The sequence below is a fragment of the Bos javanicus genome, chromosome 18 (assembly GCF_032452875.1).
Source record: "Bos javanicus breed banteng chromosome 18, ARS-OSU_banteng_1.0, whole genome shotgun sequence".
Classification (NCBI taxonomy): domain Eukaryota; kingdom Metazoa; phylum Chordata; class Mammalia; order Artiodactyla; family Bovidae; genus Bos; species Bos javanicus.
The window spans coordinates 58,703,601-58,775,689 of NC_083885.1; the positions used below are offsets into that span (position 1 = coordinate 58,703,601).

Below are 72,089 nucleotides of genomic sequence, written 5' to 3' on the forward strand. Positions count from 1 at the left end.
GATGTTTCTGTTTTGTAAATGAGTTCATTGGTATCATTTTTTCAGATTCCACGTATCAGTTCAGTTCAATCGCTCAGTCGTGTCCAACTTTTTGTGACCCCATGGACTGCAGCATGCCAGGCTTCCCTGTCCATCACCAACTCCCAGAGCTTACTCAAACTCATGTCCATCAAGTCGGTGATGCCATCCAACCATCTCATCCTCTGTCGTCCCCTTCTCCTCTTGCCTGCAATTTTTCCCAGCATCATGGTCTTTACCAATGAGTCAGTCCTTTGCATCAGGTGGCCAAAATATTGGAATTTCAGTTTCAGCATCAGTCCTTCCAATGAATATTGAGGACTGATTTCCTTTAGGGTGGACTGGTTGGATCTCCTTGCAGTCCAAAAGACTCTCAACAGTCTTCTCCAAACCACAGTTCAAAAGCATCAATTCTTCAGCGCTCAGCTTTCTTTATAGTCCAACTCTGACATCCATACATGACTACTGGAAAAACCGTAGTCATGTCTCTCTTTGACTAGACAGACCACTATTGGCGATGTAATGTCCCTGCTTTTTAATATGCTGTCTAGGTTGGTCATAGCATTTCTTCCAAGGAGCAAGCATCTTTTAATTTCATGGCTGCAGTCACATTCTTCAGTGATTTTGGAGCCCCCCAAAATAAAGTCAGGCACTGTTTTCATTGTTTCCCCATCTATTTGCCATGAAGTGATGGGACTGGATGCCATGATCTTAGTTTTCTGAATATTGAGTTTTAGGCCAGTTTTTTTCACTCTCACTTTCATCAAGAGGCTCTTTAGTTTTTCTTCACTTTCTGCCATATGTGTGGTGTTATCTGTGTATCTGAGGTTATTGATATTTCTCCCGGCAATCTTGATTCCAGCTTGTGCTTGATCCAGCCTGATGTTTCACGTGATGTACTCAGCATATAAGTTAAAAAAGTAGGATGACAATATACAGCCTTAATGTACTCCTTTTCCTATTTGGAACCAATCTGTTGTCCCATGTCCAGTTCTAACTGTTGCTTCCTGACCTGCATACAGATTTCTCAAGAGGCAGGTCAGGCGGTCTGGTATTCCCATCTCTTTCAGAATTTTCCCACAATTTGCTGTGATCCATACAGTCAAAGGCTTTAGCATAGTCAATAAAGCAGAAGTAGATGCTTTTATGGAAATCTCTTGCTTTTTCAATGATCCATCGGATGTTGGCAAGCTGATCTCTGGTTCTTCTGCCTTTTTAAAACAGAGCTTGAACATCTGGAAGTTCATGGTTCATGTCCTCTTGAAGCCTGGCTTGGAGAATTTTGAGCATTACTTTGCTAGTGTGTGAGATGAGGACAATTGTGCATAGCTTAAACATTCTTTGGCAGTGCCTTTCTTTGAGATTGGAATGAAAACTGACCTTTTCCAGTCCTGTGGCCATTGCTGTTTTCCAAATTTGCTGGCATATTGAGTGCAGCACTTTCACAGCATCATCTTTCAGGATTTGAAATGGCTCAACTGGAAATCCATCACCTCCACTAGCTTTGTTCATAGTGATGCTTCCTAAGGCCCACTTGACTTCCCATTCCAGTATGTCTGGCTCTAGGTGAGTGATCACACCATCGTGATTATCTGGGTCGTGAAAATCTTTTTTGTACAGTTCTTCTGTGTATTCTTGCCACCTCTTCTGCTTCTGTTAGGTCCCTACCATTTCTGTCCTTTATTGAGCCCATCTTTGCATGAAATCTTCCCTTGGTATCTCTAAGTTTCTTGAAGATATCTCTAGTCCTTCCCATTCTATTCTTTTCCTCTATTTCTTTGCATTAATCACTGAGGAAGGCTTTTTTTTTTTTTTATCTCTCCTTGCTATTCTTTGGAACTCTGCATTCCAATGGGTATATCTTTCCTTTTCTCCTTTGCTTTTTGCTTCCCTTCTTTCCACAGCTATTTGTAAGGCCTCCTCAGACAGCCATTTTGCTTTTTTCCATTTCTTTTTCCTGGAGATAGTCTTGATTCCTGTCTGCTGTACAGTGTTATGAACCTCTATCCATAGTTCATCAGGCTCTCTGTCTATCTACTGGAGAGAAACCATATAAATGTGATATATGTGGCAAACCTTTAGTGAAAGTGCAAATGTTGTAGTTCATCGGAGCATTAATACTGGAGAGAAACTATATAAATGTGATGTTTGTGGCCGGTCCTTTACTCAAAATGCAAACTTTGGAAGTCATCAGAGAATTGATACTGGAGAGAAACCTTACAAATGTAACATGTGTGACAAAGCCTTTAGTCGGATTTCTGGCTTGTAGTTCATCAGAGAACTCATACTAGAGAGAAATCATGCAAATATAATTAGTGTGGCAGAGCTTTCATGCACATTTATCTGTAACTGACCATTAGGGAAAACGATATAAATGTAATTTATATGTCAAAGCCTTCAGTCACAGGAATCATTTTGCAGATAATCACTGGATCCATACTGGAGTGAAACCTTACAGATGTAATAAATGCAGTAAAGTATATCATCCTTTTGACCTTCAGAAAAGTCAAACTGTAGGAAAACTGCACGAATACAGTGGGTGTGGCAAAGCTTTGGATTCTGAGTTCAGAACTAACTAACCATCATGTAATGAATTCTGAGATCTTACCCATGTAGTGATTGTGGCAAATGTTTTAGAAGGCATTCAAACCTTGCAAATCATGAGAAAAGAAAAATCATACTGGAAAGAAGCCATACATTTAGAGTGCAGTAAATCTTAAGGGGACCATAAGGTAACCTGTACATGAAAGAAAGGATGTAAATGTAATATATGTGACCACTGCTTCAATACAACTTGTATTGTATTGTCTCATTAGTCACATGATTCGGGAATTCATAATCCAGAGAAAGGAAATGTAATAAGTGGGGCAAATGCATCAGGTAGCACTCAGGCCTAAAAAGACATCAGGGGATCCATACGCAAGAGACCTTACAAATGTATTCATTGTCGTAAGGCTTTTGTCAGGTGTTTCCATTTAGGCTTCATGAGAAAATTCATACTCTAATACATAGAAGCTATGTTGATGTAATGAGTGTGTCTTGACAACAGTCTTATAGAAAGCTTATAGACAACAGTCTCAATTTAAGACTCCCTAAAGAAGTCATTCTGAAGGAAAAGCTTACGACTGATAATGAATGTGTAAAACCTTCACTCAGGGCTCATATCTCACTAATCATCAGATGATCCATACTAGGGAGATCCTTACAAGTGTATGTAATGTGGCAAGGCTTTTAGGTGCTGCCTTAAACTCAGGATTTATCAAATACTTTATACTTAGAAATGCAATGACTATGGCAGTTTTTACAATTACTACTCACTCTCTAGGTATGTAGGAATATATATCCTGGAGACAAGCCACACAAATGTGTTTGTAGGAAGGAATTTTCTTAAACAGCAAAGTTTGGGGACGATACTAGACCAATGCCTTACAGATGCAATCGGAGTGGAAAAAGTTTCACCTTGAGTTGAAGTATTAAGCAATAAGAGTCCATATTGAAGAGAAGTCATGAACTGTGTAGGCAAGGGCTTTCTCAAGACATCAGAGTGTATTAGACTTAAAAATATATGTCTTTCAAAGAAACCACACAAAAGTTGTGCATGCTATTTCCTCTATCTAACTTCTTCAGGAAGAAGACAAGGGTGCCCACTCTCACCACAACTATTCAACAAAGTTTTGGAAGTCCTAGCAGTCAGAGAAGAAAAAGAAATAAAAGGAATCCAGATTGGAAAAGAAGTAAAATTCTTACTGTTTGCAGATGACACGATCCTCTACATAGAAAACCCTAAAGATACCACCAGAAAATTACTAGAGCTAATCAATGAATATAGTAAAGTTGCAGGATATAAAATTAATACTCAGAAATCTCTTGCATTCCTATATACTAAAAATGAAAAAAGAGAAACCAAGGAAACAATCCCATTCACCATTGCAATGAAAAGAATAAAGTACTTATGAATAAATTCACCTAAAGAAAAAGACTTATGTGTACAAAACTATAAACACTAGTGAAAGAAAGATGACACAAATAGATGGAGCAATATACCATGTTCGTGGATTGGAAGAATCAATATAGTGAAAATGAGTATTCTACCCAAAGCAATCTATAGATGGAAATATGTTCATGTATGAACTTTGAGTTGTAAAATGAGTAAGTTCTGGGGAGCTATGTGCAGCATTCTAACTGTATTAAATTATTCTGTTACTACATACTTTAAATTTGCCAGTAGAGTAAATCTTAAGAGTTCTCACCATACAAAACATGGAAACTGGGAGTTGATGGATGTGTTGACTGGATTGTGATAAATATTTCACAGTGTATACATCTGTCAAATGGTCACATCATTCATGATAAGTATACACATATCCATTTCATTAGTTCTATCTCAGTAAGGCTGGAAAAGAAGAAAGTAGGAGGTGCGCTGGGTTCGCCACCTTTAATGGTGTTCAACCCATGTTTCCCATGAGATCCATGAAGCATTTTGCAAAACCATGTATGGTACCCCCTGCCCTATCAGACATCCTCAGATACTTGTGTGGGTCCTAGTCCCAGGTATGTTCACAGTGCAACAAATCTGATCTGGATCCTACACTGAGAACCAAGGCTCTTAGGCTCCACTTCTGAGACAGAACAGCCCCAGGGATGAGGAGGCCACTCTGCTCTGAGTGGGGATGGACCAGGGCCTGCTGTGTGACCTGAAGGGGATCGTGGGGTCAGCGGAGGTGCCCCCTGCTGCTGGGTACGTGAGGCCTCACCAGGAGGGGAGTGTGATCCGAGGGAAAGTGTGGGAAAGCTCCTCTGTTGGTCTCTGTGCCGGAATTGACTGTCCTGAGTCCCTCCTGAGACAGTGGGCACAGAAGACTGTCTGTTCTCCATGGAGAGCTTCCCTGCACATGTAGTTGGGGCTCAGGAAGGGGGAATGTTGACTGTAGGTATTAAACAGCAAGTTTTCAACTTTCAGTATCAACCTCTGCAGGATGCCTGAGAAAAAACCTGGAAGAAGGGAGAAAAAGAGTCAGGAATGGCTCTTTCTCAGGTGTCATATTCTGAGTTGATTCTCCATCTGTCCTTCCTGAAATGCCCTTCTCTGGACTTGCTAATTGAATCTGACTGGAGTATCCTGTCTGTCTCCTGCACATGCACACTCACCGGGGACCTTCTCTGAGGGCCTGTCATCTCCACTTAGATCCCGTCTCCCCATGACCTGGTGACCTGGACCTTGTGAGGAGGCTCCCCTGGGCACCATCCTGGGCAGGGCTTCTCACCCACGGGTTGGAGATGGGGGTCTCAGTGCTGTTGGGCAGGAAGTTTGCTTAGGGCCCATCTGAATGCACTGTCTGCTCTCTGTCAACCAGAATAAAGAAGCTACACGTGGACATCAGGTATTAACACTCACAATACGTGGTAAAATCTGGAAAAGAGGCCAATAAGGGGAAATCAGTCCTGAGTATTTATAGTACATTTAAGGACCCCCTTGAAAATCTTGGTGTTTGAGAATGGAATGGAAAGTTCAGAAAGAGACCTCAGGGCTAGGGGGCTTTTCATTCCATCATCTATTTTTCACTATGAAATCCAAGTTTACTGATTTTTTTTTTTTTATATTCTTTGTCACATGGTGCAGCTTGCAGAATCTTAGTGCCCTGAGTATGGATTGAACCTGAAACTCCCGAAATGGAAGTGCGAGGTCTTAACCATGGGACTGCCAGGGAAGTCCCCAACTTTACTAACCTTGGTTCATTGTTTATTGTGGAAGTAACCAATAAACTTTGATTTTTGTTAATAACTACATACCTAAAATTTACTGCGGATAAAATCATTTTTTTAGAAAAATTATTTAATTAGTGTGCTGGGTTTTTGTTGCTGCTTGGTCTTTTCTCTAGTTGCCAGCAGTGGGGGCTGTTGTCTAGTCGTGGTGCATGGGATTCTTGTTGTGTCTTGTTGCAGAGCATGGGCTATATGAATCTTGGGCTTCAGTAGTTTCAGCACGTGGGCCTAGTAGTTTGGGCTCTTGGGCATTACAGCACAGGCTCAGTAGTTGTGTCACTTGGTCTTAGTTGCCCCGAGGCATGTGGCATTATCCTGGGGCAGAACCCATGTCTTCCACATTTGCTGGTGGATTCTTTACCATTGCACCAGGAGAGATGCCCTCATATTATTTTTGAATACAGGTATTTTATAGAGATAGAACTCAAAGTATTCTATATGTGTTTTTTATATGTCTACCACTTTTTTTTTAAACTAATATGGTATTAGAGTTGAGACGTCCCTGTTGGTACAGTGGATAAGAATGTGCCTGCCAATGCAGGGGATATGGGTTTGATCTCCCTGGTCTGAGAAGATTCCGCATGCCTGGGAGGAACTAAGCCCATCCACCACAGCTACTGAGCTCATGCTCGAGAGCCTGTGAGCCAAAACTACAGACCCCATGTGTTGCAACTACAGAAGCCTTGTGCCTGCAGTTCACCTACAACCTGTTCTCTGTAACAAAAGATGCCATTGCAATGAGAAGCCCACTCACCACAACTACAGAGTATCTCCTGCTCAGTGCAACTAGAAAAAGCCACACAAAGTAACAAAGACCAGCACAACCTAAATAAATAAACAAGCTTTAAAAAAAAATGTAATATTGACAAACTTAAGTACAGTTGACTCATTTTCATGGCCCCAGAGATGCTGAAATACATATGACTAAAAGTGATAATGAGAAAATGATTTAAAAATCTGTCAAGAGGCAACTCTTCATTTCAGTCAATTGTGTATTTACATATGCATGCATGTGTGCATGGATATGCAACTCCATGGTTTTATTACAAAACATCATCTCATAAATAAGCTTTGTACTTTTTAACAGTTGAAATTATATCTTAAATATATTATGTAGCCTTAAATTTTTTCTACCCCAGCACAGGAATGATTTAAATAGTAATAAGATTACTGATATTGTGTGGAGGGAGGGGTTGAGGAGTGACCCTATACAATGATCTTTTATGGCCTTCCATTGCTCTTCAAATTCCTTGATGTTATTTGAGGTTTCTCAAGGAACTCTTATTGATGGACTTTTATGCTCTGTTACTTAACTGTTTGATTCCTTAGGTTCAAAGGAATTTGACTTGACTTTACTCCCTCCTCTTTTAGTATAAAAGGGGACTGAGTTCTAACTCGGATAAGATGGTTTTGGGGGTACAGTCCACCATATTTTCGGTTTGCTGACTTTCTGAATAAAGTCGTTATTCCTGCCCCAGCAACTTGTCTCTCAATTATTGGCCTGTTGTGTGGAGAGCAGTAGAAGCTTAGAATGTGAACTAAAGGAACAATGCGGTTTTCATCAATTTTTAAAGATGTATTGCTCTTTTTGGCCACATGATGCAAAGAGCGGACTCAATGAAAAAGACCCTGATGCTGGGAAAGACTGTGGGCAGGAGAAGAGGGCGACAGAGGATGAGATGGTTGGATGGCATTACCCACTCAATGAACACAAGTTTGAGAAAACCCTGGGAAATAGTGAAGGACAGGGAAGCCTGGTGTGCTGCAGTTCATGGAGTTGCAGAGTCAGATTCGACTTAGCAACTCATCAACGAAAATTGCTCTTTTTAAAGCAATGGTTAGTAAACTTTGTCAATTTCAAAATAAAAACAAAAAATGGTACTGACGGAAGTTCCCATCACATACCTTAGTCCTCCAGTCTCAGACTGTAGGTTTTGACCTTGTGTCTCTGGAACTGAGCCATGTGGAGTTTGGCCTTCCAGCTGAATGAAGAACAAAGAGGAAAAGTTGTTATACAGGATGTCACTGTAAAATGGCACGTTTTCTCCAGGGATAGTTTTGTATTTCTTATTTTAGTTTGCAGTACAGAGAGAAATCCAGAAAATTTTCTTATTTTCTTAAGATGGTTAAATTATTCTAATGGCAGGAAATGTTCTGCATCCCATTACTGCCCTACAGGAACTCTTTGGAGACTCAGGTTCCCAACCCCTGAATTGCCAGGAGCAGACAAGAACCTGCTGACAAAAACATTTATTTATTTATTGCACTTGAAAATATGTGGGTTATTTTCAGATACCTTTTGGTTTTAACTTCTCACATAGTTTCACAGTAATAAGAGAATAGGCTCTGTATGATTTCAACACTCTTTGTTTAGGCCATGAAACTTTTGCACCTCGTTTTACGTCATGTTCCAGTGTCTCCTGGTTAATAGTCTATGGGAACTTGAATAAATTTGTATCCTGCTCTTGTGTGAAAATTGTATAAGCCTTAATTATGTTGAATTGGTTCACAATTCTTTTCAGGTCTAGTATATCCTACTTTCCTGTCCATTCTATTAATTTTTGAGAGTTTAATACTGAAACTCCAACTAAAAACCTTAATTTGTCTACTTAAAAATTGTAATATATAGTGGAACTGTCTGTAACTATTTTCAAAGCCTCATGTAAATGTGTTGTCATACTTTCGTAATTTCAAAAAATTTTAAAAAGGAAAATAAAATCTTTATTGAAACTTTTCTACTTGTTAGGAGGACAGATCCTAGTTTCCAACATACTGGTCTACAAAGTTATAAGCTTTTGTCTTAAAAGTGTAACGGGGTGACACAGCGACCTGGGAAGGCCGGCCGCCTCTGCAGGCATGGCAGCGTGGAGCCCCGCCACAGCAGCGCCTCTGGTCCAAGGAACCAGTCAGCTTCCTCTTCTCCACTGTGCGCAGTGCATGTTTTCCTCGCATCCGGAGGGGGAGTCCAAAGTGACCCAAATCCTCAAAATTTCCAGGAGGCTGTAGGGGAATGTATAAAGTTCAAATTAAATGGGAAGAATTTAAGGAGAAGAGAACTGTCTAGCAGCCAACAGGCACTAAAGGAAGAAATCAAAGATAGGCACGGATTGCAGATTTTTAAGTCTGTCGCCAAACACTGACCATACCCTGGCTGCTTAGATGTTGTTGCTAAAACACTGGATATATCTTACTAAAGAGGGCTTCCCTTGTGGCTCAGCTGGTAAAGAATCCGCCTGCAATGCGGGAGACCTGGGTTAGATCCCTGTCTTGGGAAGATCCCACGCAGAAGGGAAAGACTACCCACTCCAGGATTCTGGCCTGGAGAATTCCATGGACTGTACAGACGATGGGGTCGCAGTGTCGGACACGACTGAGTGACTTTCACTACTACCACCTTTCTTTCCTCAACATATGACAAAAAGTTTATTTTGTTCACAGTCATTTCCATATTGTAATTATAAAAGAATATGCTATCTATTTAGATGTTAAAGGCAACTAAAAAACAGGCTGTAATTTATGGGGCATCAATTCAGTTCAGTTCAGTCGCTCAGTCGTGTCCGATTCTTTGCGACCCCATGAATCGCAGCACGCCAGGCCTTTGTGTCTATCACCAACTCCCGGAGTTCACCCAGACTCAAGTCCATCCAGTCAGTGATGCCGTCCAGCCATCTCATCGTCCTAAATACCTCCCTGCACCTTGCCCCGCCTTGCTCTCGCTGTAGACCGGGACGCTCGTCGCCCCGCCCCTCGCCTGCAGCAATCCGCCCAACCCACGACCCGGAAATTCCGCCTCGGAATCCACGCGTGCGCACTTTCCTGCGGAAGCGGAAGGCCGCGAGAGAAGGTCGCCCGGGGGCACTTGAGTTTTTTTCTCCTAGTGTAAACGTGTGCTGCGCGCTTAGCCGTCCAACCCGCCCTCGCCACGCCCATCTTCTGCGTCCCGCTGGTTCTCCGAAAGTTATATCCAAATACCCCGCTGTCCGCCCCAAATAAACCCAGAGGCCGCGGTTACAGGTCGAGTATTCGAAATCGCTCTGAGGCTTGTCCTTGCCTTTTGCTTTTCGGCCTTCGGCTCCAGAGACACCGCCTTTCGGGATATTTTCCTGCTTAAAACTTAACCGTTAGTACCTACGCCTGTGCCTTGTAAAGTCCCCGGGCGCGAGGGGGATTCGGGCACGCCCACCTCCACCGCCTCACCCTGTCGGCCCCTGGAGGTCGCGTCGACAGCCCCGCTCCCGGAGAAGCCGGGTCCTCTCCCCTGTCCTGCGATTCTGGAGAGCCCGCCCAGCCCGAGACCCCCTTCGCTCCCAGCCTCTCTGCCCTCGCCTCTCCTGAGGCCCATCATTCTGCCCCGCAGGCCTCCCTTCCTGGTCAGTCCCTTTTCCTCACCCCTGGGCTGGACGTGTGATACCCAGTGTTTATCCGTAACGAGTCCGTCTCGTTGGAAAATGTGCTCTTTTGATAGGCGGGCGTTTCATTTACTCATCATTTTTGTAGATACGTGGGCGAGGGGGATCAGAAGAAGCAGTGACTGAGAGTGAAAGGCCAAACTCAGAAGTGGAAAACAATGAGAGAACCGACGGGGTCGCCCAGGATGGCTGAGGCAGTTGCAAAGGGATGGTAAAATGAAATAAGAGTTAGCCCTTAAAGTAGCGGGTGGGTGAAAGAATAATGGACAAAGGCGTGGGATCTCCAGGAGTTGGAGACAAGGAGACAGGGGCCCTGCGTCTGCGGTAGGAGGGCTGACAGGGGTGATCCTAGGAGAGAAACAAGGATAGATGTTGACTAGAAGAGAAGAGAAGGAAGTAAGCCTAGACACCTGGAGTGCCCCAGAGTGGGAGTGTAACAGGGAGAGAAGGCCTGTGACAAGAAGGCAGAAAGGGAGCAAAGTTGGAGAAAGAGACGAATGTGTAGATATTTAGGACAATTAGAAGGGTGGGGGTGGGGAGAAGAGCAGCAAGAGGAGAACAAGTTGCAGAGGGGAGCAGGACAGGTGTGAGGGAAGAAATAGGAGGGCAGAAACAGCATCCCACCCGAGGCAGTGGACACCAAAGGACTGTTCCACATAGTGAGGTCTTCCTGTTTTTGTGGTTGTGGCAAACGAAGGGGGGATGTTGATTCTAAGCCTTAAGCAGCCTGTTTTCCACTTGCAAGATCAACTTCTAAAAACTTACATTGTCTGAGGAAGAAGCTGGGAAGAGGAGGAAAAAAGGAAAGAAAACAGGAATGGCTCTTTCTCAGGTAAAATCATATTCTCAGTTGATTTTCAGTCTGTCCTCCCTGAATCCTTTCTTTGGACTTACTAATCATCTCTGACTCTGAAGTATCCTTCCTGACAGCTGTACATGCACACTCACCAGGGAACTTCCCTCAGGGCCTGTCGTCTCCACTTGGATCCCATCTCCCCATGACCCAGTGGCCTGGACCTTGTGTGGAGGGCACCATCCTGGGCAGGGCTTCTCACCTACAGGCTTGAGAAGGGGTCTCAGTGCTGTTGGGCAGCAGGGATTGTCTCGGATCTTTCTGGATGTGCAGTCTGCTCTCTGTCAATCAGGATTAAGAAGCTGTGGGTGGAAGTCAGGTATTAACATGCCCTGCTGCTGCTGCTAAGTCGCTTCAGTCCTGTCGGACTCTGTGCGACCCCATAGATGTCAGCCCGCCAGGCTCCCCCGTCTCAGGGATTCTCCAGGCAAGAACACTGGAGTGGGTTGCCATTTCCTTCTCCAATGCATGAAAGTGAAAAGGGAAAGTGAAGTTGCTCAGTCATGTCTGACTCTTAGCGACCCCATGGACTGCAGCCTACCAGACTCCTCCATCCATGGGATTTTCCAAGCAAGAGTACTGGAGTGGGGTGCCACCACTGCACAGTACCTGGTAAAATCTGGAAGTAGACCTAAAAAGGGAAATTTGTTCTAACGTAATTGAAGCTAAGTGAGTGAGTCACTGACTTCAAAATCTTGATTGGAAATGGGATGGAAAGTTCAGAATCAGGTATCAGTGATAGATGGTGTGCTATTCCATCATCTGTTTGAAACTGTGACATGAATCTAAATCTCTGAAAGCTTGAAATTCACTTTCATTGCCTTCATTCTTCAGATTTTGTCTTTTCACGGTGTTCATTTTGTGGTTTGGCACAGAGATGTTTTTACTTTTGATGCAGGTGAGGTTTCCTCTTCATTGTTTAACCCATAGATTCACCATTTGTTATGGCAACTGTCTTTTTTCCCACTGGGTTTTCTTAGCATCCTTGTCATTAGATTTTAAATATATGCAAATGGTTGTTTGTGAACATTCTCTTCTGTTCCCTTGGTGTATAAATCCGTGTTTATGCCAGTACTACACCATCTGGATTATATTGTGATATGGCTTGAAATTTTAAAAAGGGTGGCCTTCATCTTGCATCTTGGTACTTATTGAAGAGTATTTTTGCAGTTTGTGGTCCCCTTGAGATTCTTTATGACTTCTGACAAGTTTTTTCTATTTCTGCAAACATTTCTATTGTAAGTTTCATAATGAATTCATTAAATCTGTGGAGCACTTTGAGTAACTTGGAAATATAGAGTACTGAGATTTCCAGCCCATGACTACTAGATTTATTTGTTTATTTTGGGTTTCTTTTAGAAATGGTTAAATGGCACCACACTCCAGTACTCTTGCTTGGAAAATCCCATGGACGGAGGAGCCTGATAGGCTGCAATCCATGGGGTCGATAAGAGTCAGACACGACTGAGCGACTTCACTTTCACCTTTCACTTTCATGCATTGGAGAAGGAAATGGCAACCCACTCCGGTGTTCTTGCCTGGAGAATCCCAGGGACGGGGAGCCTGGCGGGCTGCCGTCTATGGGGTCGCACAGAGTCGGACACGACTGAAGTGACTTAGCAGCAGCAGCAGCAGCAGCAGCAAGTAGTTTTCAGTGTATATGTTTCACCTCCTTGGTGAATTATTCCTAAATATTTCACCCATTTTTAATACAATAGTAAATAAAATTGTTATGTGATTTTCTTTTAACATTGTTCATTGTGTACAGAAATGCAGCTGATTTGCACTTTGATTTTTTTATCCTGCAAGTTTGCTAAAATTGCTCTTTGATGTGGCAGGGTTTTTTTGTGTGTGTGTCTGTGTGGAATCTACAGTTTATACATAAAAGATCTTGTCCTCTAGGGAAGAAGATAACTTTCTAATTTTCCCTTTGGGAAGCTTTGATTTCTTTTTCTTGTCTAATTGCTCTGGTTAGGAGTTTTAGTCCTTTGTTGAACAGTGATGCAGAGTGCTCATCCTTGCCTTCTTCCCGATCTCAGAGGAAAAGTTTTCAGTCTTTCACCACTGAGAACAATGTTAGGTGTGCTCTTTTCATACATCATATATTTTAGTTTGAGATACTTGTTTTGAAAACGAAACAAACCCCCGAAATGGACGGGAATGTATCAAAAGTGCGAACAGAGATGAGATCTCAGGGCAGAGAGGAAAGCACAACATTAATAGTGGTTGGAAACCTCTTGTAATGTACATAGAGGTGATAACTTACGGTGAACAACATCAAATTCATGATCTCCGAAGAAGTAGATATAGCTTTGGGACCAGGGACCAGGCTTGATCACTCAAGAGCTTTTGTGTAGCAGAGTTTTATTAAAGTATGAAATGAGACAGAGAAAGCTTCTGACATAGACATCAGAAGGGGGATGGAGAATGCCCCCCTTCGCTAGTCTTAGCAAGGGAGCTATATACTTTCGCAATTAGTTATTACAGTAAGTCAAAAGAATGTCTCAACGTTGTCAAGGTCTTACCAGACCCATGCCTAGAATTTACATTTCAAGATGACAGGATTAATCAGAAGGTTCTCAAGAAGGAGAAACATGTCCTCAAGCAGGATACATTGTTGTTACATTACTTTCAGTTCAGTTCAGTCACTCAGTCAAGTCTGACTCTTTTCGACCCCATGAATTGAGGCACGCCCGCCCTCCCTGTCTATCACCAATTCCCGGAGTTCACTCAGACTCACGTCCATCGAGTCAGTGATGCCATCCAGCCATCTCATCCTCTGTCGTCCCCTTCTCCCCTTGCCCCCAACCCCTTCCAGTGTCAGAGTCTTTTCCAATGAGTCAACTTTTCGCATGAGGTGGCCAAAGTACTGGAGTTTCAGCTTTAGCATCATTCCTTCCAAAGAACACCCAGGACTGATCTCCTTTAGAATGGACTGATTGGATCTCCTTGCAGTCCAAAGGACTCTCAAGAGTCTTCTGCAACACCACAGTTCAAAAGCATCAATTCTTCAGCACTCAGCTTTCTTCACAGTCCAACTCTCATATCCATACATGACTACTGGAAAAACCATAGCCTTGACTAGACGGACCTTTGTTGGCAAAGTAAATGTCTCCGCTTAATACAGAGTTTAAGCTGAGTTATTTTGTTGTGTAATCATCAGCTCTGGGCTTAAAGAACAAAGGTTGTCCTTTTCTCCTCCTTGAGAATTCCAGATCGCTCTCTATCCTCCTCGAGAGCCCCAGACCCCTTTCTCCTCCTCAGGTACCCTAGTCTTATCAACCTGCCTAGGAATTGACTCTCTCAGATCTTTGGCCGAAGAGAAGTTTGTTTATTAAATTCCCAGAGGAAGCTTAACCTTTCCCCGAGTTCTCAGCCTGTCCTTCAACATGTATCATGTATTCTTTCACCCACCAGTGGTGCTGCAGCTCCATCAGACACAAAGGCAAGGTTTGTATCCACAATACTCATCATCTCCCTGCTGTGAGCTGGTTGGTCTTGAGTGTGAGGAGCATGAGGTGGGCTGCCTTACTGGGCTGCCTTGCGCCCTCTTCTCGTTGTGGGCTTGGATCTATTGGCTACTCAATTCTTAGTCCACATAGATCAGAGCTGATGGCCCAAACATCTTAACCCCTGATCCGGTGCTGCTTTCTTCACAGTTGTCATATTTGGAAGGTATAATCGGAAAATGGGAAAGTACTGGCTGCTCTTTGATTTTATCTGGCACCTCAGAACCTGTGTGGAACTGTCTCAGTCCCTGTCTGCCTCTTGAGATCCCTCAGCCATTTCTGCTGTTCTCCTTGTGCTGCCATACATGTCAGGGTGTGTGGAATAGGTTGGTGGATTGGATCTTCTGTGCCTTTTACTTAGGAAAACTGTAAGGAGAGCAGTCCAACAAAGGGAAAATGTGGGAATCTTTCAGGCTCTTAGCTTGGCGTCTCTGGGTGGACCAAATAGTCCCATCTCAAGGTCTTAGGATATGAGACCCCCACATGTCATAGTTTTCCGCTTTTGTAATGGTCTGTCTAGTCTGGGAGTGTAGACTCTTCCTGACTTTGCTTTCTCCTTAGTTTGTATAATTTTTTCTTTTAAGTTTGATTTTGAAATATGTGGCTCTAGGGTCTGAAGTCATGTCCAGTTTCTTTGCTGTGGTAATCCGCCTGTGTTTAAGGGGAAGCTCCTCATGGACTCTCTGTGGTGTGGGTTTACTGGGTAAGAGAAAATTTTTAAGGAAAAATACTTTCCCTTATTGGTTGTAATATTTTCGTGCTGCATACAGAATTACCACTTGAAGCTACTTAGTATAGTGGTCAGCATGTTCTGTGATATGAGAAAGTATCTGAAGACCTTGACCTGTACATCTTTTTCTGGCTTTGAGTGATGTCAGAAAAGCCTGAGTGAAGGGCACTGTGATAGTGTTGTTCACGTGTACTATCACCATGCCCTCTGAGCCTCAACAAGAGGTGTAGGAACTTCTCCTGACAAGGGTATTGTCCAGGTTCACACCCTCACATTTGTGAGGCTGTTGACTAAACTGTTGCTGATGCTGCATGCTTGTCACCTGGGTGCTACTGATCATTCTGCCTCCACACTTAAGTTTGTAGCAACTGAATGACAGAACTTATGTCGTGGAGTGATAACTTCAGTGATGAACCATCGTTTGTTTTTTTTCCAAGGCATAGCTACTTTCCTTTTTTAATATTTTTATGCATTATAAAAGATTGTCTTTTATTTTTGTCATTAAGTTTCTATTTTATGTTACTCTTTGTATTTTATTTGCAACATGTGGGATGGTTGGTTAAGAAAGCTCCCCCACCCCTATGGTGGAATTGGTGATCAGTACTTTTTAGAGTTTTTTTTTTTTAATGTATTTTTGATGTTAAACTATTATTGAATATATGATTGGCAATTTTTTTTGTATTATAGTGTACATGTTTTTTTCACTGCTGAGGATGGTTTACTGCACAATATTTGATAATTAGGATGTGTGCAATTTACCTCTTTTTATTTTGTTGGCGTGAGCTTTTGGTGTTGTATCTGATAAATCATTGGTGAATCCACTGTCAAGAATCATTTTTAGGTTATCTATATGAAATTATGGATGCTAGGCAAACTTATTGTGATAATCGTTTCACAGTATACTATCAGTTAATTTTTCTCTGTAGCTTAAACTTACACAATGATATTTGTCATTGTAAGCGTTGCTTATACAACCCCCTGTATGTCACTGTTTAAAGAGTTGGGTTTAGAAAGGGAAATAATTAAAACACGTTGGATAAAAGAAACAATAACACAGTTTATAATCATTTAAAGTGTCTTGCTCTTAAAAGGCTGTGGTTAGTGACCCAAATGATCACATCCTGTAAGTCCTCCATCTCAGACACCCAGGTACTGATCCTGAGTTTGTTGAACTCAGCACTATGCTGTTTGCTGTTTTGTAGGGTGTGAGTAGGGAATAGCCCATTTCTACCCAGGCAGAGTTTTGTATTTGTAATATAGAGACTAGTCCCATTCTTGTTTGTTAAAACTGCCCAAGTTCCCAGATCCCTGAATTGCTTCAGCCTCACTAGCAGGATCTGAGCACAACATGCTGTGGAAAACAGCTTTTTATTGAGAATAAGCCCTTTTAGTCTTAAGAGGAAGTATCTTGGCTTCCGACACAACTTGAAGCTTTTACCTGAGCAGTGTTACAGAAGGTAACTTAATGCTGTCCAGGTAACAGGCCCCACCCCGCTCCGCGGCCCGCCCCTCCCACTAATTCTGAGCACAGCTGGTGCTCGCCCCGCCCCTGGTCGGAAGCTGCGGCTCTAATACCAAAAGCCCTTTCACACAGAGCCGGAAGTTGGAGAGCGCGGAGACGAGGTCCCGAAGCGGCGCCTAAGCTTCCTTCTAGAGTAAGTCTGCAGAGCCCGCCACCCCGCCAATCCCCACCTCCGCCCCCCTCACTCGTCCTCATGGTGTGGGAATTGCCAGCGACCTGAAAACCGTGGCACCAGGTGCTCGGCACCGAAAAAACGCTACCGCTGCCGTTGCGGCCCAGTTATCTTTTCGTTTGGGTTTTAAGTGTTGCTGAGGCGGTTTCGGCCCTCGGTCCCGGTAGACACCGCCTCAGGCGACATTTTCTTGCTTAAATCCCTTTTTTAACCTCTGGCCTCGCCAAGTAAAGCCCTCTCTCGCGAGTTGGAGTCGCGCCCGCCGCGTCGCCTTCTCCACTGCTGGAGGCAGAGCCCAGATAGGCCGCGCGCCCTCTCCCTGGTCCCGAGATTCCGGAGAGCCCGCCCCGCTCCTGAGGCCCCTCCCTCCCAGCCCGTCTGTCCTCGCGTCTCCTGAGGCCGGTCCTTCTGCCCCGCAGCAGGCCCCTTTCCTGTCAGCCCATCCCCTCACCCCGCGTAGGGTAGGTGACCTGGGCCAGCCATGTGACAGCCAGTGCTGTTCCATGCCCAATTGAGCTCGGTCGGAAAAGGTGATCTTCCGGTCCGGGGGCGTCTCGTTCTGTGGCCCACTCAGTAAATTCAGGAGGCAGGAGGATCCGGAGAAGCAGAGTCAGAAGGACTGAGAGAAATAACTGAAACTGAGGAGAAAAGCATCAGGGAGAACCAATAGGAAAACTGAGAATGGCTGCTGCTGATCCTGCTAAGTCGCTTCAGTACTGTCCGACCCTGTGCGACCCCATAGTCGGCAGCCCACCAGGCTCCCCGATCCCTGGGATTCTCCAGGCAAGAACACTGGAATGGGTTGCCATTTCCTTCTCCAATGCATGGAAGTGAAAAGGGAAAGTGAAGTCGCTCAGTCGTGTCCGAATCTTAGCCATGGACTGTAGCCTACCAGGCTCCTCTGTCCATGGGATTTTCCAGGCAAGAGTACTGAAGTGGGTTGCCATTGCCTTCTCCGTGAGAATGGCTGAGGGATTTGCAAAGGGATAGTCATGTCAAAGAGGTTAAGCCTTGAAAATAGCCAAGTGAGTAAAATAGAGAAGTATTAATAAATTAGAAAGCCAGATCTCCAGGGATTGGAAAACAGCATAGGGAGAACTGCCCTGTATCAGTGATGGGAGCAGGGAGGTGAAGGGCGATGAGGGACATCAGACGTGGAGAGTCCCTAACTGGGTTTTGGCCGGGTTTGAGTCCAGGCCTCTTGGGTTACAGTCCGGAGTTGTGTTTTCACCCGGTTGGAGTCCTGCCACAAGGGTTCGAGTCTCAATCCGAGGTGGCCGGTTTCATAGTGCTGGCAGAGAAAGAGGTAAGGAGCAGAGGAAGAAAGGGGCTGGAAGGAAGCATAGCCACATGGCCTGCCAGAGAGTGGGGAGGAAGGGAGAGTCACAGCGAGAGAAGGGGAGTAATCTGGAGCGCAGAGAGGGAGCCGAAATGGGGGAAGAAAGAGGCAGACATAGGTATGGATTTTTGAAAAGCTCAGGATGGTTGGAGAGAGAGAGAGCGTTTCTAGGGGGAACGAATTGCAGCAGCCTGGGACAGGACACGTGAGAGGCAGGAAATAGGACAGGAACAGCAGGAGAGCAGAGGGGGAGAAAAAGAGACACCGAGACCCAGATTAAATAAGGAGACTGGTGAACAGAGGGATAAGCTCGATCCAGGTGTGGCCAGTTGTTTGGTTACAGATGATTTTTTTAGTTATACAGAAGAGGCTGAGAATTTCAAAACTCCTGTCTATAAGGCTTGTGTCTTTTTTTATTACTTGTGGCAGACGATGACTTTCATTTGCAAACCCTGTTGAGCCTGGGGCAGTGGCTTGATTCACTGAGTTGTGAGTGACCCCCTTCCCTTGTCCTATCATAAGATAGAGGTCAAGGAAGAAGAGACCTGGGGCAAGAAATGACTGACTCTAGAGTGTCACCCTGTGGTAGCTTTTTTTTTTTTTTTTTTTTTAAATTAATTTCTTGGCTGTGTGTCTTCGGTTCTGTGCCCTGGGCTCAGGAGTTGAGGCTCCCAGGTTCTAAAGCACAGGCTCAGTAGTTGTGCACAGGCTTAGTTGCTTGTACTTGTGGGATCTTCCTGAACCAGGAATAGAACCCATGTCCCCTGCATTGTCAGGCAGATTCTTATCCACTGTATGATTGTTGGGTAGCGTTTTTAAAGTAACACTTTTTTTTTTTTTTTAAACGAATTCACATTTTCTCCTTTCTTTATGTATGGTGCTTTTTGTAGTTTGGAATAGGTCTTAATTCATTCAGTTTCTGTAATCATTTTTAACTTTAGAAATAAGCTTTGTTAGTTTCCAGTATTCTACTCGTATCATCCTTTTCTAAATATGATTATTCTCCACATTTTTTTAAACTTTGACCAGATTTTTAGATTAAAAATAATTCAGTTTTTTGTTTCAAATATTTTTCAGATTCATTCCTTGCCTGAGTGCTTTCTTCCCTTTATCTCATACATTTGAAATTTTCTTTGGTAAGTAGTAAATCATCTTAGACTATTTTGTGGCATACTTAGCAAAAATGTCACCTCGTTTATCAGTTCTAATGAGGTAGATCAACCTAGAGCCTATTATACAGAGTGAAATAAGTCAGAAAGAGAAAGAGAAATACTGTATATTAATGCATATATATGGAATTTAGAAAGATGGTACCAGTGACCCTACATGCAGGGCAACAAAGGGAGACACAGATGTAAAGAACAGACTTTTGGACTCAGTGGGAGAAGGTGAGGGTGGGATGATTTGAGAGAATAGCATTGAAACATGTAAATTACCATATGTAAGATAGAATGATCAGTGCAAGTTCGATGCACGAAGCAGGGCACCCAAAGCCAGTGCTCTGGAACAACCCAGAGAGATCTGGTGAGGAGGGAGGTGGCAGAGGGTTCAGAATGGGGGGGCTGCTGCTACTGCTGCTAAGTCGTGTCAGTCGTGTCCGACTCTGTGCGACCCCGTAGACGGCAGCCCAATAGGCTCCTCTGACCCTGGGATTCTCCAGGCAAGAATACTGGAGTGGGTTGCCGTTTCCTTCTCCAATGCATGAACGTGAAAAGGGAAAGTGAAGTCTCTCAGTCATGTCCGACTCTTAGACTCTTAGCGACCCCATGGACAGCAGCCTACCAGGCTCCACCATCCATGGGATTTCCAGGCAAGAGTACTGGAGTGGGGTGCCATTATAGTCAGTAGCAGTCTGTTAATGAAGGAAAGGAATGTTTTAAAACTCAGAATGGCACCAGGCCCCTGGTCCATAAGATGCATTTTGGAATAATCTTGGCACCAGATGATTCATCCCAGGCCATAAAATGATTAACTTGAATCTTGTAGAAGGCCAGATTACCATACAAATAGTTTTGTTTACATAGATTAGGGGAACAGTATCTGAGTACAACATACTGGTTTGTGAAGTAGGTTCTGAGCCATTAGGCAGAACCAACTTGAAGACAGAGTCTGGGGTAAATGCATAGTCTATTAACATAGCTTAAGACAAACATTTCCATAAGAAAAATGCATTGGTTAACTCAAGGTTTGAGAATAGTTAACTTCAGGTGAAACCAGGTGTCATTATGGCAACACAGTATTTTAAGAGAAACCTCCTTTTAAATTTGTATAGAGAAGGAAAAAATACCGCTAGTTTGTTTCCTCCTGCCACTTAAGAGAGATAAAAATGTCTGACACTTGCAGCCTATTTCCTCCATTTGGAGACCCCTGGCTTTCCTGCCTGTTACCGTCTCATTGCCCCCTTTTCTTTTAGAAGAATTATGTTGCCTAGGGAAAAGGGGCATCATTCTCGTTCCATAACTGCTTTCGAGCTGACAAGGGGCATTGTCCCTAAATTGGTGAGGCAACATATTCTCCTAACCCTCATACCGAAGATGTCTGATCCAGGGGCCCCAAATAATAGTTGGAAGAAGCTGCAGCAGTAGCAGGAGTTTGAGCAACTATTGCAGGAAGGGGGACCCCTGCCAGGGCCCGAAACTGGGCTCTTGTCTAACACTCGGAAATGAATTGTCCGAGGAGACATGTGTGCTGACAAAGCAAGAGATTTTATTGGGAAAGGGCACCTGCGTGTAGAGCAGTAGGGAAAGGGAACCCAGGAGAACTGCTCTGCCACGTGGCTCCGAGTCTCGGGTTTTATGGTGATGAGATTAGTTTCCGGGTGGTCTTTAGCCAATCATTCTAATTCAGAGTCTTTCCTGGTGGCACATGCATCGCTCAGCCAAGATGGATGCTAGCAAGAGGGATTCTGGGAAGTGGACAGACACTCCGTGTCTCCTTTCAACCTTTCCCGAACTCTTCAGGTTGGTGGTGGCTCATTAGTTCCATATTCCTTATCAGGATCTCCTGTCATAAAACAACTCATGCAAATGGTTACTATGGTGCCTGGCCAGGGTGGGCAGTTTCAATCAGTGTGCTTCCCCTAACACAACCATTTGTCACTTAAAAGCTTTCATGCAACTAGAAACAAATCCAGTTACACAGTTACAGATGCAGGGAACAAACAGCAAAAACAAAACAATCAGAATTATTGTAAGTCAGATAGTTTTCCACCATGGGGCACTAGTTAACATCTCCCAAAATGAGGCAATTGAGGCTTCAGGAATATCCATAGCCCCAGTCATCTTGTTCATGTGTTTAGTAAAATGAGTAACATTAGTGCTCATATCAGGTATATATGTACAGCATTGGGTATGAATAATGGCACAAGTTCCTCCTTGTGCAGCTGTCAGAATATCTAAAGCCAATCTGTTTTGTAAAACTACCTTTCTAATTAGTGCTTGTTCAGCATTAAGAGCTGAAATAGATTTTTGAGAATCTTGTAATGCCTGTTGAGTAAAGTTAGTCAAAGCATCCACTCGTAGCATAACATCTGTAGTTCCCAAAGAGGGAACAAAGACTTCAGCCAAATAATCATACCGGTGAAATACAGACCTTGCCCACCGAGTTTTAAGGTGGTGTAAATTAGCAGGCTTTTCTGGAAGTTCTGAAAATACAAAGCCATGAGTAAAGGCTAGACCCAGGGTGCATCTCCCTATCCGACCAAGGGGAAGCCATGCCCATAGGTAAGAGCCACATATCCATAGGTCCCTTTTGGAGCAAGCCACCTGACTGAGATATCCAGTCCCAATTAGTGCCTGGCCAGACAAAGGGAGGAACTGAATTGGGGTTGGAAAACAGGGGAATGATTATGTTGCATATTTCCTGAGGCAAAAATCCCAATTGTTTCCAATCATTGTAATTAAGTTGTTGGCTAACTTTTGGGGATGGCTCTGTTTGTTCCCAGCATATAGGGGCAGTAGATACTTGACGTCCTTTTTCAGGAGTTAGCCATATAACCTCATCCCATATTTGATAAACTTCAGATAAAAAACCATTAGATCCAGACCCATTTGCATTATCTGTAGTGCAATAGTCATTAAACCGAGACAATGTATAATCAAAATTAAAAGTCACGTTATGTCCATAGTTAAAGTACAAAGTGTTGCACCAGTCCATTTTAGGGTTGGTAGATGTCATCAGATGAAGAAGAGGCATCACATATGATTGTTGTCAAAGGTATTCGCAGACTTGGAGAAAGTCTTTTTCTTGAAGTGAGATGTCCACCACAGGAAGCCTTTCACTGATGAAGAGGGGAGCGCTCCGCAGACCCAGCAGTTAGACCAGTTGTGGAATGCAGCGTAGGGGTGAGCCCAAGACAGGAAGGCATTTTCTTGAGGATCAAACGGCACACTCAGGATTTTTGGAGTCAGTAGAAGTAGGCTCACATAGATTACAGGCCTATCTGAAAAGTACAAAGTCAGAGCATAGAAAGTAAAGACATAAAATGAAGTCACTTAGTTCTGGTCAGGGTGCCACCTCTTAACTCAAGTGTGATGCACCACAAATCAATTCCTGGCACTTTGACAGCTGTGGGAGAAGAAAGAATAACCTCTTAAGGGCCTTCCCAGAGGGGCTCGAGGAATGGGCCCCCAGATCCCAATGTTTTTATGAGGACCTGGGTTCCTGGCTCAAATAGAGGCTTGCTTGACTCAGAGGCTGGGTCAGGAGTTGTCTCCCAGAGTTCTGTTAATGCCTGTTGAAAAGCTGAGAGCTGAGTTACATAACTAGTTAATTCCAAGGCTTCAGGGTCTATAACGATGTCTGTGCACAAGAAAGGCCTTTTTGTGCCTTTCTTTCATAAATAGATTCAAAGGGGGACAGTCCCTCCTTTTGGGGGCAGTTCGAGCCCTCACTAAAGCTATGGGTAGGACTTTAATCCAATTGTCCTGAATCTCTTGAGTTAATTTGGACAGACGTCTTTTAGAAATGTAATTAGCTTTTTCAACCTTTCCTGAAGATTGGGGTCTCCCAATCTTCATTTATCAGTGTACGTGATATTCTATTTCTAGAGCTTTAGATACCCCCTGAGTTACAGCAGCTTTACATGCGGAGCCATTGTCACTCTGAAGGCTCCGTGGCAGCCCAAACCTGGGGATAATTTCATGGATTAAAATCTTTAGAACTTCCTTAGCCTGCTTACTACGACAGGGAAAAGCCTCAATCCACCCAGTAAAAGTATCTACCCAAACGTGTAAGCAAGAATATCAAATAGCTTTTGGCATATGAGTAAAATCAATTTCCCAGGCCTCTCCAGGATACTTACCACTTCGTTGTAATCCAGATATTGCTAGCTTCTCAGTCTTCGGGTTATTTTTCTGACAAACCTCACATATTTTGATACGTTCTTTAAAGTTTTCATTATGTTTTTACTTTCAAACAAACGTGAAGCCATTTGGTAAGTACTCTGTGCACCCAAATGAAAACTCTGGTGTAAACTCTTAAGAATTTTCCATTGAGCATTTTCAGGAATTATTAATCGTCCATCCTCGGACTGTAACCATCCGTTATCTGTAATCTTAGTTCCTCTTTTCTCATATCTTTCTAATTCTTCCTCAGTATATTGTGGTTTCTCCTGTTCCACAGGACCTGTCCAGATCAAAGGCCTCTGCAGTGAAAGGGTTTCCTAAAGTGCTGCTTTTCTGGCTTGACAGTCAGCCAGCTGATTACCTTCAGCTGCTTTCCTCCCATCCCTGCCGTGCCCTTTGCAATGCATAACAGCTTCTTCTTTAGGGCAATATATAGCAGTTAGAAGTCTCTGGATCTCTCTGAAATGCATAATAGGTTCTCCTGTTGCTGTTTTAAACTTTCCTTCCATATTGCAGAATGAGCATGTAAAGTCAAAGAAGCACACTTAAAATCCATGTAGATATTTACTAGCTGCCCTTTGCTTAACTCTGCAGCTCGGGTCAGAACCACAAGCTCTGCTAACTGAGCACTGGTTCCCTGGGGGAGAGATTTTGTTTCTGAAACCTATTCAGCAGTCACCAAGGTGTAACCTGCTTTATGCTTTCCATCCCAAACAAAAGAGCTGCCATCTGTAAATATTTCCATGTCAGGATTGTCTAATGAGGTATCCATTAGATCCTCCCAAGCTGCATAGTTTAAAGTTAGAAATTGGGAACAATCGTGATCAGGTGTTTCATTTTCCTTCTCAGGAGGGAAAGTGGCAGGATTTAAATTTCCACAAACTTTCAGCTTAGTTACTGGTCCTTCTAACAACAATGACTGATATTTAAGAAGTCCACTGTCTGTCATCCAAATATTAACCTTAGAATTTAAGATGCACTCACATCATGAGAAGTCAGGACAGTAAGATTTTGTCCATTAATTATTTTTAAAGCTTCAGGTGCTAATAAAGGTGCTGCTCCAATTACTCTTAGGCAGTGGGGCGACCCACATAAACTTACATCTGGTTTTCTGCTTAGATAAGCAATAGGTTGCTGGTGTGGGCCTCGGGCTTGTGTCAAAATTCCCAAGGCCATACCTTTTTTTTCAGTGACAAATTAAATCCTGACCCTGTGGGTAAGCTCAAAGCGGAAACTTGCAGGAGGGCAGTCTGAAGAACCTTAAAAGCCTTTTGAGTATCTGGAGACCAAACCAGTTTGTCTTTTGGGGCCTGCTGAGTTTCAGCTCTAAGTTTATATAAAGGTCGGGCAAGTTCCCCATAACCTGGAATCCAAATATGACAGTAGTCTGTGATTCCCAGAAATCTTCACAATTGTCTTAAAGTCATAGGTAGGGGATGATTTAGTATGGGTTTAATTTTCTCAGAGCCTATGGCCCTAGTCCCTTCTGATATGATTAGGCCCAGATATGTAAGTGATTGTTGACAAAGCTGAGCCTTTTCTCTTGATGCCTTATAACTGCAGCCTGCCAGAAAGTTTAAGAAATCTTCTGAGGCTCCTAAACAAGCTTCTTCTGTCTCAGCACAGAGCAAAATATCATCAACATATTGTAACACCACCACTTCGGAGCTATTAAAGTTTTGTAGATCCTGTGACAAACTTTGTCCAAATAAGTGAGGACTGTCACGAAATCCCTGGGGCAAAACTGTCCAGGTTAACTGAGAAGCTGGCTGCGTAGGGTCTTCAAAGGCAAATAGAAATTGACTTTCTTCCGCCAAAGGCACAGCATAGAAAGCATTTTTCAAATCAACTACTGAGAAATATTTGGCTCACTCAGGAATTTCAGACAATAGAGTATAAGGATCAGGCACCATGGGGTGTAAAGGAACTACAGCCTCATTTATCATTCGTAAATCTTGAACTAGTCTCCATTTTCCATTTGATTTCTTTATACCCAAAATAGGAGTGTTGCATGGAGTGTTACAGGAAACTAATAGTCCCCACACCTTTAAATTTTCGATGATGGGTTTTAACCCTTTCTTAACCTCAGGTTTCAATGGATACTGCTTCTTATGTGGAAGTAAGTGTGGGTCTTTGAGCTTGACAACTACAGGAATAGCATTTTGTGCTCGACCCACAGATTTTCCCTCAGCCCATACTCTAGGATTTACATTTTGTTCAACTAAAGGGAGGGAAAGGGAGGGCTCCATATTTATGAAAACAGAGGCATGGACCTTGTTCAGCATCAGTTCAGTTCAGGTGCTTAGTCATGACCGACTCTTTGCGACCCCATGAATCGCAGCACACCAGGCCTCCCTGTCCATCACCAACTCCCAGAGCTCACTCAGACTCATGTCCATCGAGTCAGTGATGACATCCAGTCATCTCATCCTGTTGTCCCCTTCTCCTTCTGCCCCCAATCCCTCCCAGCATCAGAGTCTTTTCCAATGAGTCAACTCTTCGCATGAGGTGGCCAAAGTACTGGAGTTTTAGCTTTAGCATCATTCCTTCCAAAGAAATCCCAGGGCTGATCTCCTTCAGAATGGACTGGTTGGATCTCCTTGTAGTCCAAGGGACTCTCAAGAGTCTTCTCCAACACCATAGTTCAAAAGCATCAATTCTTCGGCGCTCACCCTTCTTCATAGTCCAACTCTCACACCCATACATGACCACAGGAAAAACCATAGCCTTGACTAGATGGACCTTTGTTGGCAAAGTAATGTCTCTGCTTTTGAATATGCTGTCTAGGTTGGTCATAACTTTCCTTCCAAGGAGTAAGCGTCTTTTAATTTCATGGCTGCAGTCACCATCTGCAGTGATTTTGGAGCCCAAAAAACTAAAGTCCGACACTGTTTCCACTGTTTCCCCATCTATTTCCCATGAAGTGTTGGGACCAGATGCCATGATCTTCGTTTTCTGAATGTTGAGCTTTAAGCCAAGTTTTTCACTCTCCTCTTTCACTTTCATCAAGAGGCTTTTGAGTTCCTCTTCACTTTCTGCCATAAGGGTGATGTCATCTGCATATCTGAGGTTATTGATACTTCTGCCAGCAATCTTGATCCCAGCTTGTGCTTCTTCCAGCCCAGCGTTTCTCATGATGTACTCTGCATAGAAGTTAAATAAGCAAGGTGACAATATACAGCCTTGACGTACTCCTTTTCCTGTTTGGAACCAGTCTGTTGTTCCATGTCGAGTTCTAACTGTTGCTTCCTGACCTGCATACAGATTTCTCAAGAGGCAGATCAGGTGGTCTGGTATTCCCATCTCTTTCAGAATTTTCCACAGTTAATTGTGATGCACACAGTCAAAGGCTTTGGCAGAGTCAATAAAGCAGGAATAGATGTTTTTCTGGAACTCTCTTGCTTTTTTGATGATCCAGTGGACGTTGGCTATTTGATATCTGGTTCCTCTGCCTTTTCTAAAACCAGCTTGAATGAATTGGAATGAAAACTGATCACTATATTCCTCCCCAAAAGGGGTGATGGAGACTCTGGCACAATCAGAAACTCGAATGAAAATAGCACAGAATCTCAGTTACAGCATAAAGAGTAACTGAAATAATACCCTTTGGCTCATCCAGACAGTCCCATTACGGAAGCAGATTGGGAAGGAAGTGGGCCAGGGGATTCAGTAAGCACTGAGTAAGTTGCCCCAGTATCTAAAAGGAAATCAACAGATTGGCCCCCCCACAGTTATTAATATTTGGGGTTCCTCATGTGTAATTAGGATGGGAGCTTGTGTGGGGACCCCTGGGCACCTTCAGTCCTGATTGTCTTGAGTCTGACCCCAGGTATAATTATGACAACACAGTATTTTAAGAGAAGCCTCCTTTTAAGTTTGTATAGAGAAGGAAAAAAATATTGCTAGTTTGTTTCCTCCTGCCGCTTGAGAGAGATAAAAATGTCTGACACTTGCAGCCTATTTCCTCCATTTGGAGACCCCCTGGCCTTCCTGCCTGTTACCCTCTCAACATCGTGTAATAAAACAGACATAGTTTCAACTGTGGTTTTACCAAAGACATGAATTGTGTGTATGTTGTTATGTGTGCACACACAAATGGATATTTCTGGTTTCAGCTCTTTACCAGAGAATAACGGAGGTATGACATTAGATCTTATGAAATTAAAGGCATTTCTTTGAGAAATGGGAAGATAAAAGAACATTTAACGTGATAAAACCAACAAAATAAAATGTTTCTACCGGAGTCCAGCTCCAGCAGCCAGGGATTCAACCTGAAGGGGTGAGCGGTGTCGGCGCGAAACGAGACAGCCTCTCAGTTTTCTTGGACTGCCTGTTTATTTCAAGCTTATGATTCTCTTTTATACTTTTACAAAAACATTAGGTCAGGGATTTGACATTTTCAGTTCCCCCTGACCCAGATTTGTTGTCTCCATAAATCATTGTTGCCCCTCAAAAGGAGTTCTTGCCTCAGCGATTCTCTTATTTACTTCTTCTCTTGTGTCCTTGTGAATACGTAGTAACTCATGCTAATGTCTGGGCTCCATACCACATTCCTCAGTTTATTTCTTATCTTTTTAAGTCCTGTTTGCCCCTAGTATCCTGGCTCACTATTTCTTAGAAAGGGCTTCTAACTATTAATATGTCTAAAGTCCCTAATCTCTATAAGCTATAATAGAATATGCTAAGATTACAACATTCCTTAAATCTTTAGCTTCTAACTATTTAAATATTCCTAAGCCCTAAATTCAGCAAACTCCTTTGCCAAAAACACTTTCCTTACAAATAGGCTTCAGATAGCAATTCCTCCCATGGTCTCAAGCTGCGGCCTGTGTGCTCACCCTGGAACACTATTTTGTAAAAGTCCTTGAACAAATGTCAATGATTAACTTTATGAATTATTCACTGAGCACAGCTGCAGAAGGCTTTGTGCCTTCTCATGCAGTACTCTTGCCTGGAAAATCCATGGATAGAGGAGCCTGGTAGGCTGCAGCCCATGGGATCGATAAGAGTTGGGCACGACTGAGTTACTTCACTTTCACTTTTCTCTTTCATGTATTGGAGAAGGAAATGGCAACCCACTCCAGTATTCTTGCCTAGAAAATACCAGGGCCTGCGGAGCCTGGTGGGCTGCCATCTATGGGGTCGCACAGAGTCTGACACGACTGAAGCGACTTAGCATTAGAATGCTCCTCTCAAGAACAGTAAGCACCTTAGTATTCTTTTCTGTCAACTCAGCCGAGGAAAGGAAAAAGCAAGTCAGAATCACAAAGCCTAACCTCTTCATCCCGGTTCCGTGCCTGCGGGACAAAGAGAAGGGGTTGGGGCCGTGCCTCCATTTTGTCAGTAATGCCTAACGCGGCTCCCAACATGCTTCATTCTTTCTTTTCAAAAAAAAGAAAAAAAAAAAAAACACCTAGTTTAACTGGTTACTCTAGTGGTTTGTTTTCTCCATTTTCTATGATCAGTGAAAAAAAAAGTGAGCTGTGTGGTGATATGAAGATGTTTCCCTCGGGTCCCTTTTGACTTTTCTGTGCAAATGAGGAAGGATGGACTGGCTTGACCTGGAACCTTCCAACAGAGCCTCTCTATTCATAATGAAAAAGATTGCTCAGATCCTATTTCTAAGCTGACCCGTTACACTGTTTTTTTGTACCAGTGGATATATATTTGCAATTCTGTGTTTTTAAAATATTTTACTGCAATCTAAAGAACTACCTGCTTGGTATCATCACTTTGACCCAATCTTGAAAGAAAAGTTTCTTTTGCTCAGATACATGACAGATGTTCCTGGTCTTAAATGGGATGGGCAGTAAGGACAAACTTGGCCCCCTTGCCCTTCAGCCTCCCATTTCATTATTCAGTTATACCCAGTTGTCTTCACTCAGCTCAGACCTTCTCATAAACGGCTTCTGTCTGGTCCTGAGGGAGCCCACTTGTAACATGCAGATGAAAGACTAGACCGGAAACTCTGAGCGTGAGCAACACTGACCCCTGAAATGATTAGCCAAATTGGCTGTGTGTCTGTGTGTGGCAGTTCTGGTTTGGAGGGAGTTTCTGGTGGTAATTCGAATTTTAAATAGATCCCAGTCCTCCCTGAATGAAAAACAAAAAGGAAAACTGTAGGATGGAGGCAGGATCACAGGCTTAGAATTTGATGATTTCTATGAATAAGGCTAAATCTGAAGAGAGATTTTTTTTTATGTCCTGACGTTCAGACCTCCACTGGCTTTCATGTGTTCTTGGGACAAAAGCTTGACTCCTCGCTGTGGCTCCACAGCCCTCTGTCAAGCTCAGGGCCCTGTCAGTGTCTCCAGCCTCATCCTGGGAGCTGACCCTTTGCTCATGGTTCAGCCTGTCCTGGTCTCATTTACCTTTTCTCTGTTTCTAAATACCAAAACCATTTCTGTCTGACATCGTAGTTCCTTTTCTCACCTTCAGGTCACCCTGGCTCAGGCCCTGTGTCACCCTTCAAGTCTAGGCTCATAGAGGTCTCCCCATCCCCTCCTAACAGTCTGTCTCATGTTACCCAGGTTTATTGCCTCCGTATCAGTTGCCATCAGGAGAAATTAATGCCCTTCTTCAAGGGTTATTTTGAGTCCTTCCTCGTTCCTCTCTTTTTAGGGCTGATAGTGTTCCTCTTCTTCCCAGCGTGGCTATAGTATCTGATACTGGAAATGTCTTTAGATGACAGGACTATGGGTTGGGCTGAATAATCCTCAGGGAAGACCAAGAGAACAGGGCAGGTGATGAAGATGTTTCCCATGTTCTGGACATTTCAGCTGTAATTGATCTTTACCCCATGTGATTACTTAATTACTCAAAAGAAGGGTCAAGAAATATAGGAAGTCTTGAAAAGCCCTACAGAGGTGGTGTCCTCAAGCAGTGAGCTAAGATGTCCCCATGTTTAGTCTGCTGTGTTTCGTCCTCTGCAGCCCCCAGATCTAAGCTCTGTCCATCCAGGACCAGTCACCATCATGGACAGCAGCTTTGCCATCTAGGAGTTCATGTACTCTTGTCAGCGATTGTGATTTCAGTGCACTGAGGATGAGCAGAAATCCGAAATCTAATGGGGCAAGAAGGAGACGCTGCCCCCCCGCACCCCCCAAGAGGTAGAATATTTTTCAAGTAGGTGTGGGTGGAGAAAACAGGAGATAGTGAGACCTGGAGCCCCTTGCTTTGAGACGTCCTCATCACAAATGCCTTTGTACATGGAGTCCATAATGTCCCCAGGTGGTGGCAGACTTTCCCAGGAGGGCCAGTCTCTTGGTTTCCATACTGCACGTGCAGTGTCCTTTGGGTGGTAGCTCGTGGACACTCCTCTTGTGATCCCCTTTGCCAAGAAACCCTGGTGCACTTTAGTCTTGCTTAGTTCAGTCATGCAGGGAGGAGAGGTAGACAAATGGGGAAAGTGGACAGAGCCTGCTGGGGTCTGCAGGAGGCTTGTGGCAGTACTTGGGGGCATCAAGGTGAGCCCAGTGAATGGAGCGTGCGCCCATCCCAAGTGTAGTTGCAGGGACAAGGCAGGTGTGGATCTGTTGGAAAAGAATGTCTCAGTTCAGGTTGGAGAACCTGGGATTGGGTTTGTTGGAGAGCCTGCATGGGATGGTTTGAGGTTCCAATGCCTTAGCTCGTGTTCCTGGGACAGCAGTGCTGAGGCTGACACTTGCCTGCAGAGGTTGGATTTGACAACTTGTGACCACACGTGAGCAGCAATGAAGGACGTGGAATTCAGCCAAGAGAAGCCTTTTCCACTGTTAGAACTGTGGCCGGGACTGAGCCTGCAGGCACCTGTGTGTGCAGGAGGATGGGAGCCTTGGGCTTGAGGGGCTGGTTCTAGCAGGTGCCCCCAGCATCCACTCACTCCCTGGCTTTTGTTGGCTCTTTTAGCAGGCAGGCACCATAGAGTAATGGGGAAAATCTCAGGTCATTTTTTGCATCATCTTTGGTATCATTGTGTACTTGGGGTTGCTGGTGAAGAAAGGTTCATGTGCATTTGGGAAGATACCAAGAGAATCTGGAGTGTTTCCTTGGAAGATGCTGAGGTCTCAGTGGTCCATGTACATCACTGGAATGATCCCTCTTTTTCATAGTCTTTGTGGAGATTTCAGTGTTTGACCTGGATCACTCACTGTAAATGAAAATATGGTGTCTTGTGTCTGTGGATCCTTGGGTGTCCTCTTTTGTATTTTGCCTCATGCATGAGTTATCAGGGCTTGGAATGCTTTGTGTTTGTATAAGAGGGTCCGAGGCTCATTGTAGGCTCTGTGGACACTCTGTTGGACACCATGAAAGTTTGTAAGTTTGTTTGAGTCCCGCTGGGAAAATAGAAGTACTAAGGTTAAGATCACAGAATGCTTGTTATGAGGTGGTCCTGCTCGGTAGGGATCTCTGGGCCCAACCTGAGTAGGTCATAAAGTCCTGTGATATAGGGGAGGATGGCTCCAAAAAATCAGAGGTCAGCGATGCCACAGTGATCTGCAATCTGGAGGTTTGTCCTCTAGAAGATGCAGCTGCAACTGTCTTGCTGCCAGGCTGCATTCTGTTGTCCACTCCCATCCCTCCCCAAATAAGCACACATACAGGCACAGTACAGAAAACACAGAATCTTAACTGCACTGTTGGTGGTAATGTAAATGGTACTGCTATGTGGGAAAATAAAATGGAAGTTCCTTAACAAATTAATATAGAACAGGCCTACAGTCTGTCAAACCCATTTCTGACAGATATCCAAAGGAAAAGCAATCAGTTTTTCAGGAATATGTCCACAGTCCCATGAGTGTGACTGGATTTGCAGTAGCCAAGGCATAGACACAGCCCAGATGTCTCTTGACGAAAGAATAGGTTACAAAAGTGTGGTATAGAAATATTTATAATATACTGTATATTCATGAGCTATTTTTTCTCTGTATATAAATATAAAAATCAAGGATCCTGCATTTATGCCAGAATGAATGAACCTAGGGAACATTATACCAAGTTAAATAAGCCTCACAAAGGAGGACAGACACTATGTAGAAACTAGAATTGTCAAACTCATAGAGCCATCGAGTAATAAGGCTGTTACCAGGAGCTGGGTGGAAGGAGAAATGGGGCACTGGTAGTCAAAGAGTAGAGATTTTCAGTTATAAAATAAGTAAGTTTTGGGGATCTGAGGTACTGCATGCTGCCTGTAGTGTTTCTATATCCTTGAAATTCGCCCAGAGAGAAATAATACAGTGTACTCATAGGTGGATGTGTAACTTACTCGAGTATAATAATTATTCCGTGTATGAGTCTATGACATGATCACTTTGTACACAGTACATTTATACCATTTTTGTTAGTTACACCTTAGTAAGGCTGGGAAAGAAAAAGAGAGTTGGGGGGTGCTTTTCTCCTCTGAATGGTGCTCAGTCCAGGCTTCATGTTTCATTGATGATGCATTTTGAATAGACATGTGCCAGAGTCCAGCTCTAGCAGCCAGGGAATCAGCCTGAAGAGATGAGCGGTGTCAGCAGAGAATGATGCAGCCCCTGACTCAAGGTACGGGACTGCATGTTTATTTCAAGCTTCAGGTTCTCTTTTATACTTTGACAAAAGCATTAGGCAGAAGTTTGGCATTTTCAGTTCCCCTCACCCAGATTTATTGTCTCCATAAAACATTGTTGCCCTTCAACAGAGTTTCTGCTTCAGCGATTCTCTCAGAATCCTGTTTACTTTAACTTGTGATTACATTGTAATTCATGCTTATGTCTGGGCTGCATACCACATTCCTCATTTTATTTCTTATCTTTCTAAATCCTGTTTGCCCCTAGCAACCTAAGCTCACTATCTCCTGAAATGGCTTCTAGGTATTAATAGCTCTGAAATTCCTAATCTCTATAAGCTATAGTAAAATATGCTAGCACTACAACATTCCTTAAATTTTTAGCTTCTAACTATTCTTAATTATTCCTAAACCCTAAATTCAGCAAACTTCCTTTGCCATAAACATTTCCTTCACAAATAGGTCTCAGATGACAATCCTTCCCACGGCCTCAAGCTGCGGCCTACGTGCTCATCCTGTAACACTCTTTGTAAAGATCCTTGAACAAATGTCAGTGGTTAACTTTATGGATTATTCTCTGAGCACAACTGCAGAAGGCTTTGTGCCTTCTCATGCTCCTCTGAAGGACGATAAACACCTTAAAATTCTTTTCAGTCAACTCAACCAAGGAAATGAAAAAACAGGTCAGAATCACAAGACCTAACTCCTTCATCCCGGGTCCATGCCTGCGGGACAAGTAGAGAGGTTTGGGGCCGTGCCTCCATTTTGTCAGTGATGCCTAACGCGGCTCCCGACACACGTTTTGTACCCTCTGACCAGAGATTCCCCTTCAGGTAGTTTGTGTTGGTCCACAGCTTGAGAGTGTTTAAGATGCCTCAGTTGATTCCAGTCTGGATCCCTCACTGAGCATCAGGACTCTGAGTCCTCCCAGTTCTGAGGGCTGAGATCTGGGCTGAGGAGGGGATGCTCTGTTCTGAGTGGGGATGGATCAGGGCCTGCTGTGTGACCTGAAGGATTGCCTGGTCAGCAGAGGTGCCTCCTGCTGCTGTGTACATGAGGCCTCACCAGGAGGGGAGTGTGATCTGAGGGAAAGTGTGAGAAAGTCCCATGGTGGTCTCTCAGCGGGAGTTGACTGTCTTGAGTCCCTCCTGAGACAGTGGCCACAGGGGACTGTCTGTTCCTCGTGGTGAGGGCTTCACTGTGTGTGTGGTTGGCGCTCAGGAAGGGGATTTGTTGACTCTAAGCATTAAACAGTATGTTTTCAACTTTGATGATAGACCTCTGAAGATTTGTGTTGCCTGAGGAAGCCCTGAAGTTAAGGAAGAGGAACAAAAAGGAGTGAGGCATGCTTGTTTCTCAGGTAAGGTCATATTTAGTCTGTCCTTCCTGAAATGCCCTTCTCTGGACTCGCTAATCATGTCTGACTCTGGAGTGTCCTGTGTGACTCCTGTACATGCACAGTCACCCAGACCCTGTCGTCTGTACTCATATCCCGTCTCCCCATGACCTGGTGACCTGGCCCTTGTGAGGAGGCTCCCCTGGGCACCATCCTGGGAAGGGCTTCTCACCCACAGTTTGGAGACGGGGTCTCAGTGCTGTTGGGCAGCAGGGATTGCTTAGGGCCTATCTGGATGCGCTGTCTGCTGTCAACCAGGGTAAGGAAACTGCATGTGGATGTCAGGTGTTAGTATGCACAATAGCTGGTCAAATCTGGGAATCAGATCAATTGAACCTGTCCTATCCCTTTTGTGTATCTTGACATCCTTGTGAATATATCTTACATATACACAAAGAATTATGTCTGTGTACTGTGTTCTGTTCAGTGGGTTTATTTATCTGTTTTTATACCAGTACCACATCACCTTGATTACCTTGTAATAGGTGTTGAAATAGAAAGACCTCCATCTTCCTTCTTCAAGAGTTTTGCTGTTTGCTCTTTGAATAGTTCTGTGACATTCACCATGTTTTATTCTGCTTCTACAAAGATTGTCATGGCAGTTTTGATAATGAGTTAATTGGTTGATTGATCCTTTGTGTGGTTATTAAAGAATCTTTTTTCATATAGTACGTTTCTTTTGTAATCTTTATGATTTTTACTGATGAAACTTTGTCATGTGGGCAAGAAGATAAATTTACTTCTTTTTCAATTTGGGGACCTTTGATTTCTTTTTCTCATCTAATTGCTTTAAGGGTTTCAGTGCTTTGTTGAACTGTAGTGTAGAGTGTGCATCCTTGCCTTCTTCTTGACCTCAGAGGAAAAGCTTTCATTCTTTCCCCATTGCTGTGCTCTTTTCATAATGGCATTTATTATGTTGATGTTGGTATAATTTATTGTTTGTAGTTTGTTGAGTGTTCCATCTTGAAAGATTGTCAAATTTTTGTCGAATGCTTTTTTCCTGCATCGAGATGATCCTGTTTTTTTTCCCCTTTAATCTGATAATGTAGTGTGTCATATTAATTGATTTTTGTATGTTGACTTCTCCTTGCCTTATATGAATAAAATCCGTTTGGTTATGGTGTCAGATCTTTTTATTTATTTACTTATATTATTTTAATTGAAGGATAATTGCTTTACAGAAGTTGTTGTTTTCTGCCAAATACCAACATGAATCAGCCATAGGTATATATATGTGCCCTCCCTCCCATCTTCCTCCCTATCCCACCCCTGTAGGTTGTGAAAGAGCCCCTGTTTGAGTTCCCTGAGTCAGTCAGCAAATTCGCATTGGCTCTCTACTTTATATATGGTAATGTAAGTTTCCATATTACTCTCTCCATACATCTGACCCTCTCCTTCCTCCCCTCCCCACCCCCATCTGTTCTGTTTCCATTTCTCCAGATCTTTTTAATATGTGTTGAAATTGGTTTGTAAGTATTTTAATTTTGCATCAGTATTCGTTAGGGGCATTGGTTTCTAGTTTTCCTTTCTTGTGTCTTTGGGAAATCAGCAAACTATTAGAATCATGCTTGCTCCATAGAATTAGCAGGATTAGTGGTAATTCTTTTGTAAATGTTTGGGAGAATTTGGTACTGTATTTTTCTTAGAGGTTTCTGGATACTTCTTAAATCTCTCTAGTTATAATGGGCTTCCCTGGTGACTCAAATCATAAAGAATCTGCCTGCAGTGCGGGAGACCCAGGTTCTATCCCTGGGTCGGAAGATTGCCTGGAGAAAGGAGAGGCTCTCTAGTCCAGTATTCTTGTCTGGAGAAATTCCATGGACAGAGGAGCCTTGTGGGCTACAGTCCATAAGGTCACAAAGAGTCAGATACGACTGAGTGGCTAACACTTTCACTTTCAGCACTTCTCACTTTTTAAATTTCTCAATAAGTAAAATAGTTTGTATGTTTCTGAGAATTTGCCAGTATCTCCTATGTTCTGTCATTATAGGCATTATTGGTCATAGTACTTCCTTATCTTTAGAAACTTTCTTTGACCTCAGTTGTAATCATTCCTGTTTCATATCTGTTTTTAGTTCTTTGAATCTTTTTTTCTCCTTTCCTTGGTCTAGGTGGGGGTTTTCCTATACAGTTTTTTCAAAACATCAACTCTTGGTTTGTTGATTTTTATATTTTTCTACTTTCTATTGTATCTCTGGTTTCTTATTTACCTTTTTCCTTCTGCTAAACGAGTTTAGTTTATTTTCCATTTTCTGCTTCCTAGAGATCTAAAAATAGATTTCAGATTTAAGATCTTTTCTCTTTTTTACTTAAGCACTTAACAGTTCAGACTTTCCTTTTAGTACAGTGTTCTCTGTGTGTTATAAATTTTGTAATGTTTTCTTTTCGTTTTCATCCATGTATTTAAAAATTTCCATGTGATCTTTTTCTCAGACCCATTTGTGGTGTAAGAGTGAGCTGCTCAATGTCCACATTTGAGGAATTTTCTTTTTTTCTTGTGTTTATTTTGTTGTTGTCAGGGAAGATACGTTCCTGTTATCAGTCTCTTAAGATGGTTAATTTTGGCCTAACATGTGGTCTCTGATAGAGAATGCTTTATGTGTCCTTGAGATACATGTGTTTTATGCTTTTGTTGGGCCATGTGGTCTGTACATGCCTGTTCAATGTTTGCTTCATTTTTCTGAGATATCTAATGTTAGATGTATATATATTTTTATTTGTTACAGCTTTTTGATAAATTGACCATTTTGTCATTATACAATAGTTATCTCGTTGCAGTTTTTTTTTTTTCTTTTCCAGTTTATTTTGTCTGATATAACAGTCTCCCCTGCTCTCTTTAGGATGGACTGTCTTTTTCCATCCTTTCACTTTTCACCTTTCCATGTCCTCACAAACGTGAGTACTACCTGTTTCACCTCTCTGACAAACTCTGTGTCTCTTGCCCTGGGATTTTCCTCCTGTTACTTCTGGTGGTCCCTGCTCATGTGCATCGTATTGTGGTGAAAGACAGGCCCCCTGGACTGCTCCTTTCATGCCACTGTAATTTCAGAAGGAATGCATTGAATGTTACCTTCCTATCATGATGTTTCTTGAGATAGTCTTGCTTAATAACTATATTTTTTCCATATTCTTTTTGCCATGATTTTTAATTCTCCAAGAAGTTTTTTTACTTTGCTATTGTGATAATTTTTTTTTTTTTGGTCATAATCTAATGACTCTTCTAATTTCAAATCACTGTTTTATTAATGGAAAAAAGCAAAGAAAGTCTTTGGTTTCTGTTAATGCCTTGCTATGTAAATTTAAATGGACAAAATTTTATTTGTATCTTTGTATATGGTAATTTTATTATGAATTGAGTTCAAGTATTCTTTTTTTTTTTTTAATGTTTTTACCAGTTTTCTTTTGGTAGCCTAGTATAGAATCCTGTTGACAAACTCAGCTGAGTACAAAGGATACATTTTTATCATCTGAAAGATGCTGAAATACATGTGAATAAAAGGATGATATAAAATTGTCCAAAAAGTCTGTCAAAAGACGAATCCTCTCGTGTCAGTTAATTTTTTATAGATAAGCAAGCATGCATGTGCAAGTCTGTGGTTTAGATAGAAGACATTATGATTTAAAAACTACATATCAACTTTTTTTTTCAGTTGAAATTATGTTATCAGTATAATCTGTGGCCTTGGAATTTTCCAAACAATCCTGTTAGTGTTTTAAGTAGTAAATTACTAACAGTTGTGTTTCCGTATCCACGTCTATAATGACCTTTCATGCCATTCCACATTGTTCACCTGGGACTTTTTTTTTTTCTTCATATTAATACAATATTTATTTATTTTCGTTCTGTCAAACCCTGAGCCCACCACTTTCCCCAGGCTGCTTGGGGAGTTACAGGAAAGGGAACATACAGGGCAGACACAGGAGAAAGAATTATGGGAGGTGGAAAGAGCTCCTTCATATTGTGAAGAATATGAACTAGACCACCATCAGGCAAAAGAGCCCCATGGCCTTTGAGAGGGCCAAGCCCATGGCATAGAAGAGCTACTGTTTCAGAGAAGGGTTCCTGGCATAAAAATGATGAAGCTCCCGAACACAAGCCCACTTCCAGCCCTGGAGCCAGCCACCCCTGCTGTGGCAGCTCCAGCTCCAGGGAACTTGGCTGCTGTATCAAAGTCCTTTGAAATGGCACTGGTTTGGAAGCTGTGGCTAGGAATAAGTGAGATGGTCCGGGGACCTGGGGCTGCCAAGCTGCTCTGGCTCTCATCGGTCAGTGTCTCCAGTCCTTCACCACCACTGTGGACAGTGATCACTCAACAGGGAGGAGGTTCTCCCAATCAGGGAGGGGGTAGAGACTAATTTGGCACAGGTGTCCATTTTCAAGGGATGAAGGTCCAAGGCTCGAGAGCTGGTCCCCCTGCAGAGAAGACAGAGGGGCAGGGAGGAGGCTCACCTTGGACTTCTTTCAAGTTTTCTTTAGAAGCCCTCTGTCAAAGGACTTTTAATGTTCTCTGTACTACTTAACTGTTAGATGCTTAACCTTCAGTTGCTGAGCCCTAGCTTCTGAGTTCAAGTGCTTCATGTAACATTTCTTACCTTCTTGATCTGAGTCGAGTTTCTCAGAGTGTCTGTGACACAGGTTTTCTTCTCTAAGGTGGGAAAAGATCGTTCTTTAATGAGCTATTACATTGATGACAGGTTCTTGCCTGTACAGTACTTATTTAATGTTTAGAGTAATACTATAGTAATTTAGAGCAACAGGAAGCCTTCAGACGCTTTTGGTCCTTGCTGCTGTTATCAACATCATAACTGAAAGTTTTGACCTTTCCATTGAAAGGGCCGTGGATTTCGTCATCTCTGAAGATGCCACTCATGTTGTACCTCATCTAGATAATGAATTGCACTCACTGGGTAGAACATAATATCTGACACTTCTGTATAGCCACAACAGTTTTGAGCTTTATTTATTTCATGGATTTTGAACAATGATGAAAAAATCCATATTAATTGAAGGATCTCATAAGGTCTTAGGGCAAAGCATAAGAAATTAAAATTAGAGATCCATAATTTCTCCACATACCCCTGCATGGATCTGTTAGAACACATACTTGAACGAAGTCAATCCTTACCCCTTACTACCCTTTCTCTTTTGCATGAAAATGAGAACTTTTCATGGCCCTTTTGGTGACATGTGGTTTCATTTCAGGAACGACTGACCTGTGAGGATGTGGCCATCGAATTCACTCATGAGGAGTGGGTATTCCTGGACCCTGCTCAGAGGGCCTTGTACAGGGACGTGATGCTGGAGACCTACAGGAACCTGGTCTCCCTGGGTGAGGATGACTTCCTTCCAGAGCTGCCCTTGGGTATCTGCATTTTCCCTTGGGAGGCCCTAATGTCTTTCATCTGAGAGTTCTGGTGACTGGGGCATGACACAGCTTCACAAGGTTAAACTGACCCTCTTCAGACGCTGTGTCTGTTTCATGTCATATCTGAGGTTGTCCCAGAGCTTAATCATGTACAAAGCTCACTGGCAAATGCTAAAAAAAATACCAAAAAACCCGATTTCCTATTTTCTACCTTTTGACTTTTGGCTCAGTGTTTTAAAAAATCCACAGCACTTTAGATTTCTCTCTTCTGATAACGCTGAATATCTGTTTGTTTTTGCTTGCTTGTTTACTTTTTTTTTGCTGCGCCATTCTGCATGTGGGATCTTAGTTCCCTGACGAAGGATGAAACCTGCACCCCCTGCATTGGAAATGCAGAGTCTTAACTGCTGGATCACCAGGGGAGTCCCAGAATTTCTGTTTCTGATCTGAATAGTATCTCCACATTGGAGCATGAGAAAAAGCTCTGGACAGTGGGGAGTGATGTAAAAGTAGCCAAAAATACAATGTATAAAGAAAAACGAGTATCTCAAAAGGGCTGTTTTTTTCTGTTTAGGAGTGGAACAAGTTGGTCGATTGGATCCTCTGTGGTTGTTACTTAGGAAAATGTAAGGAGAGTAGGTAGAGAGATTGTCTTTTTGATCCTAGATCCTGCGAGGGGAGCATATGTGAATCTCGCAGGCTCTTAGCTTGCCATCTGTAGGTTGAGAGCATGGTCACATCTCAAGATGCTGTGATGTCTGACGTTCATGTTGTATTATTTTTACTCTTGTACTGCCCTACCCAGTCTAGGAATGTGAACTGTTCCTGATGTTACATTCTCCTTACTTTGTATCCTTTTACCTCTTAAATTTCTTTGAAATATATTCCTGAGGGTCTGAAATTTTATCTGGTTTCCTTGCTGTGATAATCCACCTATGTTTAATTGGCAGCCTCTGGGTAGTCTCTGTGGAGTGGATTTACTAGGTAACAGAAAACTGTGATGAAGACACTATCCCTAATGTTATTTTCTTGCTCTGTACAAAGTCACCACTTGAAGCTATCCAGTAGAGTGGTCAGTATGTTCTAGGATTATGAGAGAGAAAGTATCACGAGAGCCCGATACATCTTTCCAGGTTATTTTCTGGCTTTGAAGACTCTGTCAAGGGCACCGTGACAGTGTTGTTCATGTGTATCAAGGACCATATATTTTACCTTCTGTAAATGGTATGGGAATTTATCCCAGGACAACTTTGTCCAAGTTCACATTCTCATATCTATGAGGCTATTGGCTGCACTGTTGTTCTGGGCATTGTAGGTATTTTTTATTTTATCATTGAGTTCAAATTTCTGTGTTACTCTTAATGTTTCTGTTTTATATTTGCAATGCGTTGGATGGTTGATTGGGAAATGGTCCCTATGGTGGAACTGGTGATCAGTCCCTCTTAAAATTCTTGATATATTCTTTGTACTCATTTACTTATCAGATGTATGATTTCCACATATTTTCTCTTTTACTGTTGATTGTCTTTTCAAACTCACTGCACTTTAATGCACAGTAGTTTATAATTTTGATATAGTTCAGTTTATTGATATCTGGTTTATTTTGTGGCCTGTGCTTTTGGTGTTACATCTGGTAAATCATTTGTGGGTCCAATTTCCAGAAACATTTCCTGCATGTTTACTTCTAGGAGTTTTATACATTTGGGACTTAGGTTTAGGTCTTTGAACCATTTTGAGTTCATTTTTGTCTATAGTGTAAGATAATGTTCCAAGTAAATTCTTTTGCTGGTGGGTATTCATTTTTGTCAACATGTCTTGTTTCATAGACTGCTTCCCCCATTTAGTAGTTTTTACACCCTTGTGAAACATCTTTTGAACATTTGCACAAGAGGTGTTTTTGTTTTTGTTTTAACCATTCTTTTTAGGTATGATGCTGCTGCTGCTGCTAAGTCGCGTCAGTCGTGTGTGACTCTGTGCGACCTGACAGACGGCAGCCCACCAGGCGCCTCTGTCCCTGGGATTCTCCAGGCAAAAACACTGGCGTGGGTTGCCACTTCCTTCTCCAATGCATGCGTGCATGTACACCAAGTCACTTCAGCCATGTCCAACTCTGTGCGACCCCATAGATGGCAGCCCACCAGGCTCCTCTGTCCCTGGGATTCTCCAGGCAAGCGTACTGGAGTGGGTTGCCATTTCCTTCTCCACTTTTTAAGTATAGTTAATTTACAATGTTGTGTTTCAGGTATATAGCAGTTTACAAGATACTCAGTATAGTTCCCTGAGCCATTATATCGTAGGTTCTTGTTGCTTATCTATTTTGTATATATATTGTTTGTATATATTTAGACTTCTAATTTATCTCTCCCTTTCCTGCCCCCATCACCATCCTGTACTATCCCCTTTGGTAACCATAACTTTGTTTTTTATGCTGGTGAGTTTATTTTGTGAATAAGTTCATTTGTATCATTTATTTCAGTTCAACATATAATATCCTATGATATTTGTCTTTCTCTGTCTGATTTCCCATAGAATAATCTCTAAGTCTGTCTATATTGCTGCAAAAGGCATTACCTTTATTGTGTTTTATGCTGTGGAGGTGGCAACCCACTCCAGTGTTCTCGCCTGGAGAATTTCATGGACAGGGGAGTCTGGCAGGCTGCAGGCCATGGGGTCTTAAAGAGTTGGACACAGCTGAGCTACTTGCACTTCACAATATTCCCTTGTATATATGTACCACATATTCTTTATCCCTTTGTCTGTCAGTGAACATTTAGGTTGCCGCCATGTTTTGGCGGGTATAAATAGTGCTGCTAAAAGATTGGGGTGCATGTGTCATTTTGAATTAGTTTTCATCCTTACTGGATATATGCCCAGGATTGGAATTGCTGGTTCATGTGATAGCTCTATTTTTAGTTCTTTATGGAACCTCCATGCTATTCTCCAAAGTGGCAGTACCAATTTATGTTCCTTCCAACAATGTAGGAGCATTCTCTTTTCTCCACACCCTCTCAAGCATTTATTATTTCTAGACTTTTTGATGGTGGTCATTCTGACCAGTGTGAGGTGATAGTTTTGTGGTTTTGATTTGCATTTTTCTCATAAGTAGAGATGTCAAACATCTTTTCAGGTGACTGGTGGCCATCTGTTTGTCTCCTTTGGAGAAATATCTGTTTTGATCTTCTGCCCAGTTTTTGATTGGGTAGTTTGTTTGTTTTGATATTAAGCTGTATGAACTGTTTGTATATTTTGGAAATAAATCCCCTATAGGTATCATCATTTGCATATATAGTCTCCTAGTCCAAAAGTTGAATTTTTGTTCTTTTTTTGGTTTCCTTTGCTTTGCAAAAAGGTTTTAAATTTAATTAGGTCTCATTTGTTTGATTTTGCTTTTATTACCATGACTCTAAGAGATAGATCCAAAAAAAATTTGCTGACATTTATGTCAGTGTTTTGCATTTGTTTTCCACTATGAATTATATAGTATCTGGCCTTGCATTTAGATGTTTAACACATTTTGAGTTTATTTTTGTATGTGGTGTTAGAGAATGTTGTAATTTCATTCTTTTTCATATAACTATGCATTTATCCCAGCATCACTTATTGAAGAGACTTCTTCATTCTATATTCTTTCCTCCTTTGTTATAGAATGATTGACTCTAAGTAAACTGGTTTATTTCTGGGTTTTCTATCCTGTTCTACCGATCTGTGTTTCTGTTTTGTGCCATCATCATACCACTTCCCTGGTGGCTCAGATGGTAAAGCCATCTGCCTACAATGCAGGAGACCCAGGTCCAAGTTCAGTCCCTGGGTCAGGAAGATCTGCTGGAGAAGGAAATGGCAACCCACTTCAGTATTCTTACCTGGAGAATCCCATGGACAGAGGAACCTGGTAGGCTATAGTCGATGGGATCACAAAGAGTTGGACACGACTGAGCGACTTCACTTTCACTTTGTTGACTGTCAGTTTGTAGTGTAGTCTGAACTCAGGGAACATGATTCCTCCAGCTCTGTTCTTTGTCAAGATCATTTTAGATATCAGAGTCTTTTGTATTTTGGTACAAATTAAGTTTTTCTTTGCTTTATGAAATATGTCATTGTTAATTTGATAAGGGTTGCATTGAATATGTCGATTGCCTTGGATAGTATGGTCATTTTGACAGTGTTACTTCTTTCAATCCAAGAATATGGTATATGTTTGTGCCATCTGTTTGTGTCATCTTTGGTATCAGTCATCAGCATCTTATAGTTTTATCAATACAGTTCTTTTAACTTCTTAGGTAGGTTTATTCCTTAAAATTTTATGCTTTTCTATGAGATGGTGAATGGGATTGTTTGATTAATTTCACTTACTGATATATCATTATTAGTGTATAGAAATGCAGCAGTTTTCTATATATTTTGTATCCAGCAAGTTGACTCATTGATGAGGTCATCTGGTGGCATCTTCGGGATTTTCTGTCTGTAGCATCATAGTGACAGCGTTACTTCTTTTTAATTTTTTTTAACTTGAATTCCTTTTGTTTCTTTTTATTTTCTGATTGTTGTGGCTAGGACTTCCAAAAATATGTTCAATAAAAGTGGCAATAGTGAACATTCTTGTCTTATTCATGTTGTTAAGGGGAATGCTTTCAGTGTTTCCCTGTTGAGTATGATGTTAGCTGTGTGTTTGACATATACAGTCTTAATTGTGTTGAGGTGGGGTCCATCTGTGCTGACTTTCTAAAGGGTTTTTATCATAAATGGCACTTGAATTTTGTCAGAACCTTTTCTGCATCTATTGATGATCATATGGTTTTTAGTCTTCAACTGTTAATGTGGTGTATCATAGTGATTAACTTGTGGATATTGAGAAATCTTGCATCCCTGCAATAAATCCCACTTGATCATGGTGTGATCCTTTTATGACCTTTTATGTATTAGTAACTGTTTGAATCTGCTCTTTTGAACTCAGGGAAGGTCTAGGAGAATAAAGCCTTTTTCTATGAAAAAGAGTTGGGTGCCTCAGAAAGGCTTTTGTAACTGGGAAGGTCTTCCAGAGTCAGTTTCAGTCCCTCCTTTTCTTTGATACTCCTCAATCTTGAGATGAACATGTGTGGAAGAAGAAATGAAATAAATGTCCAATAGAGAGGTTAATCATACTTGACAGAGGAACCCAGGTTTAGATAGCCTTTTCCTGGATTTTCCTTCTGATTTCTGCTGATAAGATTCTTACACAATATCCTGGAATATTGTGTATGTTTTTCTTGAATATAAGCATTCCATTGTAACTTAACAAAATTCACAGTTGGATACATTACATTGTAAATAGTATAACAGGTATTATCCTGCTTTCTCCATATATCACAGTCACTTTTAAAATCTCTCTTGTTTCTGTCCCATACCCATAGTATAATGCCCATAAACTTACTGAACCAGTTCTTTTCTTTTAAAGTCAGTATATTAGTTTGTGCTCTCAGTTATTTTCCCAAAGACATGCAGTCACAAGCTGATATCTGACATAAACCTGTGTACCCTATGCTCCACGCAGGCCCTTTCTTAGTCCTGACCATTCCTCACATAGTACCTTGATATGGATGGAAACATTGTTCATACCTATCACATCCCTCCACGATCTACATACTCTCACTGTAAAGATAATGTCTGGTCATTTATTGAACAAGTTTCTCAGGACATGACCTAAATCACTCTGTGCATCCATGATGACTGACAACCCATTTCAAGATGGGATGGTTGAATAATAGTTAAACAGACTACTTCTGACTTGTATCTTCCTTGACATTTTCTTTCTAAGTTCCCTATATGTTTTTTTTTTTCTTTTTTAAATATTTTCTAGTCTATTCTTTTGGCAGGTGGTCATGTTTACAATTAAGTTTTCTCAGTCTGTAGGTTCAGATTCATATCCTGGTTCTCTTACCAGTTTGTGTACCAATTGGGTGTGTCTCCTGCTCTGATTAGAGAAAAACATGTTAATTTACCTCAAGCCTTTTAAAGCAAATTAGTGCTATCAGTAGTACATGTTTTATAGTAAATACTCAAAATGTATTTTTGTTTAAAAAAGGTAATGTCTATATTCCATCATGTTCTTTATGATACGACTTTATCTACATTATATCTTTTTAAATTTTTATTTATTTTTTACTCAAAGGATAATGGCTTTACGGAATTTTGTTTTCTGTCAAATCTCAACTACATTATATCTTGTATGCTTTTCACTTGCAACATTTTTCAGCAATATTGTGTATGACCCTAGTCAATAAATACACAAAGCACTCTTTATTTATTATATTATGGTGCCATTAAACTAGGTAATTAAGAATAGTGCATGGCTAGAGATCAGCCTTCCTTGATGGCTCAGTGGTAAAGAATTCACCTGCATAATGCAGAAGATGCAGGTTTGATCCCTGAGTCAGGAAGATCCCGTGGAGAAGGAAATGGCAACCCACTCCACTATTCTTGCCTGGGAAATCCCATGGACAGAGGAGTCCAGTGAGCTACAGTGCACGTGGTCACAAACAGTCAAACACGACTGAGCAACTGAACAACAACAACATAGGTAGGGATTGCTTTGTTTATTGGCTGTAAGAAAACCGGTGAATATTTTACATCTTAATTTATGTATCATTTACAGATGATGGTCTTTTAGCGTGTATTCTGCAATACAGCTGACACATACTGCTTGTTAACGTTGTAAAATGCCTTTTCTTTTTGGGTACGTAGTTCTATAGCAGATTTAGAAAACGTTGTTTCCAAAAAATTGTTTTAGTCATATTCTTCATTTTCTCATTTGTTTTCAATTGTAAACAACCAATTATGAATAGTTACTAATTGGATAAGCTTGGTTTTGGATTATTTACTGTTACAATATATAATATTTTCTTTAGAATTTATTTATGTATAGTAAGTATGGAGAATACAGTGATAGTGTAATATTTTTCTTTTCAATTTGAGACAACTGTTGATTGATACCTTCCTAGGGTCCTGGTAGAAAAATACTCTGTTTTTGAGAGTTGGCATAAGATTGTCCAATGTGAGTGTGTTTGGCATATGGATTTTAAAACTATGCTACCTTAACGGTGAATTTATACCATGCTTTCTTAAGTTAAGAATTCTATACCTTTAGTGTTTCTAAAAACTTAAGGTCATCATTGTGGTGTTTCATAACTTGGCATAAGTATTACTTTTGGTATAATATATATTCAACATGAAACATTTATTTTTGAATTATTGTGAGCAGGATACCTATGATTCTTTTTATCTTGTAGATATCTCTCCTACACATGTGATCAAGCATTTACAACTGGAAGCGAACAGTGATAAACTAGAAACATTCCAAACATTGATGCTGGGAAGACCTGAAAGCTGTGAAATCAAACATTTTCATCTTTGGGAAAGTCAGGAAAATATGTGTGACTTTGAGTGTCAGGGGAGAGAAGACAAAAGAAATTACAAAGGAACACCTGTAAGCCTTAATGAAAATGTGCCTGATGGAAGAGATTCGCGTGATAGGAAGGATGCACGAATCAAGCCCTTTGGAAACAGGTTTGGACTTAACTTTCAGGATAAACTGCAGATATTTCAAACTGGTGGGATAATTTCTGAATATAATGAAGTTGAGAGGTCTGTCAACAACAGTTTCTCATTTTCACCACTTCAAAGAATTCCTCCTTGTGTCCAAACCAGTGTTTCTAATATATATGGGAATGGTTTTATGAATCCTTCAGTAACAACACAAGAACTCAAAGCACACAAGGAAAATCCTTACAAATGTGATGACTGTGGCAAGGCTTTTAGTCACAGCTCACACCTCAGGAGACATAAGAAAATTCATACAGGAAACAAATTATTTAAATGTGATATATGTGGCAAAGTCTTCAGCGGAAATTCAAACCTTGCTGTTCATCAGAGAGTTCATACTGGAGAGAAACCTTACAAATGTTATGAGTGTGGCAAGGCCTTTCGTGTAAAGTCAATCCTTTTAAGTCATCAGACAGTTCATACTGCAGAGAAACCTTACAAATGTGATGAGTGTGGCAAGGCCTTTCGTATAAAGTTATACCTTTTAAGTCATCAGACAGTTCATACTGGTGAGAAACCTTACAAATGTGATGAGTGTGGCAAGGCCTTTCGTATAAAGTCATCACTTTTAAGTCATCAGACAGTTCATACTGGAGAGAAACTTTACAAATGTGGTGAGTGCGGCAAGGCCTTTCGTATAAAGTCATACCTTTTAAGTCATCAGACAGTTCATACTGGTGAGAAACCTTACAAATGTGATGAGTGTGGCAAGGCCTTTTGTGCAAAGTCAGCCATTTTAAGTCATCAGAGAGTTCATACTGGCGAGAAACCTTACAAATGTGATGAGTGTGGCAAGGCCTTTCCTGTAAAGTCCACCCTTTTAAGGCATCAGACAGTTCACACTGGTGAGAAACCGTACAAATGTGATGAGTGTGGCAAGGCCTTTCCCATAAAGTCAACCCTTTCAAAGCATCAGACAATTCATACTGGAGAGAAACCTTACAAATGTGATGAGTGTGGAAAGGCCTTTCGTTTAAAGTCAATCCTTTTAAAGCATCAGACAATTCATACTGGAGAGAAACCTTACAAATGTGACGAGTGTGGTAAGGCCTTTCGTGTTAAGTCAACCGTTTTAAGTCATCAGGCAGTTCATTCTGGTGAGAAACCTTACAAATGTGATGAGTGTGGAAGAGTCTTCCGTAAAAAACCACAGCTTCAACGTCACTGCAGAATTCATACTGGAGAGAGACCTTTCAGATGTAATGAGTGTGGCAAGTTCTTCAGTCGAAATTCACACCTTAAAAGACATCGGAGAATACATATAGAGAAACCTTTCAAATGTTTCGAGTGTGGAAAATCCTTTACTCAGGTCACAGCACTCACTAAACATCAGAAAATCCATACATGATATGAATGTGGTATATGGTAGAAGTCTTCAAACTTCAAAGTTCAAAATTCACACCCTACTGTTGGTCAGAGAATTCGTACTACTGAGAAACCATACAAATATCGTGAGTGTGGCAACATCTTAGGCTTCATGAGAAAATTCATACTGGATAGAAGCCAGATATATATGTATTGATTAATCAGGTCTTTAGAACATGAATTCATTCTAGAACGATTCCTCACCAATTTCACAAATGTTAAAAAAAGAAAAAAACCCTATCCTCACATCTCACATCTCACCAGTAGTATCAGAGTATTTATCCCAGAGAAAACACACAGCAATGTAATATGTGTGGCAAGGATCTTACCTCGAAGTCACAAGATAGGAACATAGTGGGCCATACTTCCCAGACACAGTGGTTGTGGCAAATCCTTTACCTTTTTCACTCTATGTATTCTCTGATGACTTTAGTTCAGGTACTCAGCAACTTCAGTAAGTCCAGATTTGAAGAGAAGCTACACAGATCTTTTGTGTAAAAGAAACCCGAATTCTAACTCAGCAAAGATGATTCTTTGGGACAGTAGTCCACCATTTTTTGGTCTCCTGGCTTTCTGAATAAAGTCAGTATTCCTTGCCCAACAAGTAGTCTCTCAGTTTATTGGCCTGTTCTGTGCTGAGCTCTATGAGCTTGGCTTTCTTAATACATTGATCTAATGCATTTGCTATATACGTTTCATGATGGTCTCTGGGAAGGAATCAATGAGATGAAGGGGCCGACTTCATTAGATACAATTCATTCACATCCACGTTTCCTGGAAAAACACACAGCCTGAATTACAAAATTCAATAGTGTGTGTGAATTAGCAACAGGGAGGGCAGAAAATAATGTAAAACTAGGACATGACCCATCATGGTCAGTAGGATCAGGAAGCTCTTCATACATAGTACAGTCTGTTATAAAACATAATGTTCTACCAACTGACCTTGAACAGAGTAAGCAAGATGTTAAAAGGACTGGGCTTTTCGTAGGAGAGGGACAGTTACCAGGGACTGATGGTGTGCTAGGAACAATGCATAGGAAAAGGGTCATGTTCTCCATTGGATAGAAATAACTGTTGTATATATGATTAAAGAAGAGTTACTCCTATTTGTGGAAATTGAAGACAGAGCTGTCATGGTCTTTGTAGACTGGGACCTGGGGACTGGAGTCGACGAGAAGAAGGAAGCAGGGGACCCAAGTCTTGAGTGAAACAAGGGTGCTTTATTTGCAGAAATGCATGTTTATGTATCTTTATACAAGGCGGCTTTAGGCAGTAAAAAACTTGAGCAAAAACAAAGCCAAGCAAATAATAATCTTGAAGGAGCCAGAAAGCATTCCATATCCTGAGTAAGAGGGGCATAATTGAATAGATTACCTTTAAGTAAAAGGTCACTGAAGGGAGTCACTGAAAGGAATCCAAGCAGATGCTCTTTCTCATGACCTCAGTCCTGAACACTGCGTGCAGCTCTGCTCGTTCCTGTTCTCCAGGAACTGATAAGGAATAGAGTCCTTGAGAAATGGCACACAAAAGAAGAAAATATCATGTTGGATCCTTTAAAGTTGAATGTCCCCTGACAGTTCCCCCTTTTTTATTTTTTCATAATTGAGTATGAATATGACGGCGCACAAAGCGCCAGCAGCTGCAACGGCACACAGAGTGCGGCCAAGAGGAGCTACCCCACGTCCTGAGGTCAGGCGCAGAGGCCGGGAGGACCCCATGCCCAAGGGTCGGCAGCCAAGAGGAGTTACCTCATGTCTGAGGTCAGGGGCAGCGTCTGAGAATGCCAGGCTGCGACGGCGCAGGAATGGCCGGGAGGAGCTACCCCACGTCCAAGGTTAGGGTCGACAGCCGAGAGGAGCTACCCTGCATCCAAGGTCAGGGGCGGCTGCCGGGAGGACCAACCCCACGTCCAAGGAGTGGTGGGTGCGTGGGTGAAGAAGGGCCTAAGGAGCTTTTCCACAGTCAAGGTCAGGAGGGGCGGTCCAAGGTAAGGAGCAGCGGCTGTGCTTTGCTGGAGCAGCCATGAAGAGATACCCCACGCCCAAGGTAAGAGAAACCCAAGTAAGACAGCAGTTGTTTCAAGAGGGCAGACACACTGAAACCATAAACACAGAAAACTAGTTAATCTAATCATGCTAGGACCACAGCCTTGTCTAACTCAGTGAAACTAAGCCATGCCGTGTGAGGCCACCCATCACAGGCGGGTCAGGTGGAGAGCTCTGACAGAATGTGGTCCGCTGGAGAAGGGAATAGCAAACCACTTCAGTATTCTTGCCTTGAGAACCCCATGAACAGTATGAAAAGGCAAAATGATAGGACACTGAAAGAGGAACTCCCCAGGTCAGTAGGTGGCCAATATGCTACTGAAGATCAGTGGAGAAATAACTCCAGAAAGAATGAAGGGATGGAGCCAAAGCAAAAACACTACCCAGCTGTGGATGTGACTGGTGATAGAAGCAAGGTCCGATGCTGTAAAGAGCAATATTGCATAGGACCTGGAATGTCAGGTCCATGAATCAAGGCAAATTGGAAGTGGTCAAACAGGAGAACGTCGACGTTCTAGGAATCAGCAAACTAAAATGGATTGGAATGGGTGAATTTAACTCAGATGACCGTTATATCTACTACTGCGGGCAGGAATCCCTTAGAAGAAATGGAGTGGCTATCATGGTGAACAAGAGTCCAAACTGCAATACTTGGATGCAATCTCAAAAACGACAGAATGATCTCTCTTCGTTTCCAAGGCAAAACATTCAATATCACAGTAATCCAAGTCTATGCCCAAACCAGTAATGCTGAAGAAGCTGAAGTTGAATGTTTCTATGAAGAACTACAAGATCTTTTAGAACTAACACCCGAAAAAGATATTCTTTTCATTATAGGGGACTGGAATGCAAAAGTAGGAAGTCAAGAAACACCTGGGGAAACAGGCAAATTTGGCCTTCGAATACAGAATGAAGTAGGGAAAAGACTAGTAGAGTTTTACCAAGACAATGCACTGGTCATAGGAAACACCCTCTTTCAACAACACAAGAGAAGACTCTACACATGGACATCACCAGATGGTCAACACAGAAATCAGATTGATTATATTCTTTCCAGCCAAAGATGGACAAGCTCTTTACAGTCAACAAAACAAGACCGGGAGCTGACTGTGGCCCAGATCATGAACTCCTTATTGACAAATTCAGACTTAAATTGAAGAAAGTAGGGAAAACCACTAGACCATTCAGCTATGACCTAAATCAAATCCCTTATGATTATACAGTGGAAGTGGGAAATACATTTAAGGGAGTAGATCTGATAGATAGAATGCCTGATGAATTATGGATGGAGGTTCGTGACATTGTGCAGGAGACAGGGATCAAGACCATCCCCATGGAAAAGAAATGCAAAAAAGAAAAATGGCTGTCTGAGGAGGCCTTACAAATAGCTGTGAAAAGAGAAGTGAAAAGCAGAGGAGAAAAGGAAAGATACAGGCATCTGAATGCAGAGTTCCAAAGAATAGCAAGAAGAAATAAGAAAGCCTTCCTCAGGGATCAATGCAAAGAAATAGAGGCAAACAACAGAACGGGAAAGACTAGAGATCTCTTCAAGAAAATTAGAGATACCAAGGGAACATTTCATGCAATGATGGGCTCGATAAAGGACAGAAATGGTATGGACCTAACAGAAGCAGAAGATATCAAGAAGAGGTAGCAAGAATACACAGAAGAACTGTACAAAAAGATCTACACGATCCAGATAATCACAATGGTGTGATCACTGACCTACAGCCAGACATCCTGGAATGTGAAGTCGAGTGGGCCTTAGAAAGCATCACTGCTAACAAAGCTAGTGGAGGTGATGGAATTCCAGTTGAGGTATTTCAATCCTGAAAGATGATGCTGTGAAAGTGCTGCACTCAATGTGCCAGCAAATTTGGAAAACTCAGCAGTGGCCACAAGACTGGAAATGGTCAGTTTTCATTCCAATCCCAAAGAAAGGCAATGCCAAAGAATGCTCAAACTACCGCACAATTGCACTCATCTCACATGCTAGTCAAGTAATGCTCAAAATTCTCCAAGCCAGGCTTCAGCAATGCATGAACCGTGAACTTCCAGGTGTTCAATCTGGTTTTAGAACAGGCAGAGGAACCAGAGATGAAATTGCCAACATCTGCTGGATCATGGAAAAAGCAAAAGTTCCAGAAAAACATCTATTTCTGCTTTATTGACTATGCCAAAGCCTTTGGCTATGTGGATCACAATAAACTGTGGAAAATTCTAAAAGAAATGAAAATACCAGACCACCTGACCTGCCTCTTGAGAAACCTGTATGCAGGTCAGGAAGCAGCAGTGATTACTGGACATGGAACAACAGACTGGTTCCAAATAGGAAAAGGAGTACGTCAAGGCTGTATATCATCACCCTGCTTATTTAGCTTCTATGCAGAGTACATCATGAGAAATGCTGGGCTGGAAGAAGCAAAAGCTGGAATCAAGATTGCTAGGAGAAGTATCAATAACGTCAGATATGCAGATGACACCACCCTTATGGCAGAAAGTGAAGAGGAACTAAAGAGCCTCTTGATGAAAGTGAAAGTGGAGAGTGAAAAAGTTGGCTTAAAGCTCAACATTGAGAAAACAAAGATCATGGCATGTGGTCCCATCACTTCATGGCAAAGAGATGGGCAAACAGTGGAACTAGTGTCAGACTTTATTTTTCTGGGATCCAAAACCACTGCAGGTCATGACTGAAGCCATGAAACTGAAAGATGCTTACTCTTTGGAAGAAAAGTTATGACCAACCTAGATAGCATGTTGAAAAGCAGAGACATTACTTTGCCAACAAAGGTCCGTGTCTTTAAGGGTATGGTTTTTCCAGTGGTCATGTATGGATGTGGAAGTTGGAGTATGAAGCAAGCTGAGCGCCGAAGAATTGATGCTTTTGAACTGTGGGGTTGGAGAAGACTCTTGAGAGTCCCTTGGACTGCAAGGAGATCCAACCAGTCCATTCTGAAGGAGATCAGCCCTGGGTGTTATCTGGAAGGACTGATGCAAAAGCTGAAACTCCAGTACTTTGGCCACCTCATGCGAAGAGCTGACTCATTGGAAAAGACTCTGATGCTGGGAGGGATTGGGGGCAGGAGGTGAAGGGGATGACAGAGGATGAGATGGCTGGATGGCATCACTGACTCGATGGACGTGAGTCTGAGTGAACTGCGAGAGTTGGTGATGGACAGGGAGGCCTGCCGCGCTATGATTCATGGGGTTGCAAAGAGTCGGACATGACTGAGTGACTGAACTGAACTGGTATAATTGATTCAGAAGATAAGGGAGAAATTCAAATTATGATGTCATCTCCGATACTATGGCAGTTCAAAAAGGGGGACAAAGTTGCCCAAGTACTTCTTTTTCCTTACATGTCTATTAACTCCTCTATTGGCATCTGGACAGGTGGATTTGGCAGTACAGATCAAAAACAATCCTTATGGACGTCAATGGTATCTGAATATGCACCACCAAATATAAATATCAAAATTAATGGCAAAAGATTTTCTGGTCTTCTTGATACTGTATCCGACTTTACTATTATTTCTAAACATTTATGGCCCAAATCTTGGCCTATACAGAGAATTTCTTGCCAAATTGTAGGAGTTTCTCAAAGTACAGGAGGTTTATTAAAGTGTCCAAATATATCCATATGAGGGACCAAAAGGCCAGCCTGCAACATTACGACCTTATGTGATAGATACACCCCTTATTTTAATATGAAGAGATTTACTTATGCAATGGCAAACTCAAATATATATTCCACATTTTCCCTAGGGGCCACTGCTCACTTAAAAAATCAATGCAATTATTAAAATTACTTGGAAGAATGATGAGCCTATTTGGACAGAGCAATGGCCCCTCACAAAAGAGAAATTGGAGGCTACTAAAGAGCTTATCAATACACAATTGTTATCAAAGCACATTGAGGAATCTTATTCCCCTTGGCATTCTCTCATTTTTGTAATAAATCTGGCAAATGGCATCTCTAAACAGACCTTAGAAAAATTAATACATCTATGAAACATGGGTGCATTGCAACCAGGAATTCCATCACCTGCCACTATCCCTCAAAACTGGCATATTATTATTATAGATTTACAAGATTGCTTTTTTACTATACCTTTACACCTTCTAGACCCAGAGAGATTTGCTTTCTCTCTTCCTTATCCTAATCATATCGGGCCTAATAAACGACATCAGTGGACTGTATTGCCTCAAGGAATGATGAATTCTCCCACCATGTGTCATTTGTAGCCAAAGCCCTTGAACCTGTGAGAAAACAATTTCCTAACTTTCTTGTTATTCATTATATGGATGATATATTGTTTTCAGCTCCATCTGTATTAGAAACTCAACAAATGTTTGGCATAGCTCAACAATGCTTGAAAGACACTGGATTAAGCATTGCTCCTGAAAACATTCAAACCTCTACTGCTTACCATTACTTAGGATCTGTTGTTAATAGACAAAATATTACTCCCCAACTAACACAGATTCATGTTGACAAATTATCAACCTTGAATGATTTTCAAAAACTTTTAGGCGATATAAACTGGATTAGGCCCACTTTAGGCATTGCAAATGATCAACTGACTAATGTATTGAATACTTTGAAAGGAGATCCCTATTTAAATAGCCCTCGTTTAATACAAAATAAATTGCAGAAACAGTTTCTGACTCGTATTAGACTTTAATTACCTCTCGAGTTGTTTATACTCCCTTCTCTCCATTCCCCCACGGACTTCTTGCCCAACAAGAACACCCAGTAGAATGGATCTAAACCCATTTTAGAGGGACAAGGTCACTTATGGCCTATCTTGATTTGATCGCTCTAATAATTATCAATGGGAGAAATAGAACTAAGACTCTAGTTGGCTCCGATCCTCATAAAATTGTAATTAATAAATCTCAATTTGAGAATGCACTACAAATGTCTACCAATTTCCAAATAGCCTTTCTGGAATATTTTAAAGATATTTCATTTCATTATCCTTCTAACAAACTCTGGAATTTCTTCGAAAATACTGAATTTATTGTCTCTTGCATTGTCACATTACAACCTATACCTCAAGCTGATGTTTTTTATATAGATGGGACTAAAAACACCAAAGCCTCATTCTGGTCTGTCAAAGAATATAAAGTCTTTTATACTAAATTTCATTCTGCTCAACAAAACGAATTATATACTCTCATTTAAGTTATTCACCTACATCCTTACCCTATTAATATAGTCTCTGACTCCTTATGTTCAGTTTTTATATTAGGATAACCTCTATTATAAATTCCAATCCACCTATTATTCAACTTTTTCTCGAACTACAGTCTGTTATTAGGGACTGAACTTCCCGCATTTATATTACCCATATTCGAACACATTCCTGCCTTCCCGGCCCTATGACTCATGGTAATGAACAAGCCGATAAACTTGTTTCTTTTGCTACTCCCGAGGAGCAACATGCTCTATTGTACAATAATGCTGGCTCCTTAAACCAAATTTAGAAACTTCCGTACTGCCATGCTAAAGAAATCATTAATAATTGCTCTACTTGTAGACTTCTACATCTTCGACCCATTGCACAGGATGTTAATCCTTGAGAATTACAACCCAATGAATTATGGCAAATGGATGGAACTCATTGTCCTGAACTTTCTCCATCTTCTTTCCTACATGTCTGTATTGACACAAATTCTTTTATACGGGCCACCCCTCTTCGAGGTGAGGCTACACGGCACGTTATAACCCACCCATTAGATTGTTTTGCAATAATGGGAACTCCCAACTCTATAAAAACAGACAGACAATGGCCCTGCCTATACTTCTAGGCAATTCGAACAATTTTTACAACCTTTTTCTATTAAACATATTACAAGCATTCCTTACAATCCACAAGGACAGGGCATAGTTGAACAAGCACATCAAACACTGAAACTACAAATAAAAAAATTAAAAAGGGGGAATACCCAGGGACATTTCTATCTTCCTTATCCAGAGCAGATTTTACTAGATCTCAACACTATATACTCTCTAATCCTATAACTATTGTTAATACAGCTTTATTTGTTTTAAATTTTTTAAACTTACCACAAAGAGATCTTGACACGAGCAGAAAAACATTTCAAGGAATTAAAGGATACCTCTCTCCTCTGCCCATTTGGTATCAAGATGGGCTAACTAAGCAATGGAAATCTGGGAAATTAATCTTACAGGTAAAGGGGTATGCTTGTATTTCTCCAGATGTATCCAACGAACTCAGTTGGCTTCCTCTTTGGAAGATCCGCCCCAGGGGAGTGTCCAGTGTTCAAAATAAAGACCAAAAAAGAAAACCGCGGGAGGAAAATATTTCAGTACAGGTCATGGCGGCTCTAAAAATCTTCAAGAAGCACTGCCCTCGATGTCATCGACCTCATGATCTCCCTACTTGGGGACAAATAAAAACCCTTACTAATCAAGCTGAGAATCTGGTTTCTCAACAGGGAATGCCTTGGAATCCAGAAAATATTTTTGTTGCTTTGCTTGCTTTTGCTTCCCCTGCTCAAGCTGAATTAATTAATCATACTTACTGGGCCTATTGGAGAAGGCACTGGCGACCCACTCCAGTACTCTTGCCTGGAAAATCCCATGGATGGAGGAGCCTGGTAGGCTGCAGTCCATGGGGTCACACAGAGTCGGACATGACTGAGCGACTTCATTTTCACTTTTCACTTTCATGCATTGGAGAAGGAAATGGCAACCCACTCCAGTGTTCTTGCCTGGAGAATTCCAGGGACGGGGGAGCCTGGTGGGCTGCCATCTATGGGGCCGCACAGAGTCGGACACGACTGACCTGACTTAGCAGCAGCAGCAGCAACTGGGCCTATATACCCAACCCCCTTTTACTGCACGTTGTAGAATTGACAGATAAAGGACCAATCGTATCCACCAATGACTCAGTACATATGCCTCCTCGTTGGAGCTTGGAGAGGCCCTTTCATCCTGAGGAAGAAGGGAGAATAATTAATATTTCTCTAGGGTATGAAGTCCTTCGTGTCTGCATGGGTCCAACAGAATTATGCATTAACGTTGGCCGACAAACATGGGCTTTTGTTCTGCCTCCAAAAAAGAACTTTTGGACATTGCTTGGACTGTTTATTGCCCTTTCTTTCTATAAGAACCATGTCAACACTACTGAAACTCTAAGAAAAGGACAAAAATCATTATGCAAAGCGTTTACATATAAGAACTTTAAATATACTCCTGTTCATATATATGAATATACAGATGTCAAGCTAAATCAGGGAAATTAAAGTTTGTGGCCAATTGCACCATTGTTGATTGGGGAACCCATGGTATGTGGTTGTCTAACTGTTCAGATGATATTAATAGCACTGTATGTGACTATGCTACTCAAGTAGCATGCTGCTGCTGCTGCTGCTAAGTCGCTTCAGTCGTGTCCGACTCTGTGCGACCCCATAGACGGCAGCCCACCAGGCTCCGCCATCCCTGGGATTCTCCAGGCAAGAACACTGGAGTGGGTTGCCATTTCCTTCTCCACTCAAGTAGCATAGAAGGTTACTAATACTATGATGGAACGTTACCATGACAAAGGACTTCTTGGCTGGCTTGATGGTGAAATGGCACCCCTTCACCCTCGAATCCTGCTCAATAAACAGATTGGGCCTGAACAATGGGACATCTGGAAAGTTGCCGCAAGCACCGAAGAACTTGGAACTTGGACTGGATATTTCATGGGGACCAGCTGTAGTCATAGTAACTATTCCTTTCGTTATAATCATTCATATTTCATACAAACTTCTGTTCCCCTTCCTATTGTTATAGCTATAGGGAACTTGCAGTTTAATAAGACTTTATATTCTGTGACTTGTATAGATTGCAAATTGTATACTTGTCTTAATTCCTATGTTTCTTTGAAAAACGAATCCCTTTTGATTCTTCAATCTCGACGTAATCTATGGTTGCCAGTAGATCTCCAATGACCCTGGGAAGAGGATCCCATGGCAAGACTTGCCTCCTGGTTACTTACTAAATTACTTTGATGATCTAAACGATTCACTGGATGGTTAATTCTTGGAATTTGGGGATTAATAGCCATTTGCACTACTGCCGCTGTCGGAGGCATTGCTTTACAAACCTCAATTCAAACACACAACTTTATTCAAAATGGGACCAAAGATGCTCACACTATGTGGACCACTCAGGTGCCAGCAGCCGGCATGAGAAGCTCCACCCATGGCAAAGGTCATGAGGAAGGAGGCTCGGCATACGCAAAGGTGGGATCGAGCCTCAGGAGTCCCCCTGGATATTCTCCAGCATCTACCCCCAAAAACCAGAGCCTGCCTACTTTACTGCTTTGTGCTCTCACCTCTGACTTTACGGGGGCTGTCCCCCACCACCATCTCGCTCTCTCTGATAAAGAGTTGACTTACAGCTCCAGTTAATAAAGTTCCTGGGCATTAGGAGTGTTTAAATCCAAACCCCTTAGATAGTTCTCTAACTCGCCTGACAAGTTTACTGGGACTCCTACAGCTCTGCATACGATTGTTTACAGTCTCCCAGCCTCGAGAGGCACGGGAAGCTGAAGATATTCAAATAGCTTAGAGCCTCTCAGAGAGTTAGAAACTGTCAGAATAAAACTAGTAAAAGATTTCATTGATGAGCCAATGCTTGCTGCCAAGTTTCCACATCCCCTGTATTGTATCCTTGAATGTATATTAATTAATATAGTTGGTAGGTAGGAAAAATAAGTAGTGGCCTTGGTGTTAGCAACTTTAGACCCTTAAGGTAATAAATTCTTTCCTTTGTTGTAAACCCACTGCACCTCTGCCTTATAGGAATGCAACTTTATCTAACACCTTCGGAGGATGGTGCCAAACCTTAAAATAATTACTGTTAGAGAAAATAAGTCTTACCCTTGACAAACCTTTGTCAAGAGTCATAAAATGTTAATAGGCCTTCTGGCCAGAAGATGATGTAAATCACCTAAACCATTTGTATAAGATAAATTTGCAGGAAAGAAACCCTGGTTTTGATAAGGATCAAAGACTGCTGACTTTGCATGATTTCACGCCCCCTATTATCCTTTATATACAACTTATGGTATAAAAGCCCCTGTTGAATATAAAGCTACGGGCCTTGCTCACTGAAGCTTGGTCTCCCCGTGTCATTCTTTCTTGTTTCCTTTTCCTTCTTTTCTCTTCTGTTTTTCCTTCATGCCAAAATAATTTGGAGTGCGGGGGTCCTCTGCGACCACTTATTTGCCTGGGCTTCTAAGACCCACTCGAGAAGGTGCCTAAGGTGGGGCACCTTCCGCTATTCGAGAGGTCGCCTGCGGCCTCCGTGGTCAGAGCAAGTTTGGTGTCATGAACTTTATTGATTTCCTGTGTAAACCAGTTATTATTGAGCATCTAATAAATCTCTCAGCCTTTGCTATCCCTTAATCGCTGACACCGTAATCCTGAGGGAATCCAACCGGGGCTGGACTCTGGCACTCAGGCTCAGATAAACGAGGAAGTTCACGATGAAATACAGGAAATAAAAACAGCCATCCAATGGGTCGGCGATCAATTAATAGATTTACAAAAACAAGTGACACTAAAATGTGACTGGAATTCTACTCAATTTTTTATTACCCCTGTTTGGTTCAACTATAGTGCCTACTATTGGGAACAAATCAAATTTCATTTGCAAGACATACATGATAATGCTTCCTTAAATGTACAATTATTACAAAAGGAAATCTTTGAAACCTTCTCTAAGAGTCTACCCTCTTTCAACAATTTGGAAACCTTAGCGGAACAGCTAGCTGATCAATTTTCTGGGCTAGACCCTCAGGATGGTTTCAAAGAATTACACGTACTGTTGGATCTGGAGCTATAATGCTGATAATTATCCTGGTGATTATATTTGTAGTATACTGATGCTTTTCAACTAAAATTGTTCAAACTAAACAAACTCAATTGGTCAGGGCCTTTTTCACAAAAAGTATCTACAGTCACCCCCCCAATTATGAAAAAATAAAAAAGGGGGAATTGTCAGGGGACATTCAACTTGAAGGGATCCAATATGTTGCATTTTCTTCCTTTGTGTGCCATTTCTCAAGACTCTCTGTTCCTTATCAGTTTCTGGAAAACATTGGGAAAGTCCCTGATTAGCTTTATTCAATGATTGATGCATTGGACAGAATTCACCCTGATAAATGTGTGCACCAAGGACCCTGAGACAGTGGACAGAATCAGGATGTTGAGGGTATTTTCATGTGCATTTTGATTGTGTATCTATTACAGATTTTTGGCTTGCTGTTACTATGAAGTTTTTATTTAGATATGGGCTCTTGGTGTTTCTTAGACTTGGGTGACTGTTTCCTTTCGAAGATTAGAGTGGTTTCAGCTGTTTTCTCCTCCTAAGATCTTTCCTGTCTTCTTCTGGGACCCTACAGGGCAAATATTAGTGGCTTGTTGTCCCAGAGGTCTCTTAAAATGTCCTCCTTTTATTCTTTTTTATTCTGTTCAGTAGTGGTGATTTTCAGTGCTCTTTCTTCTGCTCACTGATGTGTTTTCTGCCTCATTTAGCGTGTTCTGATTCATTTTACTTTCTGGTTTTGTTTTGTTTTGTTTTTCATTTCATTTACTATATCTTCAGTTCTGTTTGCTTGGTTGTTTTATTTTCTAAGTCTTCATTAAATTCTTCTCATTTCTCAGGTCATGCATTCTTCTCCCAAGTTTTTTGATCATGTTTACTATCATTACTTTGAATTCTTTCAGGTAGATTGTCTATCTCCACGTTATTTAGTTCTTCTAGGGTTTTGTCTTGTTCCTCCCTCTGAGACGTATTCCTCAGTCACCTCGTTTTGTGTAAATTTCTCTTTGTATTTTAATCTCTCTGGTAGCGTAGTTATGTTTCTTGACCTGGGGAAGTGGCCCTCTACAGAAGATATCCCAGGCATCCTTCTCCTAATCCAAGAGCCAGAGGACATCTGATCCCAGGGTGGTGTCCTACGTGTATTTGTGGACTTGGTTTGCAAGCTGTGGGGCTCTACTTTTCTTGCTTTTGGTGTCTGCCCCCTGATGTGAAGAGCCAACTCATTGGAAAAGACCCTGATGCTGGGAAAGATTGAGAACAGGAGGAGAAAGGGGCGACAGAGGACTAGAGGGTTGAATGGCATCACCGATTCAATGGATATGAGTTTGAGCAAACTCCAGGAGATGGTGAAGGACAGGGAAGCCTGGCATGCTGCAGGCCATGGGGTCGCAAAGAGTCGGACACGACTGACCGGCTGACCAACAGCCCTGCTGTGTGAGGCTGGTCTGGAGGCTTGTGCCTGCACAGTGGTGGTTAGAACTGGGTCTTGACCCTTTTGTGGGTATAGTTACATCAAAAGTCATGTGTACAGGAAGCCTTTGGACAGCCTGTCTGCTGATGGTTATGGCTGCATACTGGCCCTTTCATCCTTTGGCCTTAGTGGCCCCATTACTGTAGCCTACAGGTTCTGAGTGGAGCCAGTGTTGGGCCAAGATGGAGACCTCACTCAGAGGAGTGCTCTCTCATAGTTCTGCCCTCAGGATCTGTGTCCCCACAGCACAGCCCACCCCTTACCCCCCGGAGATCCTTCAAGACCAGCAGGCAGGTCTCACCATCCAGGATCCTAGAAAACGATTGTGTTTTGCCCTTCATCTCAGCTTCGCCTCAGTGTGCATGAAGCTTCGTCTGCACCTGTTAAGAGTGAAGTCTCTGTTTTCCCCATTCCTGTGGGTCCCCTATAGTCAGGGCACACTGGTCTTCAAAAGTAAATAAAGATCTCTATGGCCTTATTCATTGATTCATGGGTTGGTCAGCATCCCACCTGGTAAATAACAGGTGCTCCCAGAAGTTGTTTGTCCTCTTTACACCAAGGTATATATGAACCTGTGGGTTGTTTTCAAGCTTTTGTAACCTGAATATGCTCATAACTGCCATGACATGAACAAAGTAGGTGCAGCGAAGAAGCTGAGTTTCTTTAGGGGTGGGGTTAACTTCCATGAAAAAACCTGAAATGGCAAAATGGTGAAATGAAATGTTTTATTTGGGAGTTGGCTGTGATCAGGTGCTTGAAAGTCAAGTGAGTAGACTTGCACAAGCACACAGTGAAGGGAATGACTATGGATTCCAACTGTATTTTGTGACAGGAAACTAGTCTCCAGGGCCAAATGCCTGCAAGCCATCCTCCCGTTTCTCAGTGTTGTGTTCATATTTAGAGCCCGAAGATCTTGCAGAGAAAGTGAGATATGTTCTTTGTTCCCAACCGAAAATACTTTCCTTGATAACTGATGTTAAATTGGACTGAAATTCACTTTTATATCACAGTTTGAGAATCCCTGTTTTAATACTTTATACATGCTTTTTGAATTTGAACTCCAAAATAAGTACTGATGTTGTTTCTCGTTTCCTATATGAAGGAACTTGAATGGAACAAAAGCACCCCATCCCAGGAAGTGACTAAATTGGAGCTTGAATCTACGTTGTCTCACCTCAAAGATCTCTTCACCATGCTGCTACACTGAGGCCTTGGTTGTTGGCATGGCTACAGTAATTCTTGTTGCAGTTGACAGGGCCGAGGTGCAGGCAGACACAAAGCGTGGGACGAGTCACCTTGTCCCAGTTGTATTTCTGGGGAAACTGCTGAGGGGAGGCTCCCTGAGGTGGCACCTCAGGCAGCAGACCAAGTGCAGGTGCGGTCTGCATATAGGAATTCTGAGAGAGTAGGGCCATCCAGCAGCTCTGTGCCCACAAAAATCAAATGCTGCTGGTCAGTTAGGATGACCTCAGTGTATTTACAAAGATCTGTTGGAAGAACTTAACAGAAAAACCTGCACAAAACTGTTTGGCCAATCCAGTAATTATCTGTGTCCAGTGGGCCAGCTCCCAGAAGAAAAAGACAAGGCATAAACATTTTATTAATGTATTTAGACTGTTTTTTTTAAGACCTAATTCTGTTGCATAGTTTAGTGTGTAGAATAGTGAAAATGTAACTTTTATATGCACCATGTGTGTGTGCTAAGGCGCTTTAGTCATGCCTGACTCTTTGTGACCCTATGGACTGTAGCCCCCCAGATTCCTCTGTCCATGGGATTCTCCAGGCAAAAATACTGGAGTGGATGGATTGCCATGCTCCCCTCCAGGGTATGTTGCTGACCTAGGGATCAAACTCTTCTTTACCACTACGCCACCATGACCCAGTGATAAGTGCCTTGTTGTGGTAGTCCAGAAACAAACCCACAATATCTCCAGACCATGTCTTTAGTTACGTTTCATCAGTCAGTGTTGCCAATGAATGTTTAAATAAGATGTACGTACACTGATTACCATATAATCCTAGAAGAGGGATTATCCAAGGTGAAGTTGTATTTGTTTAGGCAAGAGAGGTTCATTCTGATAGAGAAGACACATTTCCTTTTAGCCAAGAACAAGCCTAAATTGGTGCCAACTACTGAAGTAATTGGACAAGATTGTGGTTGCTGAGGTTTAGAAGAGAATCATGAGGAAGAGATAAAACCCTTTAGAGTAACAATAATTTATTATCTATTAGAAATCATATCATAATTAATGGAGGACTAAAAAACTCTTGGCAGAGCTCTATTAGCCTTTGCCCTGCTTCATTCTGTACTCCAAAGCCAAATTTGCCTGTTACTCCAGGTGTTTCTTGACTTCCTACTTTTGCATTACAGTTCCCTATAATGAAAAGGACATCTTTTTGGCTGTTACTTCTAGAAGGTCTTGTAGGTCTTCATAAAACTGTTCAACTTCAGCTTGTTCAGTGTTACTGGTTGGATTACCGTGATATTGATATTGAATGGTTTGCCTTGGAAATGAACAGAGATCATTCTGTCATTTTTGAGATTGCATCCAAGTACTGCATTTTGGACTCTTGTTGACTATAACGGCTACTCCATTTCTTCTAAGGGATTCCTGCCCACAGTAGTAGATATAATGGTCAAAGTTAAATTCACCCATTCCAGTCCATCTTAGTTTGCTGTTTCGTAAAATGTCAATGTTCACTTTTGCCGTCTCGTTTGACCACATTCAATTTGCCTTGATTCATGGACCTGACATTCGAGGTTCCTTAGCAATATTGCTCTTTACAGCATTGAACCTTGCTTCTATCACCAGTCGCATCCACAACTGGGTGTTGTTTTCACTTTGGCTCCATCCTTTCATTCTTTCTGGAGTTATTTCTCCACTGATCTCCAGTAGCATATTGGGCACCTACTGACCTGGGGAGTTCATCTTTCAGTGTCCTATCTTTTAGCCTTTTCATACTGTTCATGGGGTTCTCAAGACAAGAATACTGAAGTGGTTTGCCATTCCCTTCTCCAGTGGACCACATTCTGTCTGACCTCTCCACCATGACCCATCCGTCTTGGGTGGCCCCACACAGCATGGCTTAGTTTCACTGAGTTAGACAAGGCTGTGTCTGTGTGATCAGACTCGTTAGCTGTCTGTGATTGTGGTTTCAGTCTGTCTGCCCTCTGATACCCTCTCTTAGTGCCTACCGTCTTATTTGGGTTTCTCTTACCTTGGACATGGGGCATCTCTTCATGGCTGCTCCAGCAAAGCACAGCCACTGCTCCTTACCTTGGACATGGGATAGCTCCTCTCGGCCACCACCCCTGACCTTGGACGTGGGGTAGCTCCTCTCCACCGCTGCCCCTGACCTTGGACGTGGGGTAGGTCCTCTCAGCTGCTGCCCCTGAACTTGGACGAGGGGCAACTCCTCTTGGTCATCCTTGTTAAAGGCCACAAAAAAGCTGCATTCTGAGTTAGTGGTACACTGGTGTGGTGCATTTTCAGATCCAGTAAGCGATAAAACTTTTTAGCTTGTGAAGTCAACCAGAGAGTTCCAGAAACATATCTATTTCTACTTTATTGACTATGCCAAAGCCTATGACTGTGTGGATCACAATAAACTGGAAAATTCTGAAAGAGATGGGAATACCAGACCACCTGACCTGTCTCCTGAGAAAACTGTATGCAGGTCAGGAAGCAACACTTAGAACAGGACATGGAACAACAGACTGGTTCCAAATAGGAAAAGGAGTATTTCAAGGCTGTATATTGTCACCCTGCTTATTTAACTTCTGTGCAGAGTACATCATGAGAAACGCTGGGCTGGGAGAAGCACAAGCTGAAATCAAGATTGCTGGGAGAAATATCAGTAACCTCAGATATGCAGATGACACCACCCTTATGGCAGAAAGTGAAGAGGAACTAAAGAGCCTCTTGATGAAAGTGAAAGAGAAGAGTGAAGAAGTTGGCTTAAAGCTCAACATTCAGAAAACTAAGATCATGGCATCCGGTCCCATCACTTCATGGCAAAGAGATGGGGAAACTGTGGAAACAGTGGCTGACTTTATTTTTCTGGGCTTGAAAATCACTGCAGACGGTGATTCCAGCCATGAAATTAAAAAACGCTTACTCCTTGAAAGGAAAGTTGTGACCAACCTGGACAGAATATTAAGAAGCCGAGACATTACTTTGTCAACAAAGGTTCGTCTAGTCAAGGCTATGGTTTTTCCAGTGGTCATGTATCGATGTGAGAGTTGGTCTGTGAAGAAAGCTAAGGGCTGAAGAATTGACGCTTTTGAACTGTCGTGTTGAAGAAGACTCTTGAGAGTCCCTTGGACTGCAAGGAGGTTCAACCAGTCCATCCTAAAGGAGATCAGTCCTGAGTGTTCATTTGAAGGACTGATGTTGAAGCTGAAAGTCTAATACTTTGGCCACCTGATGCAAAGAGCTGACTCATTGGAAAATACCCTGATGCTTGGAAAAATTGAGGGCAGGGGGAGAAGGGGATGACAGAGGATGAGATGGTTGGATGGCATCACTGACTCAATGGACATGGATTTTTGTGGACTCTGGGAGTTGGTGATGGACAGGGAGACTGTTCTTGGGGTTGCACAGAGTTAGACATGACTGAGCGACTGAACTGAATTGAACACCTAATTGATATGTAACATAATCTATCTACCATATTCTCATTCCACATTTTCTATGTCCTTCATTTAATCCCGAAAGAGGAATACTCAAGACATCTGGTGCCGGGAGCCGGCATATTGCATATTGAGTGCATATTGCATATTGCATATTGAGTGCAGCACTTTCCACAGCATCATCTTTCAGGATCTGGAATAGCTCAACTGGAAGTCTATCACTGCCAGGAACCAGCGTGAAGAACTCCTCCTGTGGCAAAGGTCGTGAGGAAGGAGGCTTGGCATACACCAAGGCGGGATCGAGCCTCAGGAGTCCCCCTGGAAATTCTTGAGCATCTACCCCCAAAACCAGAGTCTGCCTACTTTCTGCTTTGTGCTTTTACCTACACCTCTGACTTTATGGGGGGCTGTCCCCCACTACCTCTCTCTGAAAAAGAGTTAGCTTACAGCTCCAGTTAATAATTCCCGGGTGTGACAGTGTTTCACCCTACAAACTCCTTTGGAAGTCCTCTAGCCTGCCTGAATAGATTTTTCCGGCCACATGTGATTGGTCAGAGCCTCCCAGCTGTGAGAGGCAGGAGATGTTCTAAACTGTCTAAACACAGATTCCTTTGAGCAGTTAAAAGATTGATTAGAAATTGTATTGGTGAAGGGTTTTTCACTTATTGCACCAATGTTTGCTGCCAAGTCTCCATATCCCTTACCTACTGTGTCCTTGGCAGTGTATTGATTGATATAATGGGTGTATAGAAATGTAAGTAGTGGCCTCAATGTTTGTAACCTTGGATCCTTGAGTTAATTCTTTTCTTGATTGAGCCCACCTCACCTTCACCCTATAGGAATGCAACTTTATCCAGTGCTTTTTGGAGGCTGGAGCCTGACTTTAGAATAATCACCTTTAGAGAAAAATAAGTTTCTTAAAATGTTAACAGGGCTCCTGGCCAGAAGAGGGTGTAAATCACCTAAACTTTTGCATATGATACGTTTGAATGCCTGGCTTCGATTAGGATCAGGAACTGCTGTCCTTGCATGACTCCACCCCTTCCCCCGTTATCCTCCATGCACAACTTAAGGTATAAAAACTACTTTCAAAAATAAAGTGCGGGCCTTGTTCACCAAAACTTCATCTCCCCATGTCGTTCTTTCTATCACCTTCTGGCTGAATTTTTCCTCTGAGGCGAGGAAGCTCATCAAGCCTACTAATTTTGCTTGGGCTTCTAAGATCTGACTGGGGAGGCCTTAGTGTCTCCTCTCCTTCGGGAGAATGGGAGGATGCCTGCGGCCTTTGTAGGTGACATAAATTCCCTGCTTTGGAATTTTATTCAGCCTCTTTTCTTTACTGAATTTTCCTACTGAGCTATCCTTATTTGAGCCTCTTTTCTCCACTGAATTTCCTCACTGAGCTATCCTCATTCTATTACTCTTTATATCTTTGATAAATATTTAAATAAATAGGTCGCCGATGCTGTCTCTCCTTCGAATACCCTGGATCAGCCGGGGCTGGACCCCGGCAATCTGGCTCCTCCCATGGCTGGAATTCCTCAGGGATGTGTGACCTGTTTGCTAAACATGAATGCCTGGCTTTGACATATTACCTTTTAATCTTTCTCCAGGCATTGCTTTCCCTGCAAAGTTTAACTACTAGTATAATGAAAGTCATAGCAGACTTCTGGTAGGGGAGCACCTGTAAGAAATATTTCTCTTACCCCCAATGTGAAATATATAATTTATACACCACACTCACCTAGATAAAATTACACAAGTAAATTAGCTTCCACAAGTACATGATCTGATTTGTCAAGGAATAAGGTTTATATTTGGGATGCTCAGTATGAGGTTTGTAGTCCTTATCAAACTCTGTACGTGTTCTGTGTCTGGTATCCTTTAACCCATGGCCCTTCAATCTAAGAGTCATGCCATCCTGGCAGCTGACCAGCCAGGCGATTTCTCAAAAGCCAAACAATACATGGCTTTTGTGATTTGTCAGTAACAGGGAAGAATTTCTGTCATCACATGGTATTCTTAAAAATGCTCATTACACATTACTGCACTTAGAACATTATAGTCTCGGTAAATTGAAGTGAAACAATATCAAGAATCTTCTCTGACTGCTATGAAAGGGAGAATCAAACTACAAGGGGGAAAAGTGCAAAGACAAGATATATAAATTTTTAAAGCTACCTAGACAAAAATGAAAGGAAAACACAGTTCACATGTGGGAAACTGATACCTACCACCTACCTCAGGAAATAAGGAAAATCTCAAAGAATTTTTGTACCTAGAAAAAGAAGAAAACCCAAAGAGAGCAGAACAGACATAAATGAAATTTTAAAAGATAATAAAAAAGATCGATGAAGTCCAGAAAAAAGAGGGCCAAAATCAATAAAATGAAAAAGAAATTACAATCAACACCACAAAATACATAAGAAAAAAAAAAAAACTCTAGGCCAATGAAATGGACAAATGTGAACCACAAAGAAAATACCAGATTGGCTTACAGGGTGATTTCTAAATCAGACTTCACTGATTCTTCTCAAGCTACTCCAAAAAATTAGAGAGAAGGATGCTTCCAAGACTTATTCAACAAGGCCTCCACCAAACACCCTGGTAAAAGAAATGGTTAAATGGAATCAGCACCATGATCAAGTGGATCTCCCATGGGCACAAGGAGACATTCAATAATTGTAAATTCATCCATGTGATACCAGACCATATTAACATTTTGATTGTGGGATTTTTGCAGAAACTAAGTAACACCTGTGGCATTCGTAAGAAAAGACTCCAGTCAAGTAAATGTTAGATGCAAAAAAAAAGACCTTTTCATAAAATTCACATGTTACATCACAGTTGAGAGTGAAAAGCTGAAAACATTCTAAGATCAAAAACTAAGGCAAAGATGCCAAATACCGCTTGCATTCAAGTGAAACTGTCACTGTTTGGGGACATTATAAGTATATATCACCAAAACAAAAATTATAGCCCACCAAATTTATAAAAGTTGCAGGATATTAAACATACAGAAATCTGTTGCATTTTCTATATGTTAAGAGTCAGAAAGAGAAATTAAGCCATGGCAGGCAAATGGGAGTTTTCCTTAACTCCCAATCTGCCATATCAAAAAGAATAAATACCGCAGGGCCAAAGTCTCTGTTCTTCACTGAGCATACTACATGTGAGGTCAGCTCAAGGCTGGTTTCTAATAATATTCTCTCTACCTAATTCCACTTCCTTCATTTCCGTGCCAGATATGATTATTAATTACCCAGTTAAAACCCCAGGCATGCAAATCTGAGTTTCACCACCCACTGTGGCATCTCACACCAATTCCTTGATCCTGAAACTACCCACAAACTCAGCCTCAGGCTTCCAATCAGACCTGAGACATCCAGCAGTTCCACACACTGCTTGATCCCATAATCACCTGCGTTGCACACCATTCACTGGGTTCCTCTAGAGCTCCACACTCTCCTCCCTCCAGGCACTGGTGTCACAACAGGAATGCACACAAGCTGCAAATCCAAGGACACTGGTTGTTCACTTGAACTTTGCAGAACAAAGATGGAACCATCCAGACCTGCCCTGATCCCTTGGTCTTTCCAAAGGATTACTCAATCTCAACCCCTACACACATCCCTACACGCATCCCCAGAGTGACCTATTGCAGGCATTCAGGGAAGAAAATAAACATTGTGTGCCCGTCAATGAAGAGAAAAGAAGGAAAACTCAATCAAAGGAGATGGGCAGTTCTGATGTGTTTGTTGATAGGTTGTTGATAGGGAGGCCATCAAACCATGGTAAAAGTACATGATGGATGGGAAGATATCTTTGAGCCTAGACCTGAAGATCTGAGAGACAAAGGAGAGGAACAGGAACCTCAACTTTGAGAAAGAAAAGGTGAAAGTGACCAGAGCAGAGTGAACCATGAGAAAAAGGTCTGTGCCTAGGGTGGGGTTGTGACTACATGTCCAGAAGACAGACAACTAGAAGCCCGTGGAGCACATAATTTTTCACGTTTAACCTAATGCAGAGAAAGACATATGACTCCACCAGCCTGCACTCTGGCATTTTTTGTTTTTCATTCTGAAAGGACTGGCATTCCACACGATTTGTGCATCTTAGTTCCTCAAGTCCCTGCCGGAGGCAGTGAAAATACTGAGTCCTAACCACTGGACTGCCAGAGAATTTGTTGGAATACATTCAAAATTTGAATTACAAGTAGGCTACTAACCCTAACCCCTGTGAACACACAGACACACACCCAACTGAGCCAATCACTTCAGGGGTCTCTCAATCTCCCTCAAGCCCACCAGGGAGACATTTCTGAAACTGTCTTGAGTTGAGTGAAAGAACCAGGTATAACTGAATTCTGGAGAGGTCACATGATGGGCTAGCCAGTGGACAGTTTGTCCTTAGTGTTCATCCCACTTTAAAACAATGGGACCATCTTCTGTGTCCATGAGCACAAAGGAAAGCTCTCTTTCAAGATCTGATCACATTGGTGGTGGTTTAATTGCTCAGTGTCCAACTTTGCAACCCCATGGACTATATAGCCTGCCAGGCTCCTCTGTGCATGGAATTCTCCAGGCAAGAACACTGGAGTGGGTTGCCATTTCCTTCTCTAGAGGGTCTTTCCACACCTCCTGCATGACAGGTGGACTCTTTACCACTGAGCAAACAAGGAATCCCTAGTCACACAGATAACAACCATGTAATTCCTCTTTGCCAGAAAAATCTAAATAAAATACGTAAAAAAAGTACTGAGTTGCAAAAAAATAGCTACTCCTCAGGAAAACACTGAAATGGAGTTAAGTTAGAAATATGCTGAACAGACATGTCTATTTATCTCATCATGAATAGACAGATTCTCATTTACAGAGAACGGACTTAGGTGAATGTCTATTTAGTACCTCACAGCTCACTGTTTTACATTATAAAAAAGGGAAGAAAACAGACTGTTAAATGATCATCAACTTTCTTTACAGGGCTTTCCTGGTGGCTCAGATGGTAAAGAGTCTGTCTGCAATTCTGAGGCCCCTGTTCTATCCCTGTGTCCAGAAGATCTCCTGGAGGAGGGCATGGTACCCCACTCCAGTATTCTTGCCTGGGAAATCCCATGGATTGAGGAGCCTGGCAGACTACAGTCCAAGTACTTGCTAATACTTGGTAATACTTCTTACCAAGTACTCATCAAAAGTGTAAAAT

At 42.1% G+C, this 72,089-nt stretch overlaps 1 protein-coding gene and 2 pseudogenes across 11 annotated transcripts; 2 read left to right on the plus strand and 1 right to left on the minus strand.

Annotated features, from left to right (window-relative positions):
- Nucleotides 1-8,497: 8,497 nt before the first annotated feature.
- LOC133229731 (bolA-like protein 3) lies at nucleotides 8,498-8,928 on the plus strand (annotated as a pseudogene).
- A 687-nt stretch (nucleotides 8,929-9,615) lies between these two features.
- On the plus strand, nucleotides 9,616-49,492 carry LOC133229675 (zinc finger protein 665-like). 11 transcript variants are annotated; one of them, XM_061386343.1, is made up of 7 exons: nucleotides 9,616-10,417; nucleotides 10,936-11,022; nucleotides 19,393-19,451; nucleotides 33,093-33,182; nucleotides 34,464-34,546; nucleotides 39,786-39,912; nucleotides 47,211-49,492. In XM_061386343.1, exons 5-7 carry the CDS (start codon nucleotides 34,532-34,534, stop codon nucleotides 48,869-48,871), a joined length of 1,803 nt encoding a protein of 600 aa, XP_061242327.1. In that variant the 5' UTR covers nucleotides 9,616-10,417; nucleotides 10,936-11,022; nucleotides 19,393-19,451; nucleotides 33,093-33,182; nucleotides 34,464-34,531; the 3' UTR covers nucleotides 48,872-49,492. The 11 variants fall into 11 exon arrangements, with proteins under 11 accessions (XP_061242327.1, XP_061242329.1, XP_061242326.1 ...); XM_061386345.1 differs by having other exon boundaries at nucleotides 9,616-10,401; XM_061386342.1 differs by having other exon boundaries at nucleotides 9,616-9,901; nucleotides 10,279-11,022.
- LOC133229728 (ATP synthase F(0) complex subunit C2, mitochondrial-like) lies at nucleotides 38,501-38,956 on the minus strand (annotated as a pseudogene).
- Nucleotides 49,493-72,089: the final 22,597 nt, after the last annotated feature.

What these genes read in the sequence shown, in the direction of transcription:
- LOC133229675 (XM_061386346.1), top strand. An exon ending in CAGGAACCTGGTCTCCCTGG is followed by an intron (nt 39,913 to 47,210) that starts GTGAGGATGACT and finishes TTTATCTTGTAG; the next exon opens with ATATCTCTCCTACACATGTG.